The sequence below is a fragment of the Vigna umbellata genome, chromosome 7, assembly GCF_029865625.1.
Source record: "Vigna umbellata cultivar VRB3 chromosome 7, Vumbellata_1.0, whole genome shotgun sequence".
Taxonomy (NCBI): Eukaryota; Viridiplantae; Streptophyta; class Magnoliopsida; order Fabales; family Fabaceae; genus Vigna; species Vigna umbellata.
The window spans coordinates 49,685,384-49,757,472 of record NC_142171.1 but is presented as its reverse complement, the minus strand read 5'-3'; the positions used below and the strand labels follow the sequence as shown (position 1 = coordinate 49,757,472).

The 72,089-nt window shown below is 33.4% G+C and overlaps 5 protein-coding genes across 9 annotated transcripts; 1 reads left to right on the top strand and 4 right to left on the bottom strand.

Annotated features, from left to right (window-relative positions):
• Positions 1-7,844: 7,844 nt before the first annotated feature.
• Positions 7,845-9,642, bottom strand: LOC148196513 (putative GPI-anchored protein At3g06035). Its single transcript, XM_088094721.1, has 2 exons — positions 9,478-9,642; positions 7,845-8,611 (listed from the first exon to the last, which is right to left on the bottom strand). The coding sequence occupies exons 1-2, from the start codon at positions 9,560-9,562 to the stop codon at positions 8,103-8,105; spliced, it is 594 nt and encodes a 197-aa protein (XP_087950847.1). The 5' UTR covers positions 9,563-9,642; the 3' UTR covers positions 7,845-8,102.
• A 2,577-nt stretch (positions 9,643-12,219) lies between these two features.
• Positions 12,220-13,770, bottom strand: LOC148196512 (F-box/LRR-repeat protein At3g59190-like). Its single transcript, XM_088094279.1, has 3 exons — positions 12,829-13,770; positions 12,583-12,741; positions 12,220-12,504 (listed from the first exon to the last, which is right to left on the bottom strand). The coding sequence occupies exons 1-3, from the start codon at positions 13,768-13,770 to the stop codon at positions 12,220-12,222; spliced, it is 1,386 nt and encodes a 461-aa protein (XP_087950405.1).
• A 5,674-nt stretch (positions 13,771-19,444) lies between these two features.
• LOC148196511 (tryptophan synthase beta chain 1-like) lies at positions 19,445-21,645 on the bottom strand. Its single transcript, XM_088094682.1, has 5 exons — positions 21,246-21,645; positions 20,779-21,138; positions 20,263-20,696; positions 20,086-20,180; positions 19,445-19,995 (listed from the first exon to the last, which is right to left on the bottom strand). Exons 1-5 carry the CDS (start codon positions 21,573-21,575, stop codon positions 19,808-19,810), a joined length of 1,407 nt encoding a protein of 468 aa, XP_087950808.1. The 5' UTR covers positions 21,576-21,645; the 3' UTR covers positions 19,445-19,807.
• A 4,204-nt stretch (positions 21,646-25,849) lies between these two features.
• Positions 25,850-27,839, top strand: LOC124820128 (uncharacterized). Of its 5 annotated transcripts, none has more exons than XM_088094335.1 (3): positions 25,850-25,994; positions 26,763-26,839; positions 27,195-27,839. In XM_088094335.1, exon 3 carries the CDS (start codon positions 27,218-27,220, stop codon positions 27,629-27,631), a length of 414 nt encoding a protein of 137 aa, XP_087950461.1. In that variant the 5' UTR covers positions 25,850-25,994; positions 26,763-26,839; positions 27,195-27,217; the 3' UTR covers positions 27,632-27,839. The 5 variants fall into 5 exon arrangements, with proteins under 5 accessions (XP_087950461.1, XP_047147727.1, XP_047147726.1 ...); XM_047291771.2 differs by having other exon boundaries at positions 27,190-27,839; XM_047291770.2 differs by lacking the exon at positions 26,763-26,839 and having other exon boundaries at positions 25,865-25,994; positions 27,190-27,839.
• Positions 27,840-28,813: 974 nt separating this feature from the next.
• LOC148196510 (serine/threonine-protein kinase TOR-like) lies at positions 28,814-63,319 on the bottom strand. The gene is made up of 56 exons (XM_088094338.1): positions 62,986-63,319; positions 62,549-62,887; positions 62,389-62,463; positions 61,989-62,161; positions 61,093-61,191; positions 59,637-59,796; positions 59,367-59,510; positions 59,054-59,223; positions 58,761-58,965; positions 58,440-58,634; positions 56,236-56,388; positions 55,100-55,221; positions 54,860-54,959; positions 54,695-54,781; positions 54,485-54,615; positions 54,098-54,200; positions 53,830-54,012; positions 53,654-53,746; positions 52,954-52,989; positions 52,741-52,839; positions 52,553-52,651; positions 52,307-52,469; positions 50,950-51,074; positions 50,771-50,823; positions 49,984-50,107; positions 49,691-49,873; positions 47,807-47,959; positions 47,579-47,731; positions 47,308-47,379; positions 46,994-47,128; positions 46,811-46,872; positions 46,608-46,705; positions 46,269-46,378; positions 46,026-46,199; positions 45,884-45,949; positions 43,138-43,206; positions 42,939-43,049; positions 40,411-40,551; positions 40,193-40,321; positions 39,946-40,111; positions 39,646-39,860; positions 38,417-38,623; positions 37,518-37,835; positions 37,321-37,401; positions 36,385-36,459; positions 36,236-36,302; positions 35,244-35,404; positions 34,948-35,121; positions 34,664-34,792; positions 34,493-34,576; positions 33,207-33,268; positions 33,055-33,127; positions 32,841-32,975; positions 30,181-30,354; positions 29,841-30,106; positions 28,814-29,641 (listed from the first exon to the last, which is right to left on the bottom strand). Exons 1-56 carry the CDS (start codon positions 63,097-63,099, stop codon positions 29,623-29,625), a joined length of 7,407 nt encoding a protein of 2,468 aa, XP_087950464.1. The 5' UTR covers positions 63,100-63,319; the 3' UTR covers positions 28,814-29,622.
• Positions 63,320-72,089: the final 8,770 nt, after the last annotated feature.

Here is a 72,089-nt window from a genome sequence, read left to right as displayed (position 1 = left end):
AAAATTAATTAAATATTCGAGAGTAAAATTTGTTTAGATTTGAATTATAGAAAGTTTGTAATTTTTTTTATTTAAAATAAAATTATAATTAAGTGAACCAGTAAACCAACCCGTTTACCCACCAACCCGTGGTGAGTCGGGCCGGATTCGAATTTTTCTAATTCGCCAATAAATAAGTCGGGTTGAGTTGGTTTACTTAATGACTAACCCATGGAAGATCAGACCAAATTGGCTCGTTTTGACAGTTCTAGAAAAGAAATCCTTTAAATAATGGGTTTTGAAGCTTAAATAATCAATTCTCTGGTGTTTTTATTTTTGGTAACATAAGAGAAATTGATTTAAGTTTTTAAATAATTAAATGTTTTTTTCTTTTTTCACTATGCACATCCTTAATTGTTATTTTTAATATGTTGCGAAAGTAAGCTTGAGAATTTAACATTTAGATTGTTTGTAAAATCGAAATTATGACATAAGAGAAAGCTTTAAAACTGCTGACGTGGTTGAATAAAAGCAAAGAGAAAGTAAAGATAATTTGTGGGTATTCTGAATCTATTATTTGGATATTGAAACTGTTTCAGCTTTTGGCATTAAAATAAATATCCAGTTGATCCAATGACACATGCAAAATATCACTCATCATCAACATGTTGCCGTGTGTTAAAGAATGGGCAGATGCCATATTATTGGTATTACATAAGCCAAAACAAGTGCTTTTACTTTCATTTTTTAACTTACAAAATATATATTGCTTCTTAATTTTAATACTAACAACACATGCAAATTAAATTTATATAATAAATTCAGACACACTTTTAATTTAAAATAATTATATAGATTGTTTTGGGTATAGGATCGAGGATCTCCACAAACTACTCATTCATTTTTTCATTTGAGTAATTTAGGTTATTCTGAACATTTTTAGTTAAAATTTTTTTTGTCTAAGTTTCAAATCGTTTAAGTGTACATTCGGACGCTAAAACTAATGATTAATCCAATTGAAGTCACATTAAAATCTTAAATTCGCAATAAATATAATAACTTTACTTTTTAATTGTATTTATAGATTTCGAGATAGACTTAGAATTAACAGATTTCTAATCAAGTTCATTGATTAATAGATATAATTTAGTGATAATTTTAATTAAATGATATTTAATAATATTAATCATTCTGACTAATTAGTTCTTTCAACAATCTTAATCGTATGATCATGGAGAAAGTCCGTACGATACATAAATATATTTTATTTTTAACTAAAATAAGACTTTCAACCCACTAGAATTCTTCTATAAGTTACGAAGGAATATTTTGGACAAAAAAAATATGCTGCTTGAAAATCTAAAATGCTCAATGACATCAAAATGGATTTTGTTTCATCTTGCAAAGGTTGGATCGGTTTTTCTTGTTTGTTAAGTATCAGAAAGCCTTTTTCTTTTCTAGCAACATAAATAAACACTTTCCTTCCTCCTTCCACAAAGTTTTGGAAAGCCATTTGTGCAACTACACTCAATGGGCACAAAGAAAAGATAATAAATTTTATTATTATTATTTTTTCAAAAAGATTGGCAATTTATTCCAAACTATTTCCACCGAGTGACGTTGAAAAGGGACTTTAATTATTAATTAATTTCTTTGTTCCTTTTTTTCTTCTCCTCATTACTTAGTTTGGTAAGTTAAGCTTTCCAACAAATGGACAATTCAACGTCCGAGCAGAGCTTTTTGAATGGCAAATATAAACGCACCTCCAATTTTAAATCAATAGAAAGGTAGTGTTGTTGAACTCCAAATAGGAAAAAAAAAAAAGTTATGAATAAACTAACAAAAAATATAAAGACCCATGCTTTGATTTCTTGGAAAGGTTGTAAAGTAGAGATTTTTCCCCCATTATTGGTGGGTCTAACTTCCAATATGGCGTCACAAACAAAAGGAACAACATTTGCTAGAAAAGCATTGTTTCATCTTCCCTGGTTTTGTAACCTTTAGGGTTTAGACCCCACCACCACCACATCCACCAAAACTCGGTCACCACCACATAGCCATTGAAGGGGACAAAATTTGAGAAGTCAACCGATTCAGTCGTAATTTGGGTGTGGATAATACAATCAATGAATTCTAGGGTTTATATTTTCACACATTGGGAAAATCGATAAGCCACATGCGAGCTTGAACGCGGAGTGTTATTGACCATATCGATTTTGAAAAAGATAAATCGAAATAAAGAAAATGGACGATTGTTACAATTCGAGTATTGTTTTTTCAGTACGTAAAGAAAAGGAAAAGAGTTAAATCCTTTTAAAGTTGTGAGGTATGGCATAAATAGTGAGGTTTCTCTCTGTCCTTCACTACCCTAACGGATAAGCATGTGAGTGTGATGGTGCATTCAACCAATCCTAGTTACGCGGTGTGTTATATATACATCAGCTTATTCCTACATCGGCATATAAAATGATGATGGTGATTACGTTTATTAATAAAGATCATAAAATAGGTCAATTTGTTTAAGTCTGGTTCGTATTAACTTGTTAAAATTGGATTAAGTTGGACATGTTTACTAATCAAAAACAGGTTGAATTTTATAACTTGATCGGTTGAGTGGATTCATTTTTTTTTTCATCAAAATTCTAATATTACATGAAAATACGTTGAATTTTGTTTTGTTTTTTCATGAAAATTGGGTGATGTTGATCTCTTAAACTAATTTCTGGCTTGAAAAGACTGTTGTTTGAATTGTTTTGTATATTGATCGAGTTGTATCAAACATTGATTGAATTGTGGTAGAATTTGATCAAACGGTTTAATTATTTTTAATGAAGCTGTGAACCGAACCATTTGATTTGATACTCAAATTAAAAACATTATCCTTATCCATTATTTTTTCCATTTCTATTTCTTTTAATTCTGCATTCAATTTTTAGCCTATGAGAATTCAATTAATTTATAAATTTGTAGTTAAATTATTAATTATGTTCATACAAGTCACGCCGAAATATGGAATAAATTTTAAAGTTTAAAGTATCAAAATTTAGTAATTTTTTATAAAATTTGAAGGACTTTATAAGGTGTATGACTGAGATCTGAACAACAATTTCTCTCTGTATATTTATATTTTGGTAAAAATTGATGTTTTAATTAATAAGTTTTGAGATAAAGTAGGTTTTAAGAAAGATATTTGATTCAATTTAGGAATATTCTGAGTAAAAGTGAACTTGAGAGCTTTTAAAGAAAAATAAAATAAATCAAACTCTTTCATTTATAAGTCAAATAACTTAATGAAGTAAATAATAACTTACAAACATTTTAAATCTCTAAAAGTGAACAGTTATACTTGTATATTTTTTTAAATATTTCTTTCATTGTTGAGTCATGTCTCTTGCTTATTCAATAGTTTTATTTTAAAAAGTTGTGGTTGTAGTGTAATTAACTAAATAGAGAATTTAACAAGTATGTTAATACATATTTCTTAATATTTTTTTATTTAGATGATTTCTTCAAATATTTAGACTGTATAAGATATCAAAGACCAAAATTTCAAATTAAGAATTTCAAAAAATATAATAAATTATTAAAGTCTTATATCAACCTTTCCGTTAAATTGGACCTTTATTTTCATTGTTATTATATATATATATCCAGTAAATTAAACACTTTTAATAAGAACACCAAGAATATTTTATCCTATATAAAAAAAGTACAGCACATTAAACCTTAATCATGTTTATTAATATTAAAAGATGAGAAACTCTAATTGTGAATCTTATTCCAGGGTAAACGACATTCAACAACTAAAGAGTTTCTACATTGTTTAACCTACAAACATACCTACCATGTCCATAAATATATATATATATATATATATATATTTGTAAAAATTTTAAAAATAAAGTATTAAAGTTAATATGTATTTTAAAATAATAAGATAAAATATTTTATTTTTAAAAAATTGATAATATAAATAAAATTTTTTAAACTCGTTTCATTCCTTAAAACATATTTTATCTCTTTAAAACTCGTTATCTCAGTTCTTATCTTTTCTTAAATTATCGTTTTGACAATAAAAAATATCTAATTGATCATTTGAATAAAATTTACTTATCTATGTGATCAATTTCTAGTTTAGAACAACACATAATACTTCCTTATAATTAAATACTATAGGGTTAGAATGTTACATATAACAACATTCCTCTCCTCTTTGGAAAAAGGTTCAGTACAATATTTAAGAAGTAAATTAACTGTCAAAAAGATGTTGGTATTTCTCGTCGTTGGAAAATGAGAAGAAATTAACAACTTACATCTAAGTTTAATTCTTCGTAAATCAAAAGTATATTATGTGGGTGATTTACAAAAGAAGCAAATCAGTGGCCCAGATTCGCTTTCTTTTCTCTTTCGATGCTTTTAGATTTCACGAAGAAGTATGAGGGTGTTGGAGAATAGGGCCCAAGATTAAATATGGCTATGTTGTGCTTGCCAAGAACAAACTTGAAATATATTGCAAAATGATACTATCAAAGAAAATAGTAACATTTTTTAGTATTTGTAGGTATAATTGACAAATGACAAAAATATTTTTGACGCAAAAAGTTTTTACATCTAATATTTTATTTTTGGTATGATATTTTACTAAGGAATAATCTTTTTCCATGTATGATTTCATTTCCTTTGGTAGCATTATGTTGGTCATAACGGTCCCATGTATGCTTTAGACCATATTCACAAGATTTTGTGATGATTCCTCGACCTCTCTGTCTGCTTTCTTTCTTTCTTTCTTTCCTTCTTTTTCTGTTTCTGTCTGTCCACTGATTGCTGGATCAAACAACTTTTTAACATACATAATTTTCAAAGCAGAAGGAACCGTTTTATATTCACGTATGTTTCAAACTTAGGCAAGAATATTTCAGAAATGCCAAGAATCTTAATCTGCTACCTAATGGATTTAAATGCTGCTGAGAGTGAAATTGAAATTGATAGTGTGGAAAGTGACAGCTTTTCTCATCTCTTTCATGTTGGTGTCTGAAATCATATTTGCATGCATCTTTTTCCGTATCAGGTAGATATCTCAGAATCCAAGTCTTTGAAATTATGCTTCCAACCCAAAAAAGAAGCGTCGACCCATCTTATCATTCACTTTAATTAGTCTTTTCTTATAATTGAAAATTCAGCCCCATGTTGTTCCTAATTTTTCTTTTCCTTTTCATCTGTTCTTTCATTGTTGGGGGTCCTCCTGACACTTTGATCATCAACACTGTGTGATTAAAAAGATATCAACCAAAAGTTGCGCTTTCACCATTTCTTTGACCAAAACACTAATTTCAAAAGAGATCCCAATGGATCGCCTTCATTGATTCCGGGGAACAAAAAGAATTAATGGGGATTTCTTAACGATCTTACTTAACGAAAATTAAGCCAAGCAGAATCTAATAATAATACAAATTAAGCTTTATCTGGGAACCAAACAGACAACATTGGGTGACCCCGTAGGTAACATATGCCAATTAAAACATCCTTGCCCCTTCAACTCCCACGTTGATCATTTTCTTCACTGACGTCACTAATGCACCTCTTTCAACACAAACGTGTAACAGTGAGAGTGAAAACAACCAGAACCTAAGAGGTTGTTCGATAAAGAGGTTGTCAATTTCTCTAATTTCTCTTTGGAACGGTTTTCATAGTTTTCAGAAACGTGTCACTCCAATTGTATTCAAAGTCCAATCTTGAATTTACTTAGAACGACATTCTCGTACTGTTGACATGCCAGATACCAACATTCCAAGTCCACGTAATTTTCTTTTTTTTGATGAAAATGTTGTAATACTAAGAATTGGGGATGTCAAAGATGAAATTCCTAACTGTTTGACATAATGTCGAGCACCAATTAAGCCTAAAACTTGGGTAATTGCTATCTCTGACAACAACTTGGATCCTCTACAGTCACAGTGCCAAATATAGCACAAGTTCATGAAAAAGAGAGTGGAAAGAACACATGCGTGGTTAAAGCAGGATTGATTCATCCCACCTATAGATATATAGGCTGAACTTTTCCAGTAGCATGAACGTGCATGTGGAATGACACCGTATTGATATTCAATCAACGAATTATCAAGGTTTAATACATCATTTGTTCCCTATTTTTGGGGGTTTTGTTCAAAATGGTCCCACCTTTTGAAAAAGTTCAGTAAAGTCCCATATGGGACCTTACTGAACTTTTTCAAAAAGTGGGACCATTTTGAACAAAACTCTCACAAGTAGGGACCAAATGATGTATTAAACCAATTATCAAATATTCTTTATATTGTATTACAAATATTATAAGATATTATAAAATAAGAAATACTTGAGAAAACATGAATGCAACTATTAAAGAATATTGTATCGGTGATAAAGAAACAGGCATTTTAATTTTTTTATTTAAATATCAAGTATAGCTTTGTTTAACAAAATATTAGATCATCACATCTTAGGTAAGAAAACTAACAAAATTAAAGAGAGTAAAATCTCTTTAATCGAACTGCTAAAGAAGATATTAATTTAATACGAAAGATGGTTATTTTTACTTAATCCTTAGCTCACAAAGGGGAATCCATTACTTACTGCACTCCATCAAATTTCTTCCCGCATTGGGATTTTATTTTCCTAAACGCATTAAATCATTTCTGGAAAGATTTTTTTTTTCTGAAGACACTCGTTCACTTCTCTGGAAGACACTCACTCACTTCTATTCTGAAATTTTTTTCGAAAACTTTGATGAGGTGTGGGAAGAAAATTGATAGGATGCAGGAAGTATCACCCTAAAGAGAATGTCCGCTACAAGCTAAATGGGTTTGGCTTAGTTTTTGACAAGGCGAGGTCATGGACTTTTTATCATATATTTTTCTTGTCAAGAACAGTACACAAGGAGTAGTGAAATTATCACTTCTCAATTAGGGAAATTCTTGACGGAAAGTTTGTGGATTTTCTACTAATGGGAAGGTTATCATCTTTGCAATAAGCTGCAAATATGGGTTGGGGGATCCCTCTGCTTTTTATATACACTTGTTGGTTTCAATGAAGTTTGCAATATGATTTCAAGCTCTCTTAAAGAACATAAATCTGTGCAATACACTTTTTTTTTTTTATAATGTATTTGTTTACAATCGAATATTACTAAACCGGACAATTCAGTGCACTGGTGCACCACCAATGCCACATCAGACGACATGGATGTTAGCTTAGTAATCTTGATGAGAACCAGTGCACCAGCAATGTCATCAGCTTAAACCTGCGTTAGCCCAAGCTTTTGAAATCCATATTGGGCACCCAAAACTGCTCTATAAATCATGTTGTAGAACTAATTTTAAATGGGTATTCTTAATTACTAGTACTTTACCTTATTGTGCTAATTGTAGTAGAGGTAATCAGTTTTGATGAGAACATTCAAGGTGTAAATGTTGGGATTTTAGGGGTTTGAAAATATATTTTTGGAAAATAAAGAGATATATTGTATGAAAAAGTTCGTTCTTTTAACATTTTACAATTAAATAACGACTAATATATATATATATATATATAATATATTATATATATATATATATTTACATAAAAGATATTAAACAAAAATTCAGACATTGACATTTACCAGAAGGACTCAAATAAAAAACTAGCAATTGTGGTTCTCTTTTTTCAGAATTTTAAACACTTTTGAACTAAATTAGATATGGTTTGGGAACAGCAATCTAAGCAGCCTCCAAATCAAATAAGCAACAGAATTTCCATTTCGAAACCAAAGCACTGGTGTGCTCATCAATGCTACAGTTTATTGCCTCCTATTCGGATTTGGCAAATGTAAAGCATTCAAAAACAGAACGAAAGGAAAGAAAAACAATATGTTGATTATGGTAAGAGTAATACAACAACCCTGGTCTAAAAATGCTGTTCCCCCTATTCATTCCTCTTCGCTAGCATCCTACAGACATTTGCAGTATTCATACAACACTTAACCTGAACCGCTGTCTGTTTCACTAGAAAAGCACCTTTCTACATTATTTTCAGTTTCTCCAGACACAGATTAGTACAATGCCTCCAAATTGACAATACTGAAAAAAACGGGAACAGTGGCATCCTCTTGTTTACAACAGGAAAAGGTTACCGACTAATAAGAAAATTGAGCAGCAAATCAAACCAAATTTAGAAATCAAATTAGCACCATTAGAAGTATCAGGAACAAAGCTTCCTTCGGGAGTGTTTGTGGTCAGTACGACTACAATCCAGTTATCTTCTGAACCAATACCAATTCCTGTAAACTTGGAGTCGTTGAGATTACCAGAGTAGAGAGATTGTGTGAAATTTGTAAGGACAACGCTTGAAACCAGGCCAGGAACACAAACAGGCATTACAGCTCCATCCCTTGTGTTAGAAATATTCAAGTGACATTTGTTTAAAAGGTCTGGGTAGTTGGAGAACCGAGGCTCTGTACCTGGGACTGTGTTAGCACCTGTGGTATTTGTACAAGGTTGATTCTTGAACTGGTCAGCCATTTCATCAGCAAGGCAATTTGCATTTTCATTCTTTGTCAGAGATGTCAAGTTTAAAGTTTTCCTATAGTTGTTGATTTCCTGATAAAGATCATCCTCCTCACCTGCAAGTGGATTAAGATCAGTGCAACCTCAAAATGTAAACTTCAGTGTGTGTGGATGTTTGGTGTTATGTAATTTAAATCTAATTCAACTCTATAACACAAACTAAATTGAAGACTAATGCATTCAAATATCTAAAAATTATTGTTTTATATAACACAAATCTAATTCAACTTCTATAACATAGATTCTATAACATGGTATAATCCTGTATTTATATAAGTTGCATTCAAATCTATATGAAATATAGCTCTTCGATTTACAAGTTGTTTTAATTCCTTCCATTATACGTGAATTGTGTGGAAGAAGATTTCCTGACCTTCAGCAGCAACCACAGAAAGCTTTACCGACAAGATTAATGAAAAACCTCATCACTAGTAACATGGAACCCTATGGTAGTAAACGATTAAGCTACTCAATGACCATCTAGTCAACCTACTGATCCATAAATCAGAATATAAAAATTCAAATCATTCTGCATTGACACGCAACCGCATTATGCAATTTCAAATTTCGTTATTCAGTAGGTACCAACTCAAACGAGCAGATCTTTTCAAGGTCAATGTAGAAAGAATATATAAACTACCCCTAACGATTCGGTGATGTCAGATCAATCGTTCTCCCATACAGATCTAAGACTGTCCATTGAGAAACTCAGGCACAAGAAAAGGGTGAAAAATAAGGACAGATAAAAATATATACCCAGAGAGAAAACGACTTAAAATCGTAAACTTTATGATAGTTAAGAAAATTCAGACAGTTAGAGAAAATACTCATACAATAGATGTTTGAGAATAACGAGAGAAGCCCATTTGAGGGTAGGCAGAAAAACAAGAGCTGGAAAAATTGAGAGCATTATAGTACTGACCGTGGTCGCATTTTACTGAGTGATTCGACAAGAGAATGGAAGAAAGGATGAGTATGAAAATCAGAGGGAAGCGAACTAACGCCATTGTTTGTAATTTGAAAAGCACGGAGAGAGAGAGAGAGAGAGAGAGAGAGAGAGAGAGAGTTGAAATGGTGAAGAATCTCTTCTGTTTCCTTGTTAAGTGAAAGCTTCATCCTCTGCATTACACGCTGTAACACCCATTTCATCCTTCAACTACTTTCTTGTAAAAGTGTGCAATTAAATATTAAATATAATTACATAGCAATGTTTTTCGTATACAAAATTAAGACGATTCTTCTATTTTTATCTTTCGATTTTATTTCCGTGTTTTATTTTCCAATATAGTAATCCAATCAATATAATATGATCTTTGACAAAATACTGAATTTTGGATTCATTGCATGATTCTTATCATAGTATATCGATAAATTACCTTAAAATAGTAATCTTGAAGGAAGTTAATAGAATTTCCACCTATAAAACTTTAGCACTCTATTAATGTCTTCTAACAAATTTAATATGACAAATCGAGAGAAGATTTTGATAATCTCACTTTCTCAATCGTTCTAATTCTCATTAGCTAATATGATATAGTAGATTTATCTCTCTTGGTTTGGAAAATTTAGTAGTATTATTTAATAATGTAGTATTTAGTACTCGAATGTTGGATGTGTCTACTTGATAGTATATATTAATAATATTTATCATATGAAACAATATATTTATCACCATTTTTTATTTTGACAAACTCAAATATTTTTTAGATATTGAGGTAGCATAATTCAAAGATAGTATTGTTATATCTTAAAAAAAAGTATGCATTGAATATTTTGGAAGAAACTGAGTCGATGGATTCAAAATGTATTGACACACCAATAAATCTTAATACCAAACTCCTATCCGGGAGAGCCTATGTCATCCTAAATAAAATAAAATATTAGTTGGAAAATTTAATTATTTTACAACTACTCGTCCTTTAACATTTCCTATGTAGTCATGTGTATATTAAAGTACATTAAACTATCTTCTAGAAAAAAAACAAGAAACAAAGTGTTATGGCAAGATCTAAGGTTACAATTTGAAGTTGTCACTCAAACGAGACTTTATACGTGATAACGAAATTGCTTTTTATATTAATTATAATCCTATATTTCATAAAAAAACCAAACACATTAGGATTGATTATCATTTCATTTGAAAAAATATTATATTTGAAGATATTAAGATTAAGTTTGTTAACTCTAATTATTAGTTAGCACATATTTTTATTAAGTATTTACGGAGACCAATAATCAATTATATTTATAACAAGTTTGGTACAAATAAATTTATATATATCAACTTAACGAAGAGTTTTAAATATATTAAATGTCTTATATTTATATTTTATTTTCAATTATTTATCTTTTATAATTTATTTTATTATTCTTTAGTATTATATTTTTAGCTTAATCTATATTTCCTTCGTAAATAAAGTAACTTATTTTTATTTTTTAAACACAAAAATTAATCTCATATAATTTTTCACTGTGTTCAATATCAATCTTACCTTTTATTAATATATTTCATTTATTATTTTATATTTTAATTTTTATAAGTTTTTTTTAAATGAACTAACTATTTTTAATAAAAATCAGATAACATAAAATTTATCATTTTAGTACTACTCTTCATAAATATATTTTTAAAATCTAATAATATTTATTATTTTAATAATCATAATAAAAAAAAGTCTTTATGTTTTTTATCATCAGTATTTATTTTTTTTGTATGTAACTACTGTTATTAATATTATCTTTTGAAAATGTAGATACTGGACTCATTTTTCACCGGTATAATAATAAAAAACTAATGAATAAAATACTCCACCACATAAATAATTTGACATAATAACTGAAAATTAGAAAAAACAACTCGTAGTAAGACAAAACTTCCGTGACACCATTTATGAAGACAGACGTTTTACAAATTTTGAAAGAAAAATATTTTTTTAACAACTTTTTTCTTTTTACATCAATTACATGTGACTCATGATGATCTGTTTTAAAATTAAAATAAATTTAAATATGATTAATAAAATAGTGATAATGGTTAAAAAATTATTATGAAAAATTGTTAAGATACTATAATTCTTTATTCTTTAATAGGAAGTTAATATCTTAGAAACCAATAAAAAAAATATTTATTTCATAACTCAACAAATACATATTTTAATCATAGTCTCTTTATGTTTTATTTTAAAATATTAATATATATTATTATAATGGTTTAATGAATGTTTTTCTTTTACAGAATGTCAAACTATCATTTTTATTTTAATATACAATCTTTTCAAATATTCTTTCTCTCAGATTATTTACAGATTTAACATTTGCGGAATGTTATCATATTTTCAGTCCATAATGTTAATTATTTTTTCTTAATCACACAAACGTAATACATTCACAAAAAGGATGGAATGATTTTAATAAGATCATATAATAAAAGAACTATTTATTATTGATAATAATTTGAGACAGATGTTGCATTACCATAAATTTCAGGCAAAGATATCTATCGGTTTCTTCTTCCAAGAGATAAAACAAAACATGTATGATAATTCTTCGAGTAGGAGGAACCCAAAGGCACAGTGCAACTAAGCTTTAAAAAGATAAAATACAAAAACAACAGACCACAAAGCTTGAAAGGAACGCGCTTTAAAGACATGATTCTTCAATCTCTCTATTCAAAATATAACTCACAATCGACTGAAGCTCTAGGAAAACGGACAATCTTCATGTACAACCTGTGTAGCCTGTCTGATCCCTCGTCACTGTCGAAACCATAAGGGTTGCTGAAAATCCAGATTGCTTCCAACAATGGCGTTGATTTCAACAAAACTTTAATGGCAAACAATTCGTCATTGTTCCCAGTAAACCCGTATAGCCTTAACGTCTTCAGGTTTGTTTCTAAGCACGATGGCAATGGATCAACCTTCTTTAAATCATTTTTATGCAGAAAGACGCCCTGGATATCAATGAAACTCATAACATAAGCATTTTGTTTGCAAATGAAGAATCGATTTCTGGGTTTGAAGTTACGTACCATGGCGAAGTAAAGAGCTTCGAGACGAGGTGAGCGCCGCAATATGGTCAGCAGGGCATCACATGCCATATTCATTGGATCTGTTGACTCCACATGAAGCTCAACCAAATTGTTGAACAAAGGAAGTTCCGGGATGTAAAATGGTCCTTGACACAGAGCCTGTGACATGCACAAACAAAAAGATTTCAGAAAAGTCTTCTGAACAAATCAGTATCATAAGCGTGTAGTCTAATTGTGTGACCAAACCTCAGCAGCAAAGTCTGAAATTGATAGCCTTTCCACTTCTGAGAGGGCCTTAAGAATTCTGAGCACGAAAAGACCAGCGTCCGTGCCGTCGCTGGGCGGTGGGTGAACCTCAACAGCTCCATTGGTGATCGATGATGTGTTACAATCCAACGCGTAGTCATTTAGGAGGTCCCCGTCATAAGAGAATGTTTTCAGGTTATTCGAAGTGATTACTATTCGGCAGCTGGTTGGATCATCATCGTCAGCAATTAAATCGTTTTCGTCATCTTCCCACTCTCTGATGATCAATATCTGAAGCGATGGACAAGCAATGTGAACAGTGTCAACGTTGTTCCATTTGCAATCAATTAAGGTCAGCTGCTTTAGGGAGGGACAACCAGTGAAAAGTCGCTGCGTTGATAAAGAATCAGGGAACATAACCTCTCTCAAGCTCAAAGTGCTGAGACTCGGAAAAGAAATGGAGGAAGGGAGCACGAAAACATGAGGCATGCTGACATGAAAATTTGTCAAGTCTTTGGAGCTAAACAGGTAATCAGGGAAGACCACTGGTTCCTCATCAAGGTTTCCAAATTCAAGGCTTAGTTCTTGAATCGTTGGCTTGATGAAACCACTTAGCCACCCATTAACCAGATGAGTTTCCTCGCAAACGTCGCATGCGAGAGAGAATACTTTAATACACGAGGTATTCAAAACCGCAAGCAGTTTGTCCACAAAGTCATTGAACTCTTTTTTCTCCCTGTGTAATTTTTCTTCCAACGTAACCTTTGAGATATGCTTCCATTGATTCCTCCATTTTTTGGATATGACAGCAGTTTGAATTGCTTCTTTGATGGGCAGGTTGGAGATAACCTCTTGAAGGATCTCGTTTGGTAGATCACGTAATTCGGCACCATTGTTTGTCTCTCCCTCCTTTTGCTTCCCGGTCAAAGAATCTACATCCATCCCTGCAACCAATAAGCATTAGTAAAATTAAAATGAAAGCAAAACCCATCAGAGAAACTCCTGCAAGGAACTAAATTCACCAGCAGAACCGTTTACACATTTAGAATGCAACAACTTTATACATATATATGACTTATTTACCTGTTTTCAGTGTCGGAGGATTAAGAAACAAGACCTTAATTAACACGTTAATCTTGCCCCCTCCCAAAAAAAGTACAGTTTTACACCAAAATATACACAGACTAAGGAAAACATTCATTAGGGTTTTTCACAAAACTGCAAGTAATGATCGCAAACACGTTAGCTATGCCTATGTGGATTGCAGGACTAAACCACAAATGCTCATTTCCATCCCCCTTCAACTGTTTCCCTGGTTGAGTCAGAAAATTGGGGAAAGCGCAATCTTTAAACCCTTAACAGTAACATATGTCAGAAATTCAAGCATGGGTTTAATTTTCATGTGGCGTAGAAACAGAAATGACAAAGTTAAGCTCTACATGGACGAAGACTCATGCATTCAAACACGAGTTTAAGTTTCATAATGAAAATGAAAGCAACAAGGATGATGATTCATACAGTAATATTAAGATTTTGGTTAGAAATGATGCCAGATTTCTTGTGTGTATTGAAATCAGATTTTATTGGTCAAGTCTCTTTCAATAAAATTTTTAATTCTCTAAAAGACCAACAATTAATCTTGATTATGGATTCATATAAATACAGGATCACTCTATATCTAAAGTCTCACCAAAAGATTCAAGTAAGTATCACCAAAAGATTCAAGTAAGTATACCCATAAATACACCTTGTAATCCACCGAGGTCATGCAAAATCACCGTCCACGACCGAGTGTAAAATTCTCAGCTTGAAAACTGATTATACCATGTTAAGTTTGGCTTAAAATTCATTGTTTTAACATGAGATGAGATTCTACCTTCACAAGAATTTCATCAACTTCCGACAAACACACAAAAAGTGGCGATTTCATTAACAGAATCACAGACACTGTGTAAACGGTTCAAGAATTATACGTAAGCGAAAGCAGAAATAAAATAAATATAATTGAGAAACAAAAGTTGAAGTGATAACCTGAAAGGGGAAGGAAAGAACAAGTAGCAGATTTCACTGGAAAGTGACGATGGTAACAAGTAGACGACACTTTCACTTCTCAGCGCCAATGGCGAGGAAGCGAGTGATACTTGCGATATAATATGTGATCAAACATGTTTTACAAGGCACTATTTATAACTGTTGATTGAATTTTCAATTGATGTATTTTTAATTTATTTTTTTTAATACTGGAAAACTTTCAAAATCAAATGGTTAATAATTAATTAATGATATATTTAATAACAAGAATTAAATGAATTAATATATATATTGATTCCAAAAAAATTATATAAATTGTTTCTCGTTTTCTCAGCTTTATGTCCAAACAGACCCATTTAGTGAAAAGATTAGATAGTTGTCAATTTTCCAGTTAAACTAAGATTGTTTTTAAAAATGATTAATTGAAAAGATTGATTAATATTTGAATTCGGAAACTGTTTCAGATAATTAAATTATTAATGAAAATATGATCAAAATGTATTTATTACACACTAAATTTTACAATATTTTGAAAGAAAAAAAAACAATTAATGAAGTGGATTTAGCAGTTACTTTGTAATATATGTGTAATTTTTTTTAAATTATTACAGCCAATATTAATGTCCTTTGATGATAAGAAAAAAAACGTCAATGTATATTTATCACAACAATAATATATTTAACTCTTTATTGTATATAGGATATAATATAATGTAGAAGTAGCACCGTTACCGATGTGATTGCTGCATTTGCAAGACCCATTGGTGGTATATTTAATTATAATTGAACATATTAAATAATCAATTTGAGAAATTATTTTATATTAAATTAAATATTTGAGAAATGTTTTCAGGTTAGAATGCATTGATTGCATTCTATATTTTAACATTTTTTTGAAAAAAAATAATGAACCAATCTGAAATATAAGGTTACGCTTTATGTACATTTTGTTAGTTTCTAGTTCTTTTATTGTTTTGTTTGATTTTATTAGTAGTATTTCAGGCAAAAGTTTTGTTAGTAATCTGTAATAATTTTTGAAATATTATTTTTTAAAATAGAAGTTTAATTTAACAAATGCGGTAAATTTCATCTTTATTAATAGATGACACTATATGGAAGTATTGATTGAAATTACTTACTGGTAGATAAAGTAATGTTGTAAAAATTGAATAGCAAGAATTAAATGTACAACAATACGATTTGATACCAAAAGTTGTTGATATAATTTGTGTGACATTCGCATTTCTTAATTTCCTCTTTCTGTTCACTTACACCTTAATTTGAATAGACAATTTCATACTTTATAAAACATTTAAATTAAATTCATTTTAAATTATTTTATTTTTAAAATGTTTTGGTTAGTGGGTCCCAATATAATATATATCAGGTTAAGCCAATTTTGCTTATATTTAGGTTGAATTGAGTAGGTCTAAACAAGTTAAATAAGTTAATGTCTAGGTTATATCAAGTTGATTCATACCTTAGTCCACATTCATCCAAGAATCGACTACATTTAATTGAGTTAGAAACCCAAGTAGGTCCTAAATCAGCTAAGATTGAGTTGAGTTTAATTCAATCAAAACCAAGTCAAGTTGAGTTTAAGTCGGTTGAGTGAGCTTAGGCCTAAATCGAGACAAATCCAATAAAATCTAGTCAAATTGAGTTGGACTTTTCTTTACTTGTAACCTTTCGATTGAAACCTTATCAATCTAAGTTAGATTAATCTTATATCAAACTGAACTATAATATTAAATTGAAACCTTATCCAAACATGCTATAAAAATATTACTTTATATCAAAAGTATCAATTCAATAAGAATATATTTAAAAATAATAAATATAAAAACAATGATTGTTTAGTTGGAAAATATTTAATGAAGTAGTATAATTATTAACAACAAATGTTTTAAATTATTTATTACTCTAAATTATACAATATTTTGAAAAAAAAAGAGTTAATGAAGTGTTTACAACCGTTATTTTGTAAACATTTACATTTTTTTCTCATTATACTCAAAACTAATGTTTCTTTATATTAAATAATAGTTATGCAAATTTATTATAACACAAAGATTTAATTATACATTATATGTATAGAACAGTTAAATTTGACAATCTAGTTGTATTTCTGATTATATTTATTGCACTTGAATAAATTAAATTGTGAAGTTTGAAAATTGTTAACTTAAATTAAATATTAGATAAGTATGTTAAAATAAAAATGCAGTTATTGTATTCTACATTTAAATATTTTATTTTGGAAAAAAGTAACTAAGTATTAAATAAACTTTTATATAAAACATTTTTTCTCAATAAATAAATAAACTGTTGTCACATTTTTTAGGACTTTTTTTTTTGCTTGTTGAATGATACAATAATTATTATTAGTTTTTAAATACCCTTAAATAGTTAACTTGTTTTCAATAGAATAATCCAATATTTTTGAAATAAATAACAAAAAAAAATTAATTAACCTGAATTGAGAATATACAATGTTTATTGATATCAAAGCTTACTACTTTTGTTTTATTTATAATAAAAAATTATTTTTGAATAATATAAATCATCGATCAACGTATTGTTTTAAATTAATTTAACTAATTTTTAAAGGAGTGGAATTAGTTCCTATAATGTTATAAATTGAATTAGCAAAGAATAAAATTATATATAGGATAGGTACGTATACCTTAATTTCCTTATAAAGGAAATAAAAGATGTTTATAGAATATACGAAAGTTATATCATATTTATTCATTACAATAAAATTTTCAAATAATAATCAATTTTAATGATAAAAAATATCTTTATACCTAATTTAGAAATAATTTTTAATTAAAGAATAATTCTTTTAACAGTTAATAGTAGTAATAACTTTAGAAACTAATTTAGTTTAGAAATTAATTATAATTTTGTATTTACAATAAAAATTATTCTAATTACCAATATTTTTAGTTTATAAATTAATATCTGAATTGATGTTTATGATTAATTATTTTTAGTTACTAAAATTTATTATTATTTAAGAATTTCTTTTTTCAGTGATCGGTTAAATGATAATCAAAAGGGGTCTTTCTTCTATATTGAAAACAAAATACTATAAATTCTTTCAAATAATTTTTTATCTATAAAATTATTAGATTTTATATAATACAAAACAAGGGTATTTCTGGCATTTTACCATTTCAAATACTTAAATAAATAGTTTTGTTAAATACTTATGACTTAATATGCTATTTTAACACTTGTTAGTACTTGTAGTTAGTTTTTTATGTTTTAAATTAGTTTTACTTACTTCAACTAACTTGTTTTGGATAGTTAAACATAAACTATCTTAAACATGTTAAAAAAAACACGCTTGCTCTTAACTTAAGTTTATTAAGATAACATGTCAATCATTATATTTGTGATATTGTTTGCTTCGCATGATTTTGTCATTAAAAATATTTTAAGGAATTAAAGGTGAAAGGTATATTTTAATTATCTTTAATCTAAATTTTTAAATGATGTATAGTTTTATTAAATGTATCAGAATAAGCTTTAGTTGAGGTTTAATTAGAGATGACATCAATATATTGTTGCATGTATAGTCTGAAGTCATTATCACTTAGGCAGAAAATAAAAAATTAGGTATAACATGAAATGAGGATATATATATATATATATATATATATATATATATATATATATATATATATATATATATATATATATATATATACATTTTTCTCACCCCATCTTTACATCTGTTTTTATATACATGTATCATCCTTATATTTATTCCCATATTAAATTATTAAAATATTCATAATTTATTATACAATCTAAAAAAAATTGTTTTGCTATTTTATTTTGTCATTACTTTTTTTAATTTGAAAATTTCTTATTTCTTTCATTTCACTTAAAATTCAGTTAAAGGCCTAAAATGAATTTTGTTTTATCACAATTTCGATTACATAAGTTTTCCTTACCATGATTTTGTTCAAATGGTTCATTTTTTTTATCCTTTATTTATCTTTTTCTTTACCACTAATAAACGTCATTTCTTTATTTCTCTTTTTCTTTACCAATACTAAACTTCATTTCTTTAAATGACTTTATTACCCTTAAAAGCTAATGTCAAATAGTTGTATTAATTGTAAAAAAAAATATTTATCATTGAAAAATTATCTGTTGTCCGATCAATATAAACTAACTTTTAAGTTATTTTTATTTTAATTTTTACCTAAAGAAAACACGCTGAGAAATCGAACTCGTCAAATTAGTAGGGTGCTAGCAATTCTTTGTCACCTACTAAGTATCTAACCTAATGTAATCAACAGGAAGAAAAATATTTCTTTTTCACGAGTGAGCATGAGAGAACTCTTTTACACCAATTTAATACTACTTTTAATAAATATCAAAGTTTATATCATTTTGTGAATACTTCACCTTTTATGAGTTTTGAAAGTGAAAGTGAAAAAGCCATTTTCATTAACTTATTTAGCAAATTTAGTGCGTGTGGTCCTTGAACAGTAACTATGCATTATGATTTCCCAGGAAAGATGATATCTCTTTTTCATTGTATATTAGAGAGGGAGACGAGAAGACGAAAACAATATATACAACCAATTTCTATTAATTTATTTAACAAATCTAGAATCATGTGGGGTCCTAGAATACAATTATCGCCATTATTAATATTCTAAGGAAGAAATGGATTTATGACTTTCTGAATTGATTTACAACAAATCTCAGCAAAGATCTGATCTCTTTTTCGTTTAGACCCTTTTACTATGATAAATAAATAAACATACGATGATATGAATGGTCTGAAAATAATTATTTACGACCATTTCCTAGGCTATAACAATGTATGCGTATATGTATATTTTTGGTATAGCATTAGTTAAGGTGGTATTGAGCTTAAGTAGAAACAATAGTTAGGAAACTGAGGTGACTACTACTGATTCTATGATTGTTTGTCCAAGAGTCGGCGATTGAAGACTATAGCAGCATCTTTGTCACCACGACCACTACAGTTCACAACCACTTTAGTACCATCGCAGAGTGTGGGAGCCAATTTATCCAACATACCCAATGCATGTGCCGCCTCTAGGGATGGAAATATTCCCTCTAATTTGCATAAATTTTCGTAAGCTGCACGTTATATCAGTTAATCAGTTAATCAATGACCCTCGTATTATATATGTTTTTCACAACTCAAATAGTAAGAAGCGAAACTAGTACCGTCAAGAGCTTCTTCGTCGGTTGCAGCAAAGAATTCAGCTCTCCCACTTTCTTTCAAAAAGCTTAACTCTGGACCAACTCCTGGATATTCCATACTGCAATTTCATATCAAATATTTAAGCTCAGTGTTTCTGACCAGGGAAAGATATCAAATATTAAATAATTAATTATACTGACCCAGCAGCAATGGAATGTGGATGGATAATCTGGCCGTGTTCGTCCTGTAGTAAATAGCTGATGGCTCCATGGTAGACGCCAACTTCTCCTTTGGTCAACGTCGAAGAATGTTTGCCACTGTCGAGTCCCAAACCTCCACCTTCAACTCCAATCAACCTTACATCTTCATCTCCTACAAACTCATGAAACAGACCCAAAGCGTTTGATCCTGTTCCCACGCAAGCCACCAGAACATCTGGCTTCCCTCCCCACTTTTCCAACGCTTGCATCCTCGTTTCTTTCCCTATCACCGACTGAAACTCCCGAACCATGCTCGGGCATGGGTGTGGTCCCACCGCCGAACCCGTCAGGTGGTATTTATTCTCCAAATCCCCCACCCAACACCGAAACGCATCCGATGCTGCATCTCTGAACCCTCCATCCACTGCTTCAACCTACGCATCCACAAACCATCCATCAGTAATCGCTTCTTTTCACCCGCACATGTTTCTTAAAAAAATAGAATAAGGTTTATACCTGAGCTCCCAGCAGCTTCATCAACCGCACGTTCGAATACTGTCTTTCGATGTCTTTGGCGGCCATGAAAACCGTGCACTCCAAAGCGAGTTTTGCGCATGCTGCAGCCGTTGCAAGGCCGTGTTGTCCAGAGCCAGTGGCGGTAACCACGCTTTTGCAACCCATCCGTTTAGCAATCATGGCTTGAGCAAGAGCGTTGTTCATCTTGTGAGAGCCACCGTGGTTGAGATCTTCTCTCTTTAAGTATATATCAGGTCCTTTCCCGTTGTTCGTGCTCTTATAATACTCGGACAATCGCTTCGCGTGATACAGAGGTGTTTCTCTCCCAGCATAGTCTCTTAACGCCTCCGCTAGCTCTGCCTGTGGGAATAACCATTTAAGGTTTTAATAAATGGCTTTCAATTGTTCTGTATTAACATCAAGCAATCATTAACAGTTAATTCGATGAACTTGGGTGATTAATTAACCTGAAAGGCATCGTCGGCCATGGATTTTTTGAACTCAGCTTCGAGGTTGGTCAAAGAGGCTACAATTGTTTCGGGAACAAATTTGCCTCCAAACCTACCGAACTTTCCCGAGGTAGAGATGGGAAGTTCCTTGGTCTGGGAAGTTTGGAAAGGAATTTTGTCCATGGAGGGTGTTGGAGAGGGGACGTAGGTAATGTTGAAGTGAGGGAGCTTAGTTTGGTGAGTGAGCAGAGCTTGAGGCACCACAGAGGCAGCGCGGTCTTTCTGATCTACGAACTTGGTAGTTCTGGAATGGCAGCTGATGAGTGTCCCTTGCAGTTTGCAAGCCATGACAATATTATGTTCTTTCTGTTTGAGTGAGGAATGAGAGAGAGAGAGAGTTGTGTTTGGTTGCAAGAATGTCTGCTAAGAGGCTATCTTTATAGTGTGCATGGTTTAACGTCATTGTTTCAACACGGAGTTAAATATTGAACGTGGACTCACTGTTGTCCTTGAAAACAAAACGTTTGTATATTTTAAACGTGTTTGGAGACAATAACTGCTTTTTCATTTTTTTCACGTTATACTCGTTCACGTCCTACTTACCTTAAGTTTGTACTATTTCCTTTAATTTGAAGCAAACTCATCTTTTTGAACACTTGTGAAAAAAAAAATACTGTAATTAAAAAATATAAAACTTTTTAATTGTTGAAAAAATAGAAAATAAAATGAAATAAATAGTGTAAAGTGATTCTAGAAAAAAGAAACCATGTAAATTTATTTAAAAGATATATATTTTAACAATGGGATACCATTTAATAATATGTAAAAGATATTTTTAATAAAAAAAATACATGTAAATGAATTCTGAGTGAAATAAGTAATAAAATAATTTTTTTTATTTAAGAAGAGTAACGCAATAATTTTCTTTTTCAATTAAGAAATTATAGATAAAATAGTTTTGAGTCACGTAATATTATTACCCTTTATTTAAATTTGTATACATTTAACTTTTTCTTCTTTCAAATGGCCTTTCTGAGGCTCAAAAGATGCTCTTTTTACTTGAGTTGAAAAGTATGAAATCGTACGTTATTAATAATAATTAGTAAAAATTTAAAGTTGTTATCTATTTATGTTTCTTTAATAAAAGTTTATCCATATAGAATCAACTGAATGCTAAATATAATTTAATATTTCATCAGTATATAATTATTTAAATTATATTTTTAGTATAAGGTGGAGGTGTATTAGAATGAACGAAATCCATTTTTTTAATCAACATCTTTTCGTTTATGTCAGTAGAACATTAATTACGCTTAAAATTTAGTAAAACTGTGAAAGTTCTTCATGTTCTTTTAATTCTCATATACTATTTTTGTTTAAAAATATTATACAAGCTTTCTATCTGTCATCATTATTTTTATTATTTCAAAAAATTAGATGTAATTGCTTTAAACAAAGTTGAACTGATGATGTTCAGATCAATGTCACGGTAATTATAGCTAAGTAACCAATAATATCTTAATTAAGATTGATTAATTGATATTCCAATTAAAATCCAACCTGACATATAGTAAATGAATTATTAACCATTTATAAAACTAATGAGATGGAATAAAGAGATGTGCAAAGAAGAGAAAGAAGATGGTGGAAAAAATACAGGGACAAAATGGTATTTTCATTTATGGAAAATAACTATTGAGGTGCATGAAGAAGCGTGCACCATTGGATCATGCCTTCTAGTTTTGTTGACTGTTTTTTCATCCGGTATTTTTAGTGATTTCATCTTACATTTTTTATTTTTGAAAATAGCTTTACATTTTTCTTCATTAGATTTTACATTTTTTTATAAGATTTCAAAATTAAATGAAATATTTTATTTTTATCGAATTTTAAATTTTGATTAAGGATTTTTTATTTTCTTTATTTATTTTAAAATTTAATGAATTTTTTTTATTAATTTTTGAAATATGATAAAAAAAATTTTAAAATTTTATCAAATTGCAAAATTTAATTAAGAAAATAAAAAATTCTTCTTCAAAAAAATCTGATAAAACACGATAAATGAAATGTAAAATTTTTTGAATTTCAGAAAACAATTTAAAAATTTTAAAAAAATTTAAAAATACTGGAGGCAAGGGTCAGACAACCAATTACTTACTCCATACTTTGTAAACACTGTTTCAGTCCACTAGTAGTAGCTACTTTTTCATTGTAATAATATTATAATATACAATTAATAAGTAAAAAGGAATAATTTATTAAATTATTAATAAAATGATTTTGTTTTTGTTGATGTCAGAGCATAAAGTCTGACCTTTTTCTCCCCTCCTCATCCCTTGATTCTCTCAGGTTGTTGGCGCACACATAACGGTGACAGCTACATCTCTCCTTCTCTGAAAAAACAAAGGTTAAACCGGTTCGAAGGTATATATTTTCGGTTATCCCAGTTACATTTTGAAGTTTTGCCAATTAGATTTTTAATATTAAAAATTAATTTAATTAAGTTTTTATTCAATTTTTTAACAGAAAGAATTTAATTGGTAAAACTTCAAAGACGGATGTAACTGCAACAAATTTTATTAAAAATCAGTACTTCTGAATAAGTTTAACCAAAAATAAATCCATTAGGTTAAGAACTAAGTCGAAATATTGAAGAAAAAAATATTATTATTTTTTAAATGGAAAAATGAAAAAATTCCCAGCAGATCGTTTGAAACAGTATCCACCAAAATAGAAAAATGTTTTTTAACCACTTTTAACTTTTATTACAAAAGCAATGGTTTGTGATCAATCTGCTTTAAATATTTTTTTAAAAATAAATTTAAACAGACGAAAAAAAACATTAACACATAATCTATTATGAAAAATTGTTAATATAAAATATTCCACCAAAATATTCCATCTCTGATTTGACTCCTGCCTGACTGACTGACCTCTTAGGCTTCCCATCTCACCTAATGTAATCATTTCCAGTAATGGACCCACACATCACTAACCATAAAAAAAAAAAACTCTTATTTTATATTATTTTATTTAGTAAAAATCAAACATCTACTTACTCCACTTAGTTTCTTTCTTTAGTGCTTTATGTATCTTCCTCGTATCTTTATCAAATCGTTTAAAGTATGTTTAATAAACCCACAAAAACAAACAAAGGGGAACAAAAAAAAAAGAAAAATGTAATGATATATTAATATATATTTTTATAATATTTTGATATAATATGTCATGTTTTTAATGAGTTCGTTAATATAATAATAAATTAATAAAAAAATACAAGTGTATTATATTAAAATATTGTAAAAAAAATTATGTAAATTTTTATATATAATATGACATGTTATCGAAACTATCAATCCATTTAATAGTCTCGTAAGCTCTCAATATCAAATTAAAGAGACTACCATTCAAAAATAGACGACTAAGAGAAAACATTAATGATATAACAAATATTTGGACACATAAATATTTTAATCGTGTTTGGAGACAACAATTGCGTTTATCATATTTTTCTCGGGACAACAGAAACAAGTTCAAATCTCAACCTCCCACCACACGTTTATCCTCTGTACTTCAAATTTGTACTATTTCCTTTAATTTGAAGGAGATTATGTTTTTTGACACTGACAACCTTTTTGTGACAAAAATACTGTAATTAAAAAATAATTTTTTTTAATTGTTGAAAAACAAAAAATAAAATAAAATAACGAGTGTAAAGGGATTAGAAAAAAAAATAATGGGATACCATTTAATAATTTTGTAAAAAAGAGAATGCACTTTATGGTGATTCTGTAACGACTATAACATATTTTTCCTTCCCTCGTACTTATAGAAAGATATATTGTGATTTTGATGAATAGTTGTAATGATTTCTAGAGAGAATTGAAAGAGTCTTTTATCCAATGTTTTTAAGCTCCCCTTAGCCTAATATTAAGTTAAGGTTATAAATTCTTTAATTATTTCATAAATTAGAAAAGTATTATTTCGTTTTAATAAAGAAAATTTATTTAAAAAAACCAAAACATAAATCGATGAGATAAAATACTTTTTAAAAATATTAAAGTTTAAAAATTAAAAAATATAAATAATAATAATAAATAATAGAAAAAAGTAATGAAAAAAATACAAAACAAAAGCAATAAAATAAAAAAACGCACCTAAAATCAACAATCAAATTAGAAATCGATCATCACAAAATAGGATAAGAATTCACATGAAAGATATGATTAGAAAACCATTTAATACTATAAAATAAGTTTTGTTTAATTTTCGGTAGAATAATTGTTTCTATGGCCATAATATTATGTAGCCCCTAGCATAAACGAAAAATAAAATAAAATCTCAGAATAAGAATTAATCATAAAGTGATATTGGTTTCTTTGAATATTTTTCACAACCACAAGCAGTCATATATAATTATAATAATAAGAAAGGAAATTATAACTATTTTACTGAAGGACACTGTTACTCCCAGATTTACATTTGTCACCCCACTGGTCCAAAGAGATTGATTTCACACCTTTAGGGCTAACCAGCACGACACAGATTTATTTTATTTCTACACTTCATCATTCATTCTTGCACCCCATTTGGGCCAAGCCCATGAATTTTACACAATCCACATATTTTCAGCAAGCCCAACAGCCGTTCGTGACACCAGAATTCAGGACCATTCTTCTACTCAGTTTCAGCAGAGAGCAACGAAAATCAGCGGAAGCACGGAACAAAGAACAAATCCAGAAGAAGATTCGACAGGGCATTGCAAAGGTAATTCTTCTATTCACTGTCATTGGAACTTTCACTGAGAGAGATGAATTAGGTAGTCAATAGTTTCGTATTGCTCTCTATAATTTTGCGATGTGTGGCTATTAAGAAAGAAACAAACAAGTAAATAATTAAGGAAAACAGTGAGGGCTAGGGATTAGCTCCGTTTATTGCTTGGTGACGGTAGGGGTGACGTCGCCGGTACCGTGGTAACGACTCGCCGACGGTGGAAGGTCTCGGCGGGAGAGGGAGGCGGACGTTGCCGGTAGCATTATAATAGTTTGTTTCTGATATAATTAATTTTTTAGAATGCTAATCGTGATTACTAGCATGATCCCAAATGCCCAAGGCGCCAAGCTGTAAGGTAAAAGATTGATATGGTTAACTTTAATTTATGATAAGTTTAGTTTTGTTTATGGGTAAATTTTATTTAAAATAAATTATGTATTTTAAATTGTCACTCAAATAAAAAAAAAAGTTATAAATAAATAAAAGAAAAGGTTTCCTTCTATTGGTACATGTTTAGATTGAGCATAGTGAGAATGAGCTTGAATAAGGTTGCGAAGAACAGAATGCATGCCGAAGTCGTAAAGTAGAGAAAGATTCTTAATGAATTATTGAAATTTCTTATTCTACCTGTGTTTATTTCAAATGAGAAAATCTGTCCTCTTTCTGTGTAATAAAAAACCCTCGCGTGAACGTTTGTTTGTTCCTACGGTCTTCTTCAGTCAATCGGAACCTACCCCAATCCATTCCTTTGGCCTTATGCAGGGAAGAAGATGCAGTAGGGTTGTGTGTTGGTGCTTGTGTGTTTAGAGAGCCACAAAGCCAAAGACCTACTTCATCAGGTCAGCTTCCTTCCACTTCTACTTCATTTCCTATAGAGTCTGCTTTCCATCTTCTTCAATGTCAACATAGTCATTTCAACAATTAGAGAACGATTGAACGTGCTGTAGTTAAGTTTTTACGTTTTATTCCGTATCATCCTATCTTCTTTTTAGCACTATGTGGGGGAAGAAAAGCTATTACTGCATTTGTTTTTTCATTTGAAAATGAAATCATATTTCTATGTTTTCTTTGACTAACCTTTTTGAGTGTAATAGTACTACACTAGTGCTGATTTTGATAGCTGATTGTTTTTTTTTTTCATTCTAAACCAAAAACTGTTTCATGGCATGTTGTATGATATTAAATGAAGTGGAGGTCCTTTGAGGAACAAATCAGAGATGGTTCTTCTTAAAGACATTGTGCCTGCAGCTCAGAACAACATAGAGACTAAGTTTATAGTTTTGGAGAAAGGCAGCACAACGCTAGAAGGGAAGAATAGGATATGTTTGACTCTTGTAGCTGATGAGACAGCGGCAGTTCATCTTCAGCTTTGGGGAGATGAATGCGATGCTTTTGATTCAGGCGATATAATTCATTTGACCAAAGGAATTTTTTCCTACCAGCATGGTAATCTTATACTCAGGGCAGGCAAGAGAGGGAAGCTAGAGAAGATTGGAGAGTTTACCATGTCCTATGTTGAGGTACCAAACATGAGTGAGATTCATTGGATTCCTGACCCAAGTAATTCTAAAAATTATATCCAGGACTACATAATATCTCCCCAGTCACGCATCTTCCCTTCAATTCCATAGAGGGATGTGCTCTTATACTTGCCACAATTTTTTTCAGATTATGATTTTCAACATATTTTAGATAAAAAAATATAGCTTTTATTTAAGTACTTCTGTTTATTATGATAGGAGGACAACCTTCTTTTTTCTATTTATTTTATCATTTGGTGGGTGATGTGATGGAAGACATTTTTTAGATGAAAAATTGCTGACAACCGCATCAAAAGGATGTTTTCAAGTGTTTTCCTAAAGGTGATCCTGATCTGGTTCAAAGAGCGTTTCCGTGGTTTCAATTTCAGCCAGTATCAAAGTGACGTTTTAAGAATTTATTCAAATAGTTTTAGGCATCTTCATTCATTTATGATTTTTTTTGTTTAATTTTAATTGAGAACTTAGCATTGTCATTCACTTTTATAGTATGATTCAATTTCTTATAATCGTTATAAATGGATGCATTTTCATTTTAAATTGTTTAACTCATTTAGATTTTCTTTATTTTAATAGACTGTAGGTTAATTACGTTTTCATTATTTTTGCTTCAATTTATTTATCATTTTTTTTTCTAGTTATTTAAATTTTCATTATTTTGTTTCAATTTATTTATCCCTCTTCTATTTTATAATTATTAATTTATTGTCAAACAAACCTCTTTTATATACAATTGTTTAGAGATATGTTTAGTAATAGGTATATTTTTATAATTGTGTCATTGTGAGATTCCACACGAAATAGATATATTACATTAAGATTAATTAATTGGTTAAATCTTGATCAATATTTTGTACAACAAAATGTTATTTTCAAACCGTGTCGTTGTGGGGGACACAATTGTGTTGCGTCACATGGTCTAAAATCATTATCTTTTTCTCTTTGAATTTGTTTTAATAAAATAAAACAAAAAATAAAACAAAAAACATATAATATATTGTTTTGTTACGTGATAGCCTCAAACCATTCTTGCATAAACTTTTGGGCACAGTTTGGTAGAGTGGCAGTGCATGTCTTTTCAGTAACTAAAATGATAGTTTATTTGAGATTTAAAGTATGAACTCAGTTTGTAGCTCTAACATAAGATTTTACAAAGAAAAATATTCAAAATGTAGTACAAAATTTACCAATATTGTTATCATGAATATTGGTGACTAGCTAATTTTCCCCACCATGATGCACCTTACTAGAAGCAATTTGCTGAAGTCATTAAAATAATAGAATGAAATAATGAATTCAAAATTTATTTGAAACTAGTGAGTTTAAAGGTGCCCCACTTAATAATTGTTATAGTAGACCAATAGATTATAATAAGCTCTCTCAGGTGAAACTGTTATACAAAGGAAATGGACCAAATTATAATAAATAAATAAAATACAACGGTGAGCTATATCAGAATATTATCCCATATTTTCTTCTTTCTTTCCTCTGCTGCCCAAGTGGCCTTGCATTTAAGTGTGCCTCTTTGTACACGTAAGCTCCAGATTAATATAACATACTCGGGTTGTGCTGAAAGCCTTCAAGTAAAAGTTAAAATAAGATTACATCACTACATTCCTGGCTATTGTAGAAGTTGGTTGATGATATTTACTAGAAGAAAAATGAAATGCATGGAGAGAAATTCAAAGTTGAAACCCAGAAATCGCATTCATGACCAGCACGACATCAGTGTAATCATCATTCATGTGGGATTTCCCAGCTTTGTACTTCAAAAAAAGCCTTGTCGCGCCTATGACCTCGCTCTATGTCCATCTTGTACGGGACAGATTACTAGACACATTCCCAATAAAAAGATCATATTTACAAAGACTCGGTTAAAATGGTCTGATCTACAAGACCAAGCATATGTAATAATGCTTCCATTTTTTCATTGCAATGTCAAAAGACAAATGACTGTACATATACATACATTAAAGATGCTAGGTAAAAGAAAGGAGGGGAATGAGGGGGGAAAATGGACATGGATCTCTGGCAAATTTCTATTATGTACAGATTATATACAATATTTACTACTTCCTCGTGATTTACCAGAAAGGACACCACCTGAAACAAGTAGAGAAATCAGAAATTTAGAAGTCATAATGTGAAGAAGACATAAAGGTTTATAATCTATAGCAAACCAACTATTTTAAAAGCTTAAGCGGTTAGGTAACTACACATGGTTTCATATCACAATTCTAACTTGCCTTCACACACAAGAGCCTAATAATTTATAGAAAATTTCTAAGTTAAGAGACCATACCCTACATAATTTTGGCACAGATTTTCATGTGAGGAAGCTTGGATAATTAACTTTTGAACTTGCAACTTAACAGATAAAGCATGATCAACTTCCCGAGTGTCTCCAGAAATTAAGCTACTATGGTCTGCGGCATGCTGAAGGGAGTTGTTTGACACTGAAGAACAAGTTGAAAAATCCCGGCCAGTAAGCTTATTACTCATGCGAGCCATGACAACCACAGCACGCTCGTTCAGAACCTCATTGGCATCACCAAGCTGGTTAACAGCCTATATGCAAAGGTATATAAAATGAGCATCATTAATCAAAAAGCAAGCAACAAAATAATACAGTATGAAGATACCTGTAAAAGTTCCCTTTCACGGGCACCACGCTGAGGGTGGGGAAGCTCTCTATTTGGAGCAGATTCCTCAGTATTTACAACAGGAGGTGCATGATTGCTAGTAAGCATAGACATTTGTGGAACTTCATTGAAATTAAAAAGACGCCAATTTATGAGAGGATCGTGTACAAAGGCCTGAATACCGGAAAAAGAAATAATCCATTATTTATTATAAAAATTCTCAACAAGCAAACATAACATTGTGAAAAGTTAATGTTGTAATTAAAGGAAAATCTTCCTAATTAGAGAAAATATCCATAAAATCTTCCTAATTAGAAAAAATATTTGTAGGATCTTTTAGATTATTTTTTCCTTATTTCCCGTTTTTAGAATATTATATTGTTACAAATAAAGGTAAGGAAAATGTAATAGAAATGAATGATAATAATAAATTCATTCTCTTTTCAAGATGGTACCAGAGCTCCCGATTGGGAGCTGTGTTTCCGCTGCAACAATAGCCACCACCACCATTGTTTACTATCCTATCATTTATAACTATTGATTGCGTTCCAAGGGATGTTTAAGGTAAAAATTATTCCTTTGGGTCCTAGTGATCTTCCAAATGGGGTGGGTGCAAATCGGTTGGATGGTCAAAATTTCTTACAATGGAGTCCGTACATTCAAAGGATTCTCAAGGGACATTCAAGACTAGATCACATAGATTGCGAAGGGCCAAGACCAGACGACACTAGTTTTCCAATTTGAGACAATGAAGATTCACTAATTATGACTTGGATGTGACATTCCGTGATTCCTGAGATAAGTCAAATATATATGTTTCATTCTTTTGCCAAAGAAATATGGGATGATTTACAAGGTACCTTATCATTAAAAAAGGATTTTGTTGCATGCTATGACATTGAAAGCTTGATATTTATTACAAACAGAGCTCCCTTTCCATATTAGAATATCACGAAATCCTGAATGGACTTTGAATTGAATTAAATCAATACTAAACAATAAAGGTGTGTAAAATAGATGTTGTCGCACATGCTTAAGTCGTGGAAAGAGGAATAATCTTTAAATTTCTCCATGGCCTGAGTCATGAGTACGATCCAATCCGGGTACAAATCTTAGGAAGAGAAAAATTGCCAACCCTATCAAAAGTATATTTTATGGTAAGAGGAGAAGAAACTCGAAGAGTTGTCATGCTTGATGGGGAGATCTCCAACACAAGCTTTTCATGGAACGGGAGTTCACAAGAGAGCAAATGCCGGAGGAAAGTCGTTTTGAAAAAGGTAATCGTGGATACTATTGTTCATACTGTAGATGATCTAGACATACCAAAGAAACATGTTTCAAACTCCATGAAAGAAATAATGTTCTCGAACACATGATAAACAACAAAGGGTCTCCTCAAAGACGGGTATATCATACTACCTCAAAACAGGAAGCAATGGTTGAATCAATGAGTAGCCCTCTAGATCATGTACTCTGTCCATGAAAGGTAAGATTTGTCTCATTACTGTTGCTCTTGTGTCTCAAAGTATTTGAATTCTTGATTTAGGAGCAACTTATCACATGACACCTTCTCGTGTGTCCTTCAACTCATATGGTAAAACAAATAGAGAACAACTTATTGCAATTGCGAATGGTCAGGATATACCTATATGTCACTCTAGGAATATAATTTTGGAATCATCTATTGTATTAAAGGATGTTTTAAGATGTTTTATATGTTCCACAATTAGTCAAGTCTTATCTCTATGCAAAAACTCAAAGGATTTAAATTGTTCAGTAACATTTTTCTCAACTTATTGTATTTTTTAGGACCTTGTCACATGGAAGAGGATTTGAACGGCTAAGGAGCAAAGTGGGTTGTATCTGTTGGACTTTGATGACCAAAGCAAAACAAATATTATGAGCCAACAAGTTACATATTGAGACGTGGGCAAATTCCCAAATATGACTACATCATAAAAGGCTTGGACATCCTTCATTCAATCTTATCAAGTTCTTATTTCCCCATTTGTTTACCAATGAGTCTATTGAGTCTTTTAATTGTGATATTTGTCAGTTGTCAAAACACCATCCATGCAAAACTAAAAAGAAATTCCATGGAAAGGAAAAAGATAGAAAGGCCTAAAGTTATAATATTCTTTGCTTTTATACAAAGAAATATATATACATTGCTTATGAACCACAAATGTATCTATGAAAGAAATCAACCAATATATTAAGGATCAAGAGACTTTGTTAACTCTTACAATTTTCCTGTATAATTCAGCCAAAATACTTATTAGCAGCCAAATCGAGAAGTGCTAAACCTCCCAATACTTATACCAAATGATGTGACAGCCAAATTAGCACCATCAAGTACTGAATTCGATTTTATTAAATAATAAAAAATAACGCAATGTTTTTAAAAGATTTTATTTCTTCACATCAAATTTGATGATATGGCAATGTTGACCAGCACTGCCACATCAGTTGGGAAAGAATGTTTCCTCAACAAATGGAATGTGTAGGGTTTCTAAACCAGAATTTACTCTCAACTTAATAATTAGTTTCAAATTTCAATGTAAAATCTGAAATCATCCCATTACACTGCTTTCATCATTCAGAAATTCATAAACTGAAGATAATCAAAGAGAGGTCAGAGGGATGTAAGCCATATATACCTCCATCATGGCCATAACACTATCTTTATTTGTTCGGAGAACTTGCATAACATTTTCACAAGTTGAGCGAAAGTTTCCCTCGATACCACTAACTTCCATGGCTTTCACAAGCATTCTTGTCAACCGAAAGGGGACCTAAATTGTGACTTAAAAGATAAGACACCGTAATAATCACCATCATCCAAAGTTACAAATGGTTAGTTTATGAGTGCACCTTCTCTGGAAACTTCTCGCGGTTCATTGATGCTTCAAAACAGTCTCCAAAATCTATGTGTAAAATCTTCCCACTGCAGAACATCACAAGTATTAGACACCAGAAAAACTTAACTAGTGACAATATACCAAACTTTCTTTATCAAATGCTACCTAAACCGATGTAGCATAAGATTGCTTGGATGGCGATCGCCTAAACCAAGAAGGTATCCAACCTAGCAAAATCCAATCACTATTTTAGTTCATATTAAACAATAACAGGAATAGAGAAGTATAACTGAGATTGGCAACTCATTCAGAATAGTAAAGCCAGGATATCTTATGAAAATGTAATAAAAAGGATAAAAGTTGATACTAGAAATAGGAATTTCCAATCTGATTACATTGGTTGCTGAAGGATGTATAAATTAGATAGAAAATCCAAAGAAAAGCATGCCAAAATTTTAGAACTGATCAATTTCAATGGTAGGAAACTGTGCAAAAACGAAATGATTGGTTGGACAGCAGAACAGTCTATTTAACTCCTTAAGTTTTCAAAGACTTAACCTGTAAACTCAGAAAAGTTACCTAATATAAAAATTGTTGGAAGTCCCACATCGACTAGAGATAAGGCCAATTTATAATATATAAGTGAGGTGCAAACCTCACCCTACAAGCCGGTTTAGTGGGGTTGAGTTAGGCTTAAAAAACCCACTTTCTAATATGGTATCAGAGCCATGGTTAGTGCCTATCCTAGCGAGTTCTAAGTGGGCATTCTATTCTTCTATTCCACCCGCAATCGGGCCGCTATTGGACCACCCAATTTCTACTATCACGCACGAGATGTCTATACCTCGGCGTGAAGGGGGTGTGTTGGAAGTCCCACATCGACTAGAGATAAGGCCAATTTATAATATATAAGTGAGGTGCAAACCTCACCCTACAAGCCGGTTTAGTGGGGTTGAGTTAGGCTTAAAAAACCCACTTTCTAATAAAAATAATATTAAAAAATCCATTAATGAAAGATATGCATAACGTGATAGTCATAACACAAAAATAATTCAACATTTCAACTTTTTAACAGATAAAAGAAGCAAAACTTTTCATCAACAATTGAGAAATTCACCAATACATATTTGTGTGTGTGTGTGGTACATATATAAATCAGTAATTGAGTAGGAAAAAAAAATGTTCATAATAGCTGTTATGCAAGCATAAAACTCTGCGTGTCCTAGTGAGATAAGGATTTTGTCGTATATAAAGGTTTGAAAAAGCTACTTGGAGGGACATCTTACAAATGTTTTCAAAATATAATAAAATCTCAAGTTCATAAATATAAAAGCTTCAATGAAGCATATGTTCTGCATTCAACCTTGTACATGACACCAGTGGATTATAGAGTATATAAAAAATGTGGCAGGTAGATACAAGATTACAGCTTATGCGTAGTAAGAACACACCATGCTCATAACTGCCAAACTCCTTGTATAATTTGTCCTCCTCTCAAGCCATATCTCAGACGTCCGACTTTTCAACCAAAGTACCTAGGAGTTGGAATGTTGTGAAACGTAGGGTAAGTATTATGAGATAGTAAACGTATAATATCTGAAATTAGCATAAACATCACATACCCTTGATAGGTCATTTCCTTCTGTATTGTTCAAAGCATGTTCAAACACCTCCACTTTAGCTATAAGAGGCAAATGATCATAATCAGGCGCAAAACTGAGCATGCATTTGTGTTCCTGATTCAAGGTTATCTGTACAAGAAGGATAAGACAATTCAAGCAACTTAATCATGGAAAATATCATATTTATCAGTTGACTATAACTACATTTATACCTAATCATTAGTAAATGAATGCAACAGGAACTATGGAAAGAAATGGATAGAAGAAAAGGGATTGTAACAGACCTTTCTGGCATCTCTATACTCCCGGATAAGATGATGCAGGGTATCACAATTTGGGACCCATTCAATTAAACCACTGTTTGGAGACAAAGGGATTACAGCATATCGCTCAATAGACAGATCTTTCTCTGCTGTTTTGGGAGAATTCTCAAGCAGAGTATTCACTAAACCAAAAAGCTAGCAAAAGTAATGGTAGAATGTTTGTTAATTTGTCAAAATAATAAACCTAGAAAAAATTAGAAGGTAACATATATATAATAACAACATATGCCCAAAGGCAACCACTGAAATGGAAATACCTGCATGACACGTTCGTCCTGGCGTAAATCCTCATGACCCTTCAATAAGAAGGCATAATCATCACCATCACTCCCAAGAATGGTTAACTTCCTAGGTCGTTGCTTAGATGTTATGACAACAAGTTGACGAGCAAATGATGCAATTGTAACCACCGGTGCATCTGGAAAGAGGATATGGATGTGTTAGTAGACCAAAGGATTGAATCCAATAAAAGCTATCAGTAGTAGATAATAGCCTATGGTGGGGAGCCAAAACTCGGCCATATAAATATCGCAGATGGTAATGCAGCCTACGGTGGAAAGTCATGACAGAAAAATTTATACACTAAAACAACAAAAATGACATACATTAAGAAAAGCATGATGACAAACTAATTTCATAAAATTTATAAAATTCTCGTAATTGTCATCACATAAAACCTTAAACATGATTCATAATAACTAGAGTATGTCATTTAGTAATTTGAGGATGCATTGCTTTGGTTTTGGGTAATAATTGGGAACAATGTTTTATAAGTAAACATAAGAACAACGTACAAATATTTTGTAATGAAATTTTGCAAAAAAAAAAAGAGCACCAACTAGATGAGCATACGGAAAGAGGAGAGAAAAAACAAGGATAAAAGAAATAGAAGTTACTGCCATAGACGACTCAAAGGAGACTAGACATAGAAAGACTAATTCTCTAATGCTTTCACAGTCTAGTGTTCTTGGTCACCGAAGAAGAAGGTTCATATTTGTAAAGGAGAGCTAATTCGAGGCTGAGTTATTTGAAATAGAGCCAAACCCAAAATCATGTTTTTGAAAAACAAACAAATAAAGGAAAGCCCAATATTCCAACATAGGTGAAAATGACACAAGACGACATAAGTAAAAATAGCGGATGACAGTGACTAGCAAAACTGTCACCTTACCACAATGGCACCACCACAACCACCATTTGATAACAACGAATCTAATCCAGCATAAGGGAAGTAATGAAACTAATTTACCAGCACGGTATGTCCCGGGAACAGCAAGCTCCAAATTACGGCATTCTAGCAATTCCGGAGAAACAGACTACAAAGAAAATGCATAATATTGAAGGTCCATAACAATGACAAAACAAATTAAAGATTGAGTGAATAAGTATTACTCGTACCTCCAAGTCTAAAGTTGTAAGACTTTGAAGTTGCTTATCTATCTTTCTGAATACATGATAATAGATATCCCAAGCCTGATAAAGAAATTATTAGAAAACTAACGTCTTTGAAGTCCATCATTTCTACATTTCTTAAGGATACAGTATGTAGGAAAATAATCTTCCCGGGTATTCTCTGTATGGTCTATAAACTTGTATCTAGTTTTGTGAGTTACAGTTGCATTGTTACAGTTACAATAACTATCATTGTCAGACAGTTAAATTTAACTCTAGTCCTGATATTTATCAGAATGATTATGATTGGTATGTGACTCATGTTTACCTTGTATTTTACAAGTAGTGTGTACAGAAAATACCGTCATGCAATACTAGCAGTGATCAATCACCAGTGTATTGGTAAAACAGGATCTGTGTCGCCAATTTCAAACAAAACCTTGGCAGACTTCAATACAAATTGGGGACAAAGAGGCAAGACCCAAGAATGGTGATACAATTTCCAAGAACAAATACGCAATGAACATCTTGGACAATAGGATTCATGGGTATCAAACTTATTGCAGTCCTATGGACCCTAATGTCAAACTTCTGTGAAACCAAGGGCAACCACTCAGACCAACAGGTACAAAAGATTGATTAGTTGTTAATCATCCAATCAACTTTGCAATTAGTTGGTAAGTCAATTTCTTAATTCTCATGCCACTGCAGAGGACTCTGGAATGTGACAGTCATGGGTATGCAAATGTAGATTAGGTAGGTTCTCCTGCTATAAGTCACTTGCAAACAACATTATTCATTGTATACCTAAGGCACACGGATCCTTCTACATGAGTCATCTAGCTCTGTCTCTCGTTCTCTCTATCTCTCCAATATCAATATCTTCAAATAATCGTTATAACTAGTAATCTGCTACAATTTTACAAGTCCAAATTTTGATACCTGGGTCAGCTCAGCATCTTTCCCAGTTCTCTTATAATTCATACAACACTCATAAGCCTCTAGCAATTCCTGTCGATAGGCCTGAAATAACAATAAAAAAATTAAAGTGATAACACCAAGGTTGAAAACTATGAAAATGTAAGCTTGCTTTCCAAAATGGTTAATATATTATAACAACAAACAAAAGATTTCAACACCTCAATAAAAATTCTCTCCTTTATGGTGACATTGTTTTTCACTGCTCCTTCTTCAAGCATTTCATGCAATGGCTCCAACACCTTAAGCATCCCTTCAATATTATGCTCACCAAAATACAAACGGCTAGCTTCTTCAAGAGCTTCATGCCACAGTTCATGCCAAAGAATAGCAACTCTGATCAGTTCCTTTGATACAAGTTGAGCCTGATCCACTAGTACACCACTGTGCTGCCGAACTTTGTCAACAACTTCCTGAGCTGCAGCCTTCCGCAAGTTGCTTATTGATTTACAGGCCACGAGCAAAGGATACATAAGAGCCTACAAAAGAAATTAAACAATGTTGACATCTAAATCAATTGAAATGTATTGACATGACATTGACTCATGGCATTCTGAAGGACTAAATTTGCACATTGGGTTGGGACCCAAGAGAACCAATTGACTATAAAAACATGAAGGATTAAAATTGCGCATTTATGACATCAAAGGTATCCAACTAGCACAATTGAAACTTGGGGACCAAATGTGCAGTATTCATCCAAGCATAAAAATTTTATGCTTCCACAGGTTCACAATATCTTTTGTGTTCAGAGGTGTCTCAAAATTAGAAGAAAACACGTATATACATACACTCATTGGATAATTTAGGAAACAAGCACAGCCTATTCTAGGAAACAATACCTGAGATTCCGGGATTGATATGCTAGTAATAAAACCAAGATACAACCGATATAAAGAATTAAAACCAATAGGAATAAAATTTGAAACGTCCTAAAATATTTCGACAGAATAAAATCTAAAACTTCCTAAAATATCTCAACAAGGTGAAATCTACAAACTGATATTTCTAAAAATATCACAGGGAAACAAGTCCAAGTTCAACATGCAGTCATATATACCTGTGGATGATTTTGCCCAATCCGAACCAATAGTGATTGTATCAACTCTCTCACAGCATGGTTATTAGAGTGTATCCTGGCAATTATTTGAGGTAGAACAACTAGCCAAGTGTTAATATTAACTAGGGAAAATCCTTTCTTTAGGGCCATTTGTACTTCTGCTGTAGCTCCATGGTTGAACCACAATGTCAGAAGTCGAAGAATATCCTGCACAGCCCATGCAACAGCAAGTTAAAGATTCAAAAGAAAAATATTATCATATTCCACTTGGACTACATCCAACTAAGATATCGCAAAAAGTTCAGTCAGAAGAAAAGTAGTTCGCAACATATAATAACCACATAACCAACTAAGTAGAAAGTAAATTTCTGTTTTACTATTTTCAATAAAGTACGGCTGCACTATAGAGGAAAAATAAAAAAGATGCCACAAACTTACTTAAAAATGTGTATGTTCCGCTTAAAACATGAAAAAGGAAAACCAAAAGGCATAAAATAAATGAGCCATCTTAACTATGTCAATGTTACCCATCAAAATAATTACTTGCTATCTCATATAAAACAAGAGAAACTCAAAATAAAACCAAAAGAAAATTGATTAAATCAGCTTAAAATGCCAGAACGTCATCCCTTCCAAATATGAAATACAAATGTAAGAAATATCACATCATTATGAAAAAATCCTCTTTATTAAATCCGAATTCATAGATGAGAAATATTGTCTACCTTGAAAAAAATAGATGCTAAAGTCACAGGCACAACAAATTCTATCATGCAGCTAAAAGCATACTTTGGAATGTCATATGTGAGACATGTTAGAATCCAATGAAATGCGATGCTTAAGTCATATTGATAGTCCTAAACATTCTTCACATGGAAGTCAGGTTACAATCAGTCATTCCGCATGAGCCTTGGCAAACTGCCAGATTTTAAGCACCAATTATTTGCACTCAAGATCTTCACAATTTTATGGACAATAAGTGAATTTTAAGAACAGATATTACAGGTAAGTCAAGAAAGCAATGCTGAAATTTATAATAAAGAATCAAACACGAGAACATAAGAGTTTTTGCAATCTTTTGAATACACTTATTAACAGTGTATAACACGGCATGATTCAGTGCATACAATCATTCCTGAACCCAAATTTTCTTCATCATTGCCAGTATTGTCCAAATTCATAGATACATGTGTGGATGATTTAATATCATAACAGAAATTATAGCTTACCTGTAAACTACCATCGACACCTTTGGAATTTGCTGCACATGCTATAGAATGAAAGTATCCTGTTACAGCTGCAACAACAAATTGTGCTGCAACATCAGGGAAACCTCTTAAAGTGTAATGAGACATCACTGCTGTGTTGAATAACGCCCATTTATGCCAAGCTTTCCCCCATTTATTTGCATACTGAGTAGCTTTTGTGAAGGCATTAAGAATATCTACAAAATTGAAACTAAATTTAGAAAAAAAAATAATAATGAACATCATTTTATGTTTGAAGTCAAAACTATGATAACTAAGAACCTTTAATGGATTCATCAACCAGCCCAGGAGAAAGTGACCACTGCCAGGAGCCAAGATTTAGATATACACGAGCAAGGAGAGGAATACTGGGATTCAAACCGCTTGTGAAGCTTGATGGATTAACTGGTTGAATGTTGGGTGCACTTGAAAGTTCCATAGATAAATTCTAGGTCACAGAATGCACGCAATTAGTGGAAAATATTTAATTTCAGATAAGCTCCCACTATACAATAGAATGACATAATACCTGAAGCCTAATAAATGCTTCTCTGCGCTTTGAATCCTCTCCAAGAGACCACTGGTACTTCAAGTATGCCAGCATTACTTGAGGATGGCCATGGTATTGTACATTTTCGGGAGACTTTTCAGGGTCATACTGATAGAATGAACAATAACTTGAGTTGGGCACACAATAATAAGGAGTAACATATAGCAAACTACATAGATCTGATATATAGCACAAACCTGAAGAAGCTTAACTAAAGTAGATTTTGCCTGGCTAATCCGCCCACTTTTTCTGCAAAGAGAAGCAAATTTGAGCCAGGTTTCAACATCTTCCACAGGAGGCAGCACAAGTGCTCTAACAACCAAAAGTGCCTGCCAAACCTGCCACCAAACACAATAAAGTTAGAGTAAGAAAAACCAATCCTAGTTATGCAAAATGCTAATTCCAAGGATACACTTAAGCTGAGATTGCAAGAGCTCATCACGAACTCCGGTTATGAGACTTAAACTGAATATTCAATATCAAAGTCGAAAGTTTTAAATCACAAAAAATAGCCACAGTATCACAATGGACCTTTGTATAGCTGCCCTTCAAACTCCAGAATTTCTGTAACATCTTGTTTCATATTTAATTCACTATAATGGTTTATTCCTGCAGAAAATCTTCAAAAATTGAATTGTTTTATAAATGAAATATCCATTTCAAAGCTTAATCCTCACTTAAAATCCATGGCATGGCACAGATCAACTGTAAGGGGTTGCAACATTTGTTCTTTCTGGAAAAGCCCAGCAGAGTCAAAAAGACCATCAAAGTCATAGGGACTTTGCGGCAAGTTCCAAGCTTATATCAGTTTTAGCAACCTTTTAGCTGCCAAATGCCCTAGCCTTTTTTCATAACAACTTGTTTCTCATTATCTTTCATCTATCCCTTGCCAAGCCCACCTCGGTTTTGTTATGCTTTCTATTTATTACTGACTTATTGTCCAAGCAATGACTTTGGACAACATATTGTTGGAAGTCGTACATCGATTAGAGATAAGGCCGATTTAGAGTATATGTGGGTGCAAATCTCACTTTACAAATCAATTTTATAGGGCTGAGTTAGTCTTAAAGTTCACTTCTTAACATAGTATCTAGAGTCAAGTTCTTTTAGAAAAAAATTATCGTTAAAATTATCGTTGGCTTTGCCACTGCCCTGGCTGCCGATGTCAGTGGCGGCGCCGTCTACCGCCACTGTCGCGAGAGTTCCAATTTCGACCGGCAACCACACGGTTTTGATCCTCTCAACTAGGCAACCGCCTTGCCTTCAAGGACGCCTTCATCAAAGCTCCAACGTGCTCTCACTTGCTTCTTGAAGTTAAGGATCTGCTTCCTTTTCTGCTATGTGTGGTGGGGCATCCGATCTCCTCCTACAGCGATTCAAATCACTGAGGTCGCCTCTTTCTTCTCTTTCAGGATTTGTGCTTAGTGCCTTGATTGGAGAATCTTTGATTTTTAGGGTTTTTCTATGTCATCTTCTATGTCGTCTTCGAAAATCATTAATAATTTGGTACATACGATTTGTCACAAGCTTACGTGGACCCCTTTCACTAAGTCGTTATGGGACCGAGAATTGATTATATTTGTCACAAGCTTGGTATATACGATTTGTATGCACCAACTTGAGGGGAAGTGTTAGATATATTAGATTATTAGATATCTTAGATAGATATCTTATCTTTATCTTTAGTTAATTTGTTATTATTCTTTATTTGTATTTTGAGTTTAGTCCATATTTCTTCTATGATAAATATAGTATCTTATGTGTATATTCAAAACAAAGGAGATTAATTCCACACATAGTTTTCACTATATTCAACATGGTATCATAGTCATTGTTAAAGCCTATCCTAGTGAGATTTGTTAGGCATATTGTTCCACGCGTTATTAGGCCGTATCGGACCACTCATTAATGTATAGTCCCACACACGAGATGTATATACCTAAGCGTGAGAAGGGTGTGTTGGAAGTCACACATCAACTAAAAACAAAACCAATTTAAAATATATATGTGGTTGCAAACCTCACCTTAAAGTCGGTTTTGTGGGGTTAAGTTAAACATAAAGAATGATAAAACTAATAATTTTTTAGTACTTTTTAGTTTTAAGCACTTATTTTGCATGTGATCTAAATCAATTGCATTTATTGATTAACTAGTCTTAGCACATAATTGAACATCCATGGTAAAGAATATTAATTAAAACCATTGCACATAAATGGTTTGTTATCGTGTATTAATTGAATTGAACAAAGCCATTGTAGTGCCAAGCATGTGAATTTGATAGTTCTGATCAAAAGCTAACAAAAATCTAAGAATCAAAGTACTATAGCTTAAAAATAATTGTCTATTAAAAATATTGTCTCAATCTTCTCTGCCACTTGTTGAACTGAAAATTAGTATGTATGTCCTATTTCAAAATAGTTTGTTTTTGCTCGCACCTCTTTCTGCACCATTACATTAAATCAGTTGATATAGGCGATCATACCAATCAAGACAACTATTGACAGGGTGAGATAAAGCCAGTGAAACAGTAATGATTAGGGCTTTCCGTAGACTCAATGTTAATGGCCAGGGCACAAAAGTTCCAGTTGTTGTTTTAAGAAATAATGAAATAAAATGTATGCATCCAGTTAAAACACTCTTATAACAATCCTCCAAAATTTAATTCATAAAATAATCATAATGTTTATTCATACGTATACATCTTAAGTAGGAATAATCAATCTACCTCTACATTGCTTTTGGCTCCTTGTATACGCTGAGTCCACATATTGCGAATGAGAGCCCGCCGCTCATCTGATACTCGGTCTCCAACAGGAAGTGTACGGTAATCAATGACCTGGAAGAAGAGAAGGTCTTCTCAATTTATATTCATGACAATAACATTGAGTAAAGGAAAGGAACTAAAAGTAATATTAGAGGTTAACCTCTTCTAGTTCTGATAGTTGTTGGACGCGAACCATATTGCTGTAGGCACGCTCATAACTCTCCAAAACCTGCAAATAAAATAAAAAATTATATAACAGATTTCTCTGAAAGGAAATGAGCTTACAGTAATGACTATGTATGTTGATGTTTCAATCCATGACATTCTGATGCACCACTTTTAAATCAACTGGTCTACTTGAATACACACTTGGGGCTACACATTGAGGACCTTTTTAGTTTTCTTCTCATGTTTTCTTTTAAAAGCATTTTTAAAATAATTCCATGAAACTCAATAATCATTTTTCATAAAAAAAATTCAAAATAACTTTTGGGGTTTGTTTCCAAAACAAGTGGTTTAGAACCCAAAACACAGAAACACTTAAAGATTTTTCCCATCCTGTTCTATTGTTTTGTGGTCTTGGCTCAAAGGTGTAGGTCATGTAGAGTGGTGCTGCATGTGGTGAAGCATGATCTAGGTGTATTCTCGAATATTGACTTACACTCTAACTCCCCTCACTACCTTGGCATAAACTGAGAAGTATCCAAGATTTATGAGCTCTAAGTAAACCATATCACTATTTGACGTGGAACTAACACACCACTCTTGAAGCTGCAATTAAGAAAGCTCCAAAGAGGCCAGAACTAAGGTGGATTTTCGACATGCCTAAGGCCTTTTCTCTTTGTTTTTTAAAAAGTAAACAAGTGTTTAAAATAGAAATGAAGCACGCCCAAAAAATACAAGAATATAGCAATATGAAATAAAATGTGCTTAGAGAAAGCCATGCAGAAAAAGTCATCAATAAATGTTTTTATTAAAGATTTCACATCGACTAATGATACAAACAAATTATTGTATATAAGCACGTACAAACCTTGCCTAGATGGACCCAAAAAACATCTTGCCTAGATGGACCCAAAAAACATGTTATCCGCTATCTGATATCAAAGTTTATCCTAACAAGATTTGTTGGGCCTAACATGTTATCCAGATCACCCACAAATATCCAATCTCTTGCTCTAGAAGTTCAATCCTTAGCGTGAGAAAGTATGTTGGAGATTTTATGCAAACCAATTTTGAGAGATTGAGTTACACCTAAAAATCCACTGGCTATGAATTTCAATGAAATTAGACATATTTATAGGCATACAAGACATCATTATTAAAAAAAATGAGAAAAATTAGTAAATGATTTCACCTTAAAGGCAAATCATTGCATAAGGTTTACGTACCTTAAAAACAAGGGTCACCTCATCCCACACTCTTAAGTTGTTAACAGAAGGCTCAAAAAGGGCTTTTTAATTTTATGAATATTTCTAAATCAATATCAAATGCAAGGCCAGTTATAGAGTGAAAGTTGCCAAATTGCATAGTGTTTTTCAGATGCCGCTAGAGTGTTGTGGGTCACAGAATCATGAACCCTAATGTTCTACCCTTAACGATGATTTGTGAGGGTATTATAGGGTTTTTAGTTGTTTGTAATTTACAATGTTATGTTATAATTAGCCCGCTCATGATGAACAAAGCATGCATTCTTCTTGAACACATTTTCTCCTTTGATTTCCAGTTAGCCCCCTCTGCAGTGATTCCTGAAAATGTTTTCTCTGCTTCTCAGTGAGCCTCTTATCTATGACCACCTTCCTTCACCAACCCAAGTTTTTCGGAGTGCATGTGAGATTTCTTTTTCTTAATCTTTATCTTCATTTTTTTTCTTCATCTTTTTCTTATTCTTTTTGTTTCCATTTCTTTTTATTATTTTGGTTTCTGTTTTCTTTCTAAATATTTGTTATTATTTTTTTATTTACTGATGATCTTGATTTCTGGACTTTTTTTTACTCAATATTTGATCATGACTTATATCAGTTATTATTTAATTACGATTTTTGTTTCTGGTTATTTGAATTGAAATAGTATAAGCTGGCAATTTAGGCTTTATATTTGTTTTTCCTTGACTTTATACTCTATATTTGTTCAAGTACTGAGTTTTTACTGTTAATGATATGTAAAAGAATGAGTTTTCTTTTCCATTTTTCCTCATATACATACTTATATAATTATTTAATATTTAATATATATACATATTAGTTGTTATAGAAACCCTAAAAAAACAGTTATCAAAAGCAATCCACGTTATTAATTGTTATAGACAATTTTGGTCCAACTTATTTTTTCCAATCTGCAATTTTGGTCACCTCATTTTAAAATAGATATTTTGTCTCAAATTTTCAAATTTAGCAACTTTAGTCCAACCATCCAATGAAGACATTAAAGTATTAAGATATTAATGACTTTCATGTTACACGCTCTATCATACAATATTTGTTTATTTCGAAGAATAACAGTTAGAGTGTACCAAGTGTAAAATGGCATTACTATCTCACATATCAGTCTTAATTTGAACAACTGGACTAAAATCTCTGATTTTAGAAATTGGAAGACTAAATGTCACTTTTAATAAAGTACGACACCAAAATGTCAACATTAAATGCACTCTCAAGGTGTGGTTACATTATAGTAAGCATATGAAGATGAAGAACAAATATTGGTACAGCATGCCGTAAAACATCCTTATCTCATTTCCTAAAACACCGTACTATCACATTGCATAGATTAAACTTCTTGTTATCCAATGATAATGAACCATGTGACTATGCGATGATGCCAAATACAATGAAACAACAACAAAAAATCAAATATCAATGCTTAGAATAAAAAATCAGTAAAAAAAGTTTATAAAGGAAACTCACCAGAGCAGCCAGCTCAGTTGCCAGACATTTTCTAGCTCTTTCTACATACTCGCGTGCTTCATCATACTGCCATCAGATTGGATTCACGAGAATTAAAACTAGAAACATTAAAACCTGGTTGATATTCCAAACATTAAAATACCTTTCCTCTTCGAACCAATAAAACGGCTCTAAAGAAAGTACCGCTACTACTCCCATCACTACTGGAAGCAGTATTCCCCAAACCTCTAAGTTTTGTTTCATCACCATCATCTAACCGAGATACATATTCTGCCATTTGATCCCATTCTCCCATGTTCCAAGCAGCACTTGCAGCCTAAAGAGTGTTAACAATTAGCACGAGCAGGGGAAAATATCAATCACATGTGAAAGGGATATAACCAACCATTGATGCCATTTCAAGACGAGCAGCTGGCTCAGCTGGGGTCCAAAATTCTTTACATAGGATATTCAACTCATCCCATTGAGCCAATGCAGCAAGGCATCTCATTTTACCTGAAAAGCAAGTTCCAAGATCAATCACTTCCAAAGAAAGAAAAAAAAAACCCTAAAAAGTTGAAACTCCAAACTGGTAATATAGTACTAGGATATTTCAAACTTAAAAGAACAGAAATATTCTTTAATTAAGTAGCTACTGTAATATGAATATAATGGAAACAGAACAAGAGAATGCAAGACAAGATGACATCCAAGTTAAAATCAAGGTAAAGTCATCAGTACAGACCTAAAGTGGCATCCAAGACAAGATGCGGACTTGTTGCTTGAGAAGCCTTTGCAGTATAAGCCTTGAGGGCATCATCCCATCGCTGCAGTTTCTCATACCTAATAGAAATCTACTATCAGTCTCTACCTTCCCAAAGATAGAAACTAAAATTCTATAAGAAAAAGAAGGGATGCTGAACTCAGAAATTAAATGTAATAAATTACCAAGACTCCTTAAGTTGGAAATCTAGATGCTGTTGGGCATAGGTGAGTATTCCAACTGCAGCCTACAGAAAGCAAATGTTTTATTGAAATGCAGAGATACCATATAACAAAGTTAAAACTACCAAAGCAGCAGCAAAAATGATAAACTTGCTAAAAAAATATATTCATTTCTTTCAACTGAACCTCGTGTTGGTGTAATTGATTGTTTATATGAATAAGAGCTTCAACTACAGCAACTGGGTTAGCATCCATCTTCTTGGAACGTGCTCCTTCAAATTCCATTTCTTTGTAGTGTAAGGCTTTTGCAAATGCACGACACTATGTGCCATAGCAAAGCAACAACACGTGAAAGGTATAAGGCAAAGTCAAAGAAATAATCCAACATAACAGTAAAGAAGTTGTTTAAAAGAGCAGCATGCATTGAACAAAGGCATGCATGAATGAAGAAATACACACATGCTCCCTAAAACACAAAAGAAAAACGAAAAGATAAGGACCTTCTCAGCAAGAGCACCAAGAAGGCGTATGTCAATAGGAAGAGGTTTCTCATCATGCTCCATGAACTCAGCCTGCAATTTCAGTCAATGAAAACAAGAGAAGAAATTAAAGAGTAGCAAAATGTCATAATTTCATCCATCTTCATGCATTTTTAAAATCAATAAAAAAAGATGTATCAAATAATCAATAAACTTTAGGAAGCATATATAAATGAGATGTAAAAGCCCATATTCACGGACTGAATATACACACTGAGATGAGAAGTCATACCAAATTAAGAAGTGTAGCCAAAATTTCTGGAGGAATATTTGGAGATGAAAATGCCATCTCTAGATTACGAACTAGCTGTTTCTGGCTAGTCTCATTCAGTTGTGCCCAACAACTGACAAATCCAGCTGCAAACAACTCTCGCCCAACAAAAGGCTGTAAAATTCAGAGACGGGGAAATCAGAAGCAAAATACTAATGCCAAAATGAAAATGTCAGTAGAGAATGAAACCTGCAATTGTGCAAGCCTGGCACAGGTTCGCAAGGCCGGAGAAGGAGACTCCTTTAGAAGTTGAATACTAAAATGCCTCATCCATTCAGCCCAATCTTCCTTGGTACTTCGCTGAGAAGCCTCTCCAGCTGTCCGTAATCGACCATCATTCACCTGCATGGATGTTTTGTGAGTGTGACTCCAACTCTATATGTCAGTTAGTCAGCTGTAGTTTGTTATCTCTGGTTAGGCATCAGTTGTTAGTGTAAATGCTTTAGTTACAGTTACAACTTCCTTGTAACTTAACTAAATTATAAAAAGAGATCTCTCTGAACATAATGGTGTGCAATCAATATATTCAATTCATAATATAGGATCTCTTCCTTCTCCCAACAGTTTTCAAGCCACCAGCAGAAAAAATGAAAACCAGAGAGCTGAGCCTCTTCAGAACTGTAAATCTGTAAATCTCATCTCCAGATTCCATTTACTTGAAACCTAAAAAATTTTATTGATACTAATTACATTCTCATCATCTCTATATGCAATAACCAAAACCTTTAAAAAAGGAAATAAAAATATGCTGTAATAAATAGGTAGACTTTCAATATTTTTTTTCCAATTACTATGAAAATGTTGATCTGATCTGGAACCTTTATATTTGTTTGTTCTATAGGTCCCTGGAACCTTTATATCACTCAGCTTTCCTTTTATTTCTCAGTTTATCTGTCTTACAACTACTTTGTTAATTTTCATTGTAACTGATTGTTTCTTTATCCTGTTTACTGTTCTTTTTTTAAGCGCCTAACCTTATTTTGAGCATTTTACATACCATCTCTTCCTCTCATTTTATGTCACGCTCATCAATATTTGTTCCAACAAAGATTTAGAAAAAGGATTAGCAGATTGTGTATGTCTTTCTAAGTATGGCAATATATAAATCAAGCACTCACATAATTAATCTTTGGTGGTTTAGGGTTTTGGAGACCTTTTTTAATTTTTGCATGTTCAGCACCAACATGAGATGCAATAAAGCAACTTTTAGAATTAAAAGGATGCAGAACCAAATATGAAGCTTTTTGCCTTTGAAAAAAATCAATAAAAGTACAACCATCGATTGAAGATGTGTACACTAAAATTCACACACACACACACACACATCTAAATTGCAATTATGACAATGAATTGAAGTGATGAAAATTTTATCTACAATAAGCTTTGAAAATCATAGTTTTATATTTCCTTATAAACAAATCTTAGCTAATTTTCAAAACAAATAAAATCGCAATCTAGTAGAAGAGATATTCTTGCATGGCTGCATTCTATTGTTGAATTAATTTTCAAAACTACAAAATGTCAATTATTATTTAGTGTTGAGCAGACCACCTCATGCTATCCTATCATGCAATGAACAGGGGATTAGCATTTCAACATTCAAACTTTCCTTGGTAAGTTTAACACTGGCACTTAAGTCACTTAAAGCATGCTCAATAATCAATAGCCTTTGAAAATAGACTTTAAGTCTAACTATCTCACAAAATTGACTTATAAGGTGAGATTTGCATCAATTTATATACTATAATTTAAACATATTTCTAATCAATATGAGATCTACGACTCATCCTCCCAAGCCGAGGATTGGACATCTCAAAAATGAGATAAATATTCATGGGTAGTCAAATAGTAAGTGACATGATAAACCTAACAAACCCTATTAGGATAGACTCAAAAATCTTCTCAAAAAGCGAAACTTCCAATCTAAATCAACCTTAAAAGGTCAACATGTAAGATAAAGTTTACACTCACTTATATAATACAATATGGTTGTCTCTAGGTAATGTGAGATATCCACCTATAGCTATATTTCCTAGAGATCTAAAAACAAAAACTTAACACACAAGATGGTACCTGGTGGCCTCTGAGTTTATGAGAGTCAGATCCATCTTCATAAGGATCAATCTCCACATCATCTAAAGGATCACTAATGACCTCAACAGGAAGCCTTCTATTCAGTCTTTGTGAAGCTGTGATCCCAAGAATCAGTGGCTCCCGTTGCAGTAAACGTCCTTCAATTTCCTCAAATTCCTTGTGCTGCAATATTATGTTACCTTACCTTAGACATTTGTGATACAAAAAATACTTAATCTTACACAAACTTCAAAAGAAGGAAACGAAAAAATAAAGATGGAAAAACTTAAGACCCGCAAGCGATATTTCTGTAGAAGTTTGTGAATTGATGGAATAAAAATTGTGAAATCCTCGCCAAGTGCATAGGCCAAACAACAAAGTGCATCAACAGCATCCTTTCGGAGCTCATCATTTTTCCTGTAATACATAAGTTCAATAAATACAGATCAGCAGATTACGCAGGAAGAATATAAAAGATTGTAATAGAATTGAAATGAGCAAATCAAATTATTCAAGAACTATAATAGTCTTCTACTTGTTTTAATGGCAAGTATCAATTACAATAAGAAGAAAACCAAGAAATGACAGCTTTTATCAACCAAGATTATAAGCAGGTGTTAAAAAATAAAATCGAGGAAGAAACAAGAAGGGAATGATATCAAAACTGGATAAAATAAGCTGTCAACCCTAAGAGATTGCATGACTAATTTGGGATTCCCAAATGACGTTGAATCTCCAAGAACAGCAACCTGAATTTATAACCAAAGAAACCTATTTTTGGTTAAAATATAAATTCATGATTCATCCAGGATAAGATAGACCAGAACAAAACCCCTAAATCGTCAATTCATTTAGGCATTGTCCATCACTTGATTAAAATACTAATATTGAATAGTAATGATTTAATGGATTTACAAACATTTGTTTCACAGTTCCCTATGTTTTGACTTACATCTGTCAATAATCACTTATCACTTGCAGAAACAAATAATCAAATAAACTTTCATAACAAGAATGAATGGCTGGGGCAACAACCTGATAACTACTAATATATTTTGAAATTTCAGAATTTGCACTCACCCGTCCAAAACTAACTTCAAGTGATGCACAAGAGAGGATATATGACCAGTAACCTGATGACCAAATAATAGACTTGAACAATCACAAACCAAACAAGGAAAATAAAAACATTGAATTATCTAGTATAACTGTATATTTTAAAAAATTGAGGGTGAATAGAAGCAAGCACAGAAACTAACCTGCACACGAGGAATCAAGCTTGTCAATGTTTTAATTGCAGCACGTCTTATGGCCACTGAGGCATCCACTTTAAACAGTCGTATTAGAGCTGGGAGAAGCAGATGCATATGTTCATCCAAAGTACCTATACAACCAAAAACAAAAGTGTTATGGTTTGCCATTCCCAACCATAACAATTACTTGTGTCACAATGTCCACATTATGCACAGCAAATTAATATGATATGTATAAAACCTGTTTCAAATAGTAGTGGCAACCGCAATTTTCGTTCCACTAAATTCCAGGTCTATTTCAAACAATTGCCCTTCACATGCACCCATAGCAGACAATAATGTACTATAACAATGGAGCAAGGAAGAGCAGCCAAGCATTTTACACGATTCAAAAAAGTGGAGTAGTTTCCAATTGGGGCCATCCTGGCTTTTCATGCACCATTGCAACACTACCATGATATAGACTTCAAAAATCCATTACAACCCTGTAAACAGAACTATTTAGGGGTTTGAGGGGTAAAATTTTAGTTTCTTCCCTATTTTTGAAGCATGTTAGCTTCAGAAACATAAGAGGATTTCAAAACACTTCCTTCAGCATCAAAAAACATCAACCTTTGTTTTGAGCTCGGATCCGTCACACCTTGCAGGATGAAGTTTTTTTCCCTGTTCACATTCTGCAAATTTTCATCTTCCGTTCTTTTTTCTATTAATTTCACCAGCATATTTCACTTTTAGTTTATTATTATGTTCTTATTCATCCTAGATCGATCATGATTGTGTGTAATTTAATAACTTAATACTCAACAGGAATTGCTTTAATTTTGGGTCTTCTGTTTTTCAGTATTTAAATGTGCAGTATAATAATTTTGTTAATTTTTAGCATTTAAAACAGTGATCATCCCACTATAGCATTTTCAGAGATGGCTGCTATGACCTGCTATCTGAGATCAATAAATGTTCACGCACCATTCTGTCCATAATCGAAACCAAAATACTGAATAGTCATATGCTGGAATTAACACGACCTTAGTTTACGAAGTTGATTACATTAAACGGAAGCACAAAAAGGGTAAGCTGGAAATGAAAACAAGTTGAGGGAGTCTTGTAATTGATCAATTGCATAAAGACAAACTAGAGCTACACTCTCTTGGACACACTATTACTGACTAAGATTTAATGGAAATCACTAATTTATGGCTCTCACATTTTATGCAATAAATCTAATTTTAAGCGTCAAATAAAGAAAGATTTTAAATTTTCAAAAAAATTTAACTAATAGTAAAGAGTGTGTTTGGAGGAGTATTTTTTGAGTACGGCTCTTGAGTAAAAATACACTCAATATTCTACAGGAAAGGTTACTTACCACCAAACACTTCTAGAGTGTGAAGGAGATCAAGAACATAAGTGTAGTCATTGCAGCGTTCTGCATCACTAAGGACCTGAATACAACCTGGCAAAATAACTGGAAGATATGTTCTAAATTCATCATTGAGAGCCAGACAAAGCTGTTCAACCAGGTGAAGAACCTGCAACAACAAATAATAATCATAGACCACAAAAATATATCCCTTGATTGTTTTAACTAAACCAGGGAACAAACAACACTAACTGGATAGCCAAGAGGAGGACGAGAAGCTGCTGGAACAGTGAATGCTGTCCAAAACTCAGATATTAGAGATAGCAAATCTTGCAAATATTTCCGAATGTGCTGCACAACCACACATCATACTTGAGCTTGTCAACAAAGTAGAATAATAATCATAAAAAATTGGATATTTTAAAGACAATAAAATCTACCTGGCGCACAATAGACACCAGAGTTCCAAGCTTCCAGGTTATAAAGTCCTTTAAACTGTCTTCACATGTGCGAACAGTATGAAAAAGATCAGGCAAAACCTACAAGGAGGGGGCAAAAGCAAAGAAAAAAAAATGGATACAAATTCAAATGCAATAAATCAATGTATCAAGTCAGATATAAAATAAAACTTAAGAATAAGAATAAGAGCTAACCTTTGGCAAGTACGGAACGCAGCCAAGTCCCATTGACTGACCTCAAACAAAAACAAAAACATTTTGGAAATGAATATCAGTAATATATGGAACTGACGTGTTATTCAACAATATGCAGCTAATGAAACAGAAAGCATAATATTGTTTAGTTGTGAAAGGCCCAAAGTGATACACAAGAAATCTTAAACATGCAATCACTGCTATGAAAGTGCATTCTGGTGTAGTGAAAATGTCTATTTGCTTGTGATCTAAGATGGCTCTTTAGAAAGTAATGCAAAAGGGTTGATGAGCTCTCCATTATCTGACACTTAGATTAAAAATTAAAATCACGAGAAATTTTACTAACTAGTGAGAACTCAGAAAAATAATATCTTCGCTATTGTATCAAACATTTGTTCAAGTTTTCATCAAACACAAAGAAGGTTCAAGCTTCAGCCTGCTCAATTTTCAGGTCCACAACCACCTCTAGTAACTCCACCAAAATATGTGAATTGTTATGAAGTACAGGAGCAGAGGGATAAACTACCAAGAACAGACATGACACCCTTTCTTCTCTTTTCCCCTTCTTAAAATCCATTAAGAAACCAGAGAGTACAAGTCAGGAGGATCATAAATACTTCTTAAACAATGCAATACAAAAAACAAAGAGGGAAGAAAGAAAAAGAAAGAAAGCATTATATGCATCTTTTGTGCTGCATACCTTGAATATGAACATAAGGGAACCAATAACCTTTAGGTGATAACTAGCAAGTGATGGATCTCTCAATATACGCATTAGAGAATTAATCGCAACCTTAAATCACAAAAAAGAAGTCATAAATATTGAAACAACTGGGAAAAATCAGAACAATATTAACAATAATGTACATAAGCTACCGTGGAGTAGTAATCATCCGAAGAAGCAAAAGAAGGCCAAAGGTCCATGGGAAATTCGTCCATAGACTGAATCTGTTGACTTGAATCGCTGGTAGGGCGGGTAACGTCGCCATGAGGTCCTGGCAAGGTTTTCTGATTTCGTTTATGCAAATGAGGATCCAGAGCACCCATAATGCCGAGAACCTGGCAAAACCCAAGTACAATTTAATTAAGTAAAAATGCCTATATCAAAACGAATTCTCTACTTTAATTCTAATTCCTATGATACCTTCAATACTTCTCGTCTGGTGGACCATACTAGCTCACCATTCAGTAATTTTAAGAGTAACCCCAGTAACTGTGGATACTCATTATATGGAGTTATAACATACCTGTCAAAACAAAAATAGATATAAGCAACATTAATACAGAAAAAATTGAGTATATTACTCAGACTTATTCTTCATATGAATATGAACTAAACTCATATAATACATAAACTCATATATATATAGATATATATATATATATATAATCTTGAATCCAGAAATTTGCACAGCTACTACCTTTTTTACAGTTTTAACATATTATTAGTGGAAAAATTCATAAAAAAGTCATAATGATACACAAAAACACAAGTGGATATTTTTATATATTAACAAAAATATGCACATACCCTGTGCTTTGCACAACTTGACCAAGTGTAGCAACAGCCACCTCGCGTTTGGCGACAGCAGCTCCATCTAATAAAGCTTCAACGATTAAAGGCATAAGTTCTGGAATGTATTGCCTCATTGCAAAACCACCCTAAACAACCAAAATCCAAATAAGTTTGTTAACAACAAATATGAAAGACAAGCAAGTCAAAAGAGGGAAATTTACTGACCACCCTCGCAAGATCCCCCACAGTTACAAGGACTCCACTAATAGTTCCAGTATTGGAATTAACATCAATAAGTCTGGCCACGAGTGCCTGATATAATCAGAAAATCACTACGATGCAAAATGTAATAAAACAGGAATGTATCTTTAACACCATAATTAATTAAACCTTATGAATTGGAGCAATGTATGGAAGTATTAGCCGCTCACAATTCCTTATCAAACAGCCAATTAATTTTGCACTTTCTTCTTTGCATTTGCTATCTGCACTGCTGACATAACAAGAGAATAAAATCGACATGTAATAGAAAATCTCTTCATCCTTCCAATCAATGAACTGCAAAACAATGAATCTTTCCATATATGTCCTTTAGCTTAGCTACCAATAAAGTAAATACTTCAACATTACCTCTGCTCTAAGTATGTTAACAACTGTATAAGATGGCGACGAAGAGCTGGAAGAACATAAGCTGGATTTTTCTCTGACAACCTACCAGCCACAGATATTGCATACTCTCTAACATCAAAATCCTGTAGAATTAGATACTTCAACATCAACATAAAGCAAAATAATGGAGCGCCAACAACTAACTACTGGAAAATAAGATCGTACTTAAGTATACCAGGCCATATGATAATATCATAACCACAGCTATACAAGCGAAAAGGAGCCATAATATTGAAGTTGTGCATACTTTTTTCAAGTAATGAATACCACCATTTGGTTCATAAGCCAAGTATGTGGAAATTGTGAACAGGGGTCTCCTAATGTGTGCCCATGGGTACAAGATGAGAAGATAAAAATAGAAAATTCTTATTCAAAAAAAAATATATTTACTACCCAAAAATTAAAAAAATTAAAAAATTAAAAGAAAAAAACATTCAATGTTTGTGCCTTTTAGAGATTTAAACCATTTAAGAGTATATATTTTCTTTCATAGCATGTTTCTCCCCATAGGCACACATTACAAAAAACTTATTATTATTTAAAGGGTTAAATATGTTTTTAGTCCCTAAACTATTGACCGTTTCTGGTTTTCGTCCCTCTTCCAAAGTAAGGTACAATTTAGTCCTCAATCTTTAAAAAACATTTGTTTTAGTCGAAAAAACGAACGTTTTGAGGACTAAAACGATGACTAAAAACAAAATTTTGAGGACTAAAACGAACGTTTTTCTAAAGAATGAGGACCAAATTGTACCTTACTTTGAAAGAGGGACGAAAACCAGAAACGGCCAATAGTTTAGGGACTAAAAACATATTTAACCCTTATTTAAAAAGTGAAGGAAACATAAAGTTTCAGCATCAAACACAACAAGAGGGCCACTAAAAGCTGTGTGCCAACTTATTCATCATGCACCATTTCTGAAGTAAAAAAACAGATGTGTTATCCCCAAAATATCCAATTACCACCCTTGAAGAAAAATTCAAGGCAACTGCCCATACACAAATCAGCCAATAGAGCCTACTGAAGATTAAACAATACAAAATATAAATCTAAAGGAAAAATAGCATCATCCCAATACAAGGTATGTTAGTTCTAATACCTCATCATTTAAAGCAGCAAATACTGCATTCAGGTTATCAGCCTGGGCCAAATACTCATCAAAACCTCTATCCCCATGGAGAGAAGTAAAGATAGAGTGTCGAACAGTAACATCAGCATCTGCAACAGCAGAAATAAGAAGCTTCTCCACAAGCTTCAGAAAGTCAAAACCAGTTAGCAACAAGCATATCATATATCATCACAAGAAAAAAAGGACTAAACAAAATAACAATAATCCTATCCCACTAGGTGAGGCCAGTCACATGGATCACACATCGTCATTGGACTCCATCAAAGTACATATTTTCAGGAATATTTTTCTATACGAGATCCCTTTTTAGTGATTTCCTCTAAATTCATTTCGTGCTCCCTTTATTTCTTTTCACAGGATTAAAAACCATTTAATCTACTCTCCTCCCCAGTGCCTCATGTGGCCTTCTTACATGTGTCGAAACTACCTTGACCAATTTTCTAACATCTCATCCATGATAGGTGTCAGATAAATGTCTCTTCATATCCAATCATTTCGTAATATTTAATGCTAATAAAAGAACAAAAAGCATAAAAAAATGCAACACACCTACAAAGCAACATTAACCGTATTTTGAAAAAATTACCAAACCAATTCTAGAAACCCATGATTTCCTTAACAACCTTTACAAAGCTAATTAATAAGTACTTTGGTGGCACACAACTATTTTGAAAAAATATTGGCAGATAAATCTGCACGCCGCTATATTTTTTGGATGTTCAAATGAATCCATTGGTTTTAAAATTTTCAAAAAAGGTCCCTGCCATATAGGAGATGTTGAAACTGTAAACCAGATGAATTGGATTTAAAACCCATATAGTAAAAAGAAAAACTGATTAGGTCACTGAATTCATCCTACAATTAGAAAATATCATGATGCTCAAATACTAGAACAGTTAGAACCCCACTACAAATTTTAAAGAATATTGCCGAGGATTATGCTGGGCATCCAATTACAACAATTTTAAATATAGGAACATATCTGAACATCCCCAAAAATTAAGAGAACTAAGCTGGGGGAATTCATTTCTTTCCAACAGCACCTCATACATAGGGGGAGAAATATATATTCGCTAACTCCTAACAAATTTTGAATAAAAACCTATTCCACAATTCAACATTTAGAAAATGGATTTGCAAATCTAATTATGAAATTGCACCATGCACCAATAACTTCTTTAGATTACAAACCAACTGCTCTTAACACAAATCCTAGCAAAATATTATCCATATAACCTATTGAAAATCTCCCATCGATTATAGATAAAACTAATTTAGAATATTATGTGTGTGTAGATATAAACCTCACTTTATAAGTCGGTTTTATAGGATTGAGTTAGACTTAAAATCCCCTCCTTAATATGACTCTCGTTAGAGAAAGAAATTGTAATAGGTTTAAGCAGGTCTACCAAAGGAGAGTCAAGAGGTATGCAGGGAATAATAACATCTATATAATAAGAGGAATGGAAACTGGCAGATATCACTGTTATTTACTAAACAAGGAACACCGATAAACAATAAAAGCAAATTAAGGGGGTGTCACACTTTTCTAGTGGGTACATGGGAGCGTATCCATCTTTGTAATCTACCGTAATCCAGTGCAATACATACTCATATTATGACAGGGTTTGAACTTAGGGTTCAATAATTCTTCTACTCTTTGTCTAACTTCAGAACCAGTAGCATCAAATTGTATTCCCTCTCGGATTATTTTAAGATTAATATCTTCAAAGAAACCAATCCTAATAGAGAACTAACTTTATCAGCATATCTTACATGACCTAATAACTCAACATTGGGCTCAACCGATATGAAATACACAGCTTAGTGGAAATAATACTCTGGTTTTTACGTTGCTTGACTTTCCTTCATTTTCTTGGTCATTCTTTTTACGAACTTGCTAACCTTTAAAAGTAACAAAGAAAAACTGTCTCAACTTCTGACTTCTTTCTGCTAACTTAAATAGGTTCACAGTTCAGCATAAACTATATAATATGACAATCCAATTTCACAAGCAAAAACCCTATCAAAGTTAGAAATCTAATGACCAAAACCAAGTAAAGAACACCAATTAAAAAAGCTTCTCCCAGAAAATAAAACCTTAAAGAACGGGTAGTAATATTTCTTAAAAATGAAACTGAACAAAAGATATAAGATGTGTGAAATCACAAAACCTCCTCAACAAGGCGCCTGCGCTTCCCCCCTGAACGAGTCAGCCTGCTAGAACCAAAATGTGTGCATGCTATAGCAGAGAAAGAACTGGCAATTAATCTGCAACAACATAGAGCTGCATCTTTTCGTGTAGCCCCATCCTCATCATCCAAATAGACAACAACTGATTCTCTAGCAAACTCAAGTAGCTCATGGCCCTATTATGTCAACAGAATAAAATGAAATTAAACCTCTAGTAATTCCCAACTTGTAAATAAAAAATAAACAAAAATAAATTTTTTTAACAAATATGAATGTCAATAAAGAAAATAAGCATTCAAAACCTTAAAGTTAAAATGAGCAAGAGTTTGCAAAGCAAGTTGTATAAGAGCAGAGCCATTAAGCTCTGAGACTTGCTGAGGTGTATTTACTATTGTCCCTCTGCCCATACTTTGTGAAGACTTCCCCGGATGATAATGGGATTTAGAAAGAACCATAGATATGCTGTCTAGTAACCGGTCTTGAATGGTTGGCAGCAGAGACGGAATGCTGCATAAAAAATAAAACAATGATAAATATGCCTTTCAAAATCAATCACAATAAAGGTTATAGACTTTGCTCTAAGCCAACACTATACCTGGTACTTATTTGCTCCAGGGCTTCCACAAGCACCATAGAAAGGCCAGTAGAAAACATTATATCCAAAAGTCCTCGTACATGAGGTTCCATTGCTGAGCCCATTGCTTTAGCAATACTTCCAACACAAGCCAGGGCCTCAAGTGAAGGTTTGATCCTACGTGGAGCAATCTACATGAACAAAATGACCAAACTGTCAATTCAGATCCTTAATAGGACGAAATAACCAAGCACTTCTCTAAATAAGAAATGCAATGCACAAAAACAAAATTATGGCACAAAACTAGCATCCAATAACAGTGACTGAAACATACCGCCTCACGTAAGTGAGTAGTTATTGTCGGCAAATAATGGATGAGTTCCCCATCCAGTGCCCCGGCCATCTCTCCGAGTGCAATGAACCCACTATCACGATCTTGTGGTGCTTTCAAGACAGAAAGAATATGATCCATGCATATCTGCAAGGAATTTCATCTCCATGGGCACTCAAACAAATAAATTTTGAACTTCCTCAATAGTCTTCATTTTCCAAGTCATCTCAGACTAAGAAAGCATAATAAAGTAATAGAGCAGCATTCACATACAGTTAAGTAGTTGGTGACGAAACGATCCCGTAGAAAATGTGCAATGCGAGGCAACAATGAAGTTATGCTCAGGCGAACAAGGCGATCCCTGTGCTCAAGGTATCTAAGAACAATTTCAGCAACTTCACGGTATCTCGACATCATAAATTCACCAGTATTCCTGCACAGCCATAATTAGAGATATATGAATGATAGCACACCACGGTAAGAGATTTCTTACTATAAAGAATAGAAAACATTCAGGGACCAGGGTAGTTAATTTTTTTACAGTCGTCATAACAGCAAGGATGGTTATGATTTGAGAAATGATTGGTTAAGCTGTCAGTTAGTTTAGAAAATTTTAACCACTATGTGATAGTTGTTCAGTGGCTAATAGAGTATTGACTGAAAATTGTAGAGAAAAGTTAAGGAGAACAAGGACTCTCAAATTTCCTAAGTGTTGAGTTCCCTTTTGTACACTTCCTGGTTTTCTTCTGTCTTGGACCTGTGATATCTCTGTTATTTAGATCTTGAAAACAGAATAAAATCAATAAAGTTCCTATTTATTTTTCTATTCTACTTCATCTAAATATTATCCAATTCTCTAACAAAATAGTGTGAAAAGATTAATAACTAGTATCTGCAACAAATGTCATAATTCAAGTATATAAAAAAAAGGACAAATTTATTACAGTAAACCAACTCTTGATTTTACTGCATTCTTATATAAATTAACTATTTACAAATTTGCAATATATGGTTGATAACACTATCTCCATCATCGGCTATGTCAAGAAGACACATTACACTTGGTTGATGACTATACGTACTAAATCAAAGAGTAAATTCAATCACAGTTGATGGATGATAACAAATTCACAGGAGTTCTTTAAGCTTTCATCAAGAGAAATCGGGTAATTGAAAGAACAGAGGTGGATTTTAATACTTCAAATAGGATCAAAAATCAAATAGTTCCAACAATAGTCCTGTATAGTCAGTAAAACTGATATTAAGATCCCATTTCATGTTTAGCATACATTACAACATAATTTTTTCTTGTCTAAATCACGATTTCGTGAAGGACAAAACATTTGGTGCCACACATGTTGCATAGCGATGGTAACAGTCACCAATAGCACATTATAGTGAAACAACAAGATTAAAAATCCAAACCGCATATCTGTTTTCAGTAGAGGCTATTGCAGCTCCAATTGTGTCCAAAAAGCAGAACTAGTGCAATGAGTTTCAAAAAGACATGGTGACCTCTTCTAACAACATTGTTTGGGGTGGAGATTGTGATCTTTTCGGAAACCCCTTTTTTCCTACCAAAACACACATGCACTCCACATACACAAGCATATAATAAACTAATGATCACAAAAAGGAAAACAGACACTGTTTATGTAGAATTCTAGATTGAAAATATCAAAAAAAAAATCTGCATATCAACAATGCGTATGTTGAAAATTCTATTAACCTCAAAAGCTCTCCAACAGCAAGAAGTGAACCATGTATGCTGTGCACAGGTGCATTTTTACCCAACCCATCTTGCGTTGCTTCAAACATTCGATAGTACCTATCATCAAAAAGAAAATGAAGGATTCCTCTCTAGTAAAGCATATTGTGCAATAAATCATATAATCAACATGCATAATGAAGGATGAAAGCGATATAAATCAGATTTCCGGAAACACAACAGCATACTTATGCTAATCAAAACCTCACAGAAAGCCCTGGCCTGCTTGATCCCTCAATATCAACAGCATAACCATCAATGTGGATTCAAATGACCAAAGATATACCCTTTTCTGTAGTTATTCACAGGCCAATTATATTAAACTTTTATTGATTACTGGCCCAGCCCATACTTTTTATTAACAGCATGGAGAACACGCAACAAAGTAAAAAGCTCAATGACTTAATGACAAATTTGGTGCAATTTATTACAGCAGAACCAAGCATTATCTGGGGCAGCAAACAGAAGAACTCCTTGTTTGAAATAACAAACAACTTTGACATTGTTAGTTGAATGAAATTGCATTTTATCATTATCACGAAGAAATAAATTATCACAAAATGGCTGCCATAATCAATAATTCGTGGTTACGATGAGAACATCAGCTTTCAAAGTATATTCATTGATTGAGTCTACTGACTATAGCTGGCAAGCTGTTGAATAATATTACATGTATACAATCAACCTTTAATTTGATTTTTCAAACTTTTAAGTGAAAGAGTTTATTTGAAATTCATCTAGTCTAAGTACATCAACCGTCACCAGAGGCTAGCGGCAAAAAAACATTACTACCGCCTACCAGCTTCGTATTTACTATAGCTTTACATGTTACACATCCTAACAAGTTAAGAACTAACCACTGCACACGCCATCGTGTCTCGCGCTTCTCAATAACACGAAGGCAAGCTCGTAATGCCTCCACGGCCCGCTCACGAACTGGCAACGCTTGATCTCTCAGAGCAACCCAGATAGCATCGACAAACTCTGGCACATGGACATTGAACACAGTGGAAGCATTTTCTGCCATTTCCTGCATGACCAAAATCAAAAGACGGTACGTATTCTTAGGAAAAGAGCGGTTCTAAAGTTGTGATGGCATTAAGACACACTCGAAATTCATTGAAAGAATTTGAGAATAAATAAATTCCAAAATGATGAAAACAGGCAGGATAAAACTCACCCGTTAGAAGATGAAACTCAAGAATCAAAACATCGAGCAATTCTCATCAAAATAAGAACAATAGTAATGGCACTTACTTTCAAGATTAAGACAGCAGCAAATCGACGATACTCCACTCTATTCCCTCGAAGCCAATCCAAGGCAATTTTAACCTGAAAAGGAAGGGCAAAAGAAAAATAAAAATCAGCAGAGTGTAGTGAAGTCGAAGAGAAAAGAAAAAAGATGCAGAGCAAGAACCTGGCGTTCGACTTCATCGGCGGTCATGGCCCCGCCAGCCCTAGCAAGATGACCAAGAACCCTACTAGCAAGAACCAAGATTTCAGGATCACGCTTTGTATCGAAGACAATTCGCATGTAGCTGGAAAATCTGGAGACCTTGGAAGCATTCTCCCCAAGCGCCACATCTATCAACTCGTCAATAGCTCTCAGCGCTCCCAGATTCTCTGCCACGTCGCTGCTATCCAAAAGGCAGGATATCCTATCATACAACTGATCCATAAATCGAGAAAATGCTTCGCCGCTAATGTCACGAGCTTCTTCCTCCACATGCTTCTTTAGTGCAAGAGAAGCACCCTCCTGAGAAAGGGAGTGAAGTAAAGTGATCCATATGATACGAATTGAATTGACGTATAAAGAATGAAAGAAAGAAAGAGAGAGTGGCACTGTGTGATTACCTTGGGAGTGCCGCGAGTGCATAAATCAGCAAGAATACGGTTGAGAGCATCGCCGGGTCCCGGTCCGGCGGAGGGCGGGCCTGTGTAACGGTGGGACTGAGACGCCGTTGCCATTTATTCGGGTAAAAGCTGAGCCCTAAATTAGTGAGAGAGTGTAGAAGTATTAATGAGAAGGAAGAAGAGTGAGAGAATATTTCAGAATGGGAGGGAAGGGTAGTCTAGAGTCCGACATCGTTGCATCGCCTGCCACTCAGACAAACCTACTTCTCAAGTGAGGGATTCAGTATAAAATAAGGAGGTCGTCAGGTGGACTACCTCTGGGTATCACACCCTCGAATGTAATTCACACCCACTAACAACTTTACTATATATATTTCTCATTTCTAGTTTTATTTTTATCTCATTTTTAATACCAACGACAACTGTTATATTATTATATGTTAATCATTATTAAGAACTTGTATATCCTAATTGTATTGGTATCACAAAAATATATAAAAAAATACTAAAGTATTTTTTAGAGAAAATCAAATAAAATAAAGTTGTCAAAATAAGAAATTAGGGTTAATTTAGATATATAAATGTAAAAATACGATATTAATATAAGTCTTTCTAAAAAGTAATACAATCATAGTATTCAAAAGGTATTTTTCAAAACAGCATCGTATATGTTTTTAATACCATGACCACGATTTACAAAACATATATTTTTTATACTTAAATTTAAAAAATCGCATAAGTTTAATCTAAATTATTTTATCACAAACATATTTCTAAATTAAACATGAACACAAATATTAATAACATGCAAATTGTTATTCAACTTAAAACCACAAAAAATAGTAAACAATGGATATTTTTGTGTATTTTCAATGTAAATAAAATTTTGAATTCATTATTCTACCTTAATAAAAAAAACTTAATAAGTTATTTGTAACCCTATAACTTAACAAGTCAACAATTATCAAATTTTACTATTATATATTTCTATTTATAACTTTTTTATATTTTAATTTATAGGTAGTGTGATGTTTAAATGATTGTTAAAACAAATGACCATTCTCCAAGCCTATGTGTGTGTATTTTTATTATGCTCAAATTAATATATTAAACAATTTGTCTTATTGTACGCCTTGAATTTAATTAATATACTCACAAAATATAAATAATTTTTTTAAAAAAGTTAAGGGATATATTTTTATAAATAATATTCTCAATAAATTATAAAATAATATATATATATATATATGTGTGTGTGTGTGTGTGTAACAAAGAGATTGTTAAATTTAAATTTTTAAATTAAATGAAAAATAATCTTTAAGAGAATAATTTGTTTGTGATGAACATATAAACAAACCTTTTAAATGTAACATTCCTAAAATTTAATTATCACAAAGCCAAATAGTTCACAATAATTAAAGTTATTAAAAATACACTTGTGAAACTAGGTTGGTATTCACAACCAAATTTTGTAATTAATTATTACGAGTATTTTTCATTTCAAAATATGTTTTTATGTAATTAAATTATAATGTCCTCGGAATACTTTGAATATAAATGTTTGCCATTCAAATTATGATGTAACATCCCAAAATACAGTAATCACTGTAATTCAGAATTTTATCACAATTAACAGTAACAGTAAACAGTCTTTTCATAAATAACAGCTGCTCCCAAAAGAAAACAGCACGTATATAAATAAACAGTACAGTACAGTAAATTACAGCAGAGTTTACAGTGTTCAGAATTTCAGCAAAATACAAAACAGATCTACAGGAACAAATCTGCAGAATTATATACAGACTGCCAAATACAGCACAAAAAAAAAATTAACTAATGCTGCTACTACAGAACTAATCCCTACTGCTCCGATTTTACTTCAACGTCCACAAGGTTGACATCCTCCAAATTTTCTTCTTCCAGTATTTGCTCAAGGGATGCACCACCATCTGCTCACATCCACAACGGATGATCATTGCATTTTTACAAGACGGATTATACATGGACAGTAGACAACACAATGGAAAATGCAAGGGTAAGCTTATGATATTTAATTTATACCATCATCACATACATTTACATTTCAATCCACGCATACAACATACAAGCTCATCAGTTAACAATCATATAGATACATATATAAAAGACAGACCGTCCGGACTGTATGAACCGTGTAGCTACAGGCGTCCTTGCACCCGAGTGGTGTGGTAACTGTATTACACTCGACAGCTGCCACTCGAGGTTAACCCTATCCAAAGTACCTCTAAGGAATAGAGTCTCCTGCCATTCCCACGCATGACTACTCCCTTCTACGTGAAGATGAGTATCACGGAATATCAGGATGGACCAAGCCAGCATTAGCATGCCCACAGTCATACTTTACAAAACTCAATAATCAATCATATCAAAAACGTTCCTCCTTGGAACGCTAATAAAATCCAGTTCCAATAATTCGTTCAACATATCATTCACCATATTAAACAGTTCACTGATTCACATTTTCATTCCGTGTTCCACTCTCTTAATTCCACGAACGTTCATCACTTAATCAACAGGACTTAACATGTTACAGTACTCCTACATCCTCGTTTCTGAACAAAAGAAACGAACCATTTATTCACTTAACACGTTTCAACACTTCATAATTTGAAAATACTGATCTTTAAAAGATATGGATGATACTTAGAAATATTTTGAAGGTAAAGAATCCAGGTAGAATCCAAAGGATAAAACCCGTAAGAAAATGTTTAGATAAACAATCAATATAATTGATTTCAAAAAAAACAACACTGCCAGTCAAAGAACGAACGTTCATTAACAATTTGGACGAACGCCAATTACGTTCTCTCAGAATTCAATGGTAAGGACGAGCGTTCAGTTATATAAAAAGTAACCGAACCCTCCTTGAACGAACGCTGGGTCAATGACCGAGCACAATCAGAACGAACGCTTGGTATAAACCGAGCTCAACTTAGAACGAGCACTTCAGTATAAGACCGAACACTCTGTAGAACGAACGTTCAATATAAGGTCGAACGACAATAAGGACGAACGACAATAAGGACGAACGCTCAACATGAGGCCGAACGTCAATGAGAACGTACGCTCGACTTAAGGCCGAACGTCACTTATTTATAAAGTTTTAAATATTTATCTATACTGAGCAGAAACGAACGCTCATTCACTCAATTGGGGGACGCTCGTTCTCGAGCAGAATTCATTCCAAATGAATGAATTCCAATCTAAGTCATGTTAACCAAAAACCGAACGGTCTAAGACCGTACAGTGACGAGCGTCATTTAGCAACAGAGAATGATCAGAAATTCAGAGTTTTCACACTTAGTAGAAATTTTTCCAGATTTCCATTTTTCAACTTTATACTTTCATTTCCAGATTTAATTCCCTTCAGACACCATCATCATGCAAATTTCAACATTTAAATCATTCCAACCACACAATAACCATTCTCCATTTATCCATAATCAACTCAATCATGCATTTAAATCAAATTCATCATCAAATAAAATTCATATAAGCCGTATCAGTTCATGACAGATCCATCCAAACCAGAATACATATCAGATATCAGTAAACGTTCTAAATACTCAAACATCATGTTTTTCTTATATGAATCTCAGATCATAAATCAAACAGTATAAATTAAACATATAAGCTTCCCTTACCTGGTCTAGCAGTGAACTTTTAACAGTGTAACTTGATTCTGTCCAACTATGAATTTCTACCCAATCAGCTCTTTCTTACGCTCCTCAACTAGATTTAACCAAAGAGACTCAGAAACTCAGATTTTATTCTTTGCATGCAACTGAAACAGTGTTCCTAGAACTTCTAGAATTAGATTATGGTTTGGAACTTACCAGTTACAGGATCTAAAGAGGTTCGGATCAATTCGAAGCTTACTGCCCCGTGAACGTTTCTATGGTTTCAGAAAACTGATTGGAGTTGAATGAAGTGAGTAATGGTAGAAGGAAGATGAAGGTTCGTAGAGAGAAGTTTGGAGAAGATGAAAGGTGTGGTTTTCTGAGGAAGACGAAGTGTGCGTATGAGTGAGAGATTTTCTCAAAACTCAGAATTTTGGGTGGATTCCACGTCAAACAGGAGAGCGTCTCCCAGTCTGCCACCTGCACATCAAACTCTGATTTGGAATTCTCTCCCGTGACACTTGGCGTGTGTGCATGCACAGATTGGTGCGTTTTTAATGCACTGAATGTGTGCAGTGGTGCGTGTTTCAGAGCGCGATGTGGCACTGTATTAGTGCACACCATAACAGTATATATTTCAGCAGATTTGAAATGGGATTTAATAGGATAAGCATTTGATTATACTTCATAAATCTGGTTTAACAAAGAATTATCATTGCTAATTTTATAGGGTCTTACATTCTCCCTAACTACAAAAATTTTCGTCCTCGAAAATTCAGAAATTATAAGCAAATAAGTGCGGATATAAATCCTTCATTGCACTCTCCACTTCCCACGTTGAATCTCCAGTGTTAGCATCCCACACTACCTTCACCAAACGAATATCCTTTCCTTTATGCAGCTTGGTGCGTTCATCTTCAATGCGGATTGGTTGTAGCTCCAACGTTCGGTCTGGATGCAGTTGAATGTTTTCCAGTTCCAAGACATGGGAAGGATTAGCTATATACCTCCTAAGCTGAGACACATGGAAGACTGGATGCAGATTTGATAGTTGAGGAGGCAATGCGAGTTCATAGGCTACTGGTCCAACCTTCTTCAATATTTGATACGGCCCTATGAACTTGGGAGACAGCTTCTTTGGACGCACAACTCTTCCTACTCCAGTGATTGGATTTAGTCTCAGAAATACATGATCACCTGCAGCGAATTCCAGTGGTCTTCTCCTCCTATCAGCATAGGATTTCTGTCTGCTCAAAGACGTTTTCAACCTGTCTTGAATCAACTTAACCTTCTCGGTTGTTTGCTGGATGAGTTCAGGTCCAGTTAGCACGTTCTCTCCCTCTTGAAACCAGCAAAGTGGCGTTCTGCACTTCCTCCCATAGAGAGCTTCAAACGGTGCCATTCCAATGCTAGACTGGAAACTATTGTTGTACGTGAACTCCACCAGAGGCAAAATCTCATCCCATGCGCCCAAATGGTCTAGGACACACGTCCTCAATAAATCTTCTAGCGTCTGGATGGTGCGTTCGGACTGGCCGTCCGTTTGCGGATGATATGCTGAACTCATCTGCAATTTGCTCCCCAACTCGCCTTGCAGGGATTGCCAAAACCGAGATGTGAATCTCGTGTCTCGGTCAGAAATGATGCTTGAGGGCACTCCATGCAGACGAACGATCTCATTTATATACAATTTGGCCAAATTAGACATTGACATCTTCAGATTCACGGCCAAGAAGTGTGCGCTCTTCGTCAATCTATCCACGATCACCCATATTGAGTCATGATTCCTAACCGTTCGTGGTAGATGAGTCACGAAGTCCATGGAAATGCTATCCCACTTCCATTCAGGAATTTCCAGTGGCTGAAGCAAACCACCTGGTCGTTGGTGTTCGGCCTTAGCACGTTGACATGTCAGGCAGGAAGCTACAAAACGTGCTATATCACTTTTCATTCCAGGCCACCAAAACGATTTCCTAAGATCTTGATACATCTTAGTCATACCGGGGTGTATGCTAAGACGACTATGGTGTGCTTCCTCCAATATAATCCGTTTCAGTTCACCATCATTAGGAATGCACGTTCTGCCCATGTAACGTAACATACCATCCGTTCCAGCATTAAACTCTTTGGCTTTTTCTGTACCGAGTGCGCCAAAGATCTTCCCCAGCTCCTCATCCTCACGTTGCTTCATCCATATACGATCAAACACATTGCTTGATATTCTAAGGTTGCAGCACTTGATGCTGTTCGGTTCTAATTCGAACTGCAACCTTAGATCTCTGAAGCTCTCCACCAAATCCAGCTCCTTCACCATCATCAATGAGACATGTATCGCCTTCCTGCTTAGAGCGTCTGCCACCACATTTGCCTTCCCAGGATGATAGAGCAGCTCAAACTCATAGTCTTTCAAAAATTCTAGCCAACGCCTCTGCCTCATGTTCAACTCCTTCTGATCAAATAAATATTTGAGGCTCTTGTGATCACTGAAGACTTGGAACGTGGATCCGTATAGGTAGTGCCTCCAAATCTTCAATGCAAACACGACCGCTGCCAACTCTAGGTCGTGTGTGGGGTAATTTTGCTCATGAATCTTTAATTGGCGAGACGCGTACGCTACTGGACGTCTCTCCTGCATGAGCACACAGCCCAGACCCTGGTGAGAAGCGTCACAGTACACTTCATATGGCTTGGACGTGTCTGGAATAATCAAAACTGGCGCGCTCGTTAGTTTCACCTTCAGCTCCTGGAAACGTTCCTCACATAGATCAGTCCAAGCGAATGGTTGGTCCTTTCTAGTCAATCTAGTAAGAGGAGCCACTATCTTGGCAAACCCCTCTATGAAACGTCTGTAATAACCTGCCAGTCCCACAAAACTCCTCACTTCCGTGACTGAACGCGGGCTCTTCCAATCTAGCACTGCTCTCACTTTAGAGGGATCCACTGAAATACCTTCAGACGATATCACATGCCCCAAAAACTGCACCTCCTTTAACCAAAATTCACACTTGGACAGCTTTGCGTACAACTCTTTCTCCCTCAACACGGTTAGTACTGTTCTCAAGTGTTCTTCATGTTCGGCATTGGTTTTGGAGTAGATGAGAATATCATCTATGAACACAACTACAAATTTATCCAAATAGGGTCTGAATATCCGGTTCATGTAATCCATGAAGATGGCTGGAGCGTTCGTCACTCCAAATGGCATTACCACGTACTCATAATGCCCATAACGTGATCGGAACGCTGTCTTCTGGATGTCGTCCTCCTTCACCCTGATCTGGTGATATCCTGAACGCAAATCAATCTTAGAAAACACTGTTGCCCCATGCAGTTGATCCAACAAATCATCAATCCTTGGCAAGGGGTACTTGTTCTTGATGGTCAGCTTGTTCAATTGTCTATAATCTATACACAGACGAGAGCTACCATCCTTCTTTTTCACCAAGAGCACAGGCGCTCCCCATGGTGACACACTCGGTCTGATAAACTGCTTCTCCATGAGTTCTTCAATTTGCTTCTTGAGTTCAACCAACTCTGCAGGCGCCATACGGTATGGTTGGACTGATATAGGGGCTGCCGTGGTCACCAAGTCTATGGTGAATTCAACTTCTCTAACAGGAGGCAACCCTGGTATCTCATCTGGAAAAACGTCCAGAAACTCCTCCACAACAGACGTTCGTTTTTGTTTCAAATTTCCCAGCTCTTGGTCCTCATGTGTCATGATGAGAAAACAAGCCGCGCCTTCCATAATGTCTTCCTTTAACTGACCGAGTGTCACTCCCAAGCATTCCTCATCTTCTTCAGAAAATACTAACTCCTTCTTGCCACAATCTATGAGAATGCGATTGGTATTGAGCCAATCCATTCCCAAAATTATTTCTAAATCTTTGAGAGGCAAACAGATAAGATTCACCTTGTACCTACGTCCTTCTACCTCAATAGGGCATCTAACACACATGGTAGACGTCCTAACTTCACCCGCAGCCGGTGTTGACACCACCAAATCAAAATTCATCTCGCTCACAGCTATTCCCAACTTATCAACGCACGCCTTCGATATGAAGGAGTGTGTTGCCCCCGAATCAAACAGCACACAACAAGAGGTACCAAACACAAGGCAGGTGCTGATGATGAGTGTACCTGAATTAGCTGCCTCTGCACCAGTAATCGCATATACGCGTCCAGCTGCTTGGGCTCGTCCTCCTCTAGCCTGATTTCTGCCAGCATTCGGTGGCCTCAACACAGCTCGTCCACCCATGTTGCACTCATTCTCCAAGTGCCCACTTCTTCTACATTTCGTGCAGAATTTTCCTCCCGTGAGTTGAGGGCAAGATGAACGATAGTGTGGCCCTCCACACTGGAAACAAGTGACGTTTCCTGGCTGTCCGGCAGTGATTAATGCTCGTGATCCACTTGCATTTGACTGACCTGGGCGAGCGTAAGGAGTACTTCTCGTGTTGGCAGTACCCCTGGATACAATCGACCCTCTAGTCACCTGTGTCTGCTTCTTTTGTCGTTCCACTTCTGCCATATTCTTCTCCAATACTTTGGCTCTTTCCACCATTGCAGGAAATGACCGAATGCATAAACTTGATATCAACACCTTCAGGTCGCTTCTTAATCCATTCTCAAATTTCCTACACTGCCACTCTTCACTAGTGGCCATCGTATTAAACCTCAACAACTGTTTGAAAGAATTTGTGTACTCGGATACAGATTTTCCCCCTTGCACCAGCTGAAGAAATTCTACTTCCTTGGCATAGCGAACGCTGTCTGGGAAATATTCTTCATAAAATTTGTTTCTAAAAACCTCCCAGGTGATAGGAGCATGAGTGTCGGCCAGGATAGCCCTCACACTCGTCCACCAGTGGTTGGCCTCACCAGTCAACAAGTACTCAGTAAACGCCAATCTGTTGTCGTCAGGACACCTCTTTGCATTATAAATCTTCTCAATGTCCCTCAGCCAATGATCTGCCTCATCAGGAAGACATTTGCCACTGAACTTGGCAGGGTGATGCTGAAGGAAACTTTCCAAACTCCATTCAGCATTTGGTTGAGCAGCGTTTGAAGAAGATGCTCCAGGCGCACCTCTAGTTGCAGCCAGGATCTCCATCAATTGCCTTTGCGTGTTTTCAGAATTGACACGCGATGCCTCCAATCCTTGCATAGCAGCTTGGTTTTGCTGCATCAGAGTGGCGTTTTGCTCCATCAGTGTAGTATTCTGTTGATGCAGTCGTTCAACTACGGTTTCCAACAACCTAGTGTTGCTGGACGTATCGGACTCATTCGGTTGGGGAGGAGGAGGAAGTCTAGGCGCCATTAGTTCTCTGGATCAGAGAAAAACGAGCGTTAGTAAAGTTCGAGAGTTAAAACAATAACTCATTAACATATAATAAGCACACAGCAAAAACGTAGTGCACTCATACCTACAGTGTTCCTTAAAAG

What these genes read in the sequence shown, in the direction of transcription:
- LOC148196513 (XM_088094721.1), bottom strand. Translation starts at nt 9,562, where the DNA reads ATGGCGTTAGTTCGCTTCCCTCTGATTTTCATACTCATCCTTTCTTCC. An exon ending in CTCAGTAAAATGCGACCACG is followed by an intron (nt 8,612 to 9,477) that starts GTCAGTACTATA and finishes ATCCACTTGCAG; the next exon opens with GTGAGGAGGATGATCTTTAT.
- LOC148196512 (XM_088094279.1), bottom strand. Translation starts at nt 13,770, where the DNA reads ATGGATGTAGATTCTTTGACCGGGAAGCAAAAGGAGGGAGAGACAAAC. An exon ending in TTTCAGACTTTGCTGCTGAG is followed by an intron (nt 12,742 to 12,828) that starts GTTTGGTCACAC and finishes TGCATGTCACAG; the next exon opens with GCTCTGTGTCAAGGACCATT. An exon ending in AAGCTCTTTACTTCGCCATG is followed by an intron (nt 12,505 to 12,582) that starts GTACGTAACTTC and finishes ATTGATATCCAG; the next exon opens with GGCGTCTTTCTGCATAAAAA.
- LOC148196511 (XM_088094682.1), bottom strand. Translation starts at nt 21,575, where the DNA reads ATGGCTTGCAAACTGCAAGGGACACTCATCAGCTGCCATTCCAGAACT. An exon ending in TGAAGCTGCTGGGAGCTCAG is followed by an intron (nt 20,697 to 20,778) that starts GTATAAACCTTA and finishes GTGGATGCGTAG; the next exon opens with GTTGAAGCAGTGGATGGAGG. An exon ending in CGACGAAGAAGCTCTTGACG is followed by an intron (nt 19,996 to 20,085) that starts GTACTAGTTTCG and finishes TATAACGTGCAG; the next exon opens with CTTACGAAAATTTATGCAAA.
- LOC124820128 (XM_088094335.1), top strand. Translation starts at nt 27,218, where the DNA reads ATGGTTCTTCTTAAAGACATTGTGCCTGCAGCTCAGAACAACATAGAG.
- LOC148196510 (XM_088094338.1), bottom strand. Translation starts at nt 63,099, where the DNA reads ATGGCAACGGCGTCTCAGTCCCACCGTTACACAGGCCCGCCCTCCGCC. An exon ending in TTAACATACTTAGAGCAGAG is followed by an intron (nt 54,960 to 55,099) that starts GTAATGTTGAAG and finishes TTATGTCAGCAG; the next exon opens with TGCAGATAGCAAATGCAAAG. An exon ending in AGTATAGAGATGCCAGAAAG is followed by an intron (nt 34,793 to 34,947) that starts GTCTGTTACAAT and finishes CTTCTTGTACAG; the next exon opens with ATAACCTTGAATCAGGAACA.